This window comes from Carassius gibelio, chromosome B4, assembly GCF_023724105.1.
Source record: "Carassius gibelio isolate Cgi1373 ecotype wild population from Czech Republic chromosome B4, carGib1.2-hapl.c, whole genome shotgun sequence".
Lineage (NCBI taxonomy): Eukaryota > Metazoa > Chordata > Actinopteri > Cypriniformes > Cyprinidae > Carassius > Carassius gibelio.
In genome coordinates this window covers 1,704,167-1,776,255 of record NC_068399.1, presented here as the reverse complement: position 1 = coordinate 1,776,255, position 72,089 = coordinate 1,704,167, and the positions used below count along the sequence as shown (strand labels likewise).

Here is a 72,089-nt window from a genome sequence, read left to right as displayed (position 1 = left end):
TTGCCAAGGCCTGCACATCAAAACAGCAGCAGAGAATTTCTGACATTCCCACTTAATGAGATTGTTTGTTTTTGCTGATATACCAGAGCATGAGCTCTTGAAGATCTGCCCTCCTCTGAAAAGGGACCAGGAGCACCAGCTCATTCGCATTTAAAGGGACAAACACAAAAACGTCTCGTTTTGGCTTATACACTAAAAGTGGCAATATGCTTAAGATTTTAAAGTTGAAGTAGCACCATTGTAACGGGTTGGACTGGAGTTTGAGAGACAAACTTATTTAATGATTTTACAAAAAAAAAAAAACGTAACATCAATTGATATAACTCACCTGAGGACGAGAACTGCAGGTGATACTTTTACGGGCAAGTGCTCCCAGATAGATGGAGATGATAAACTCTAGCAAGGCAAATAACAGCAATACTCCTCTGATTCCCCTGAAGAGATTCTGAGAGAAAAATCAACATTAACACAAATAATTAGAACAGAAAAACGTATTAGATAGTCCGTATGGAAATGAAAACTCCTACAAATACAAATGCAGTGATGTCAGTTGCAAAAACAACTGCGTCCATGCCTTTTCACCCTAAATCCTGACACTAGGTTTTTGTTTTGTTTGTTTTTTTACACCAAAAGAGGCTTTTCAATGGCAAAAGATGTTAGTAAATCTGCCTCAGTCAAACTGGACTGAGTTTACAATTGATGCATAATGCCAATTAGAATGAATCAGAATCAAAATGAGCTTAATTTCCACTTATGTTTACACATACAAGGAATTTGTTTTCGTGATAGAAGCTCCGCAGTACAACAGAATGACAGCGACAGAACAAAAAACACATAATAAAAGAATAAAATACTAATAAGTAGGTAAGGAATGACGATATGCAAATTGACATTTGTATGGCATGTATATTACAAAAAGCAGTAACTTATGTACAGGTATATTATGTGCAAAATTTTAATTTCCACACTGATGCCAAGTCGTTGGAAGTGAACTGAGTACTTATTTTTCCAGAATAACTCCTCTTCGCCACTCCGATCTCTTTTTCCAGTGTGTATTTTACAAGTTTGTAAATCCTGCTCTGCTTCATTAGTCCATCTTTTTACAGTCCTTAATACAGGTTTAGCTGATTGTTGTGTCTTTCTGTAGGTCAGTATAAGATGAATCAGGCAGTGATCACAATGTCCCAAAGCTGCTCGTGGAACAGAGTGATATGCATCCTTTACTTTAGTGTAACAGAGATCCAATATATTACTGTCTCTTGTGGGACATGTAACATGCTGTCTGTATTTTGGCAGTTCACGGGAGAGATTGGCTTTGTTAAAGTCCCCAAGAATGATTAAAACAGAGTCCGGGTGATGTTGTTCTGTCTCTGTAATCTGATCAGCGAGTTTCTGTAAAGCTGAGCTCACATGCGCTTGCGGAGGAATGTAAACACTGACCAGAATGAACGAGTGAAACTCCCGCGGTGAACAGAACGGCTTGCAGTTAATGAAGAGTGTTTCGAGATTTGAGCAGCACATCTTCTTTAACACAGTTACATCTGTACACCACCGTTCATTGATGTAAAAGCATGTCCCACCGCTGCGTGATTTCCCCGTTGATTCGGTGTCACAATCCAATCTAAACATCTGAAAGTCCAGCAGATGGAGCGCGCTGTCCGGTGTGGCGTCATTCAGACAGGTTTCCATAAAACACAGAGCAGAAGAGTGTGAGAAATCCTTATTTGACCGAGAGAGCAGGAGTTCGTCAGTTTTGTTGGGTAGAGAGCGGAGATTTGCCAGATGGATGCTAGGCAACGGCGTTCGAAATCCGCGCTTCCTGAGTCTGACGAGCGTTCCCGCTCGCTTCCCCCGTCTGCGCGTCCTGAAGTGTTTGATCAGCGCCGCTGCTCCTCCGATAACAACGTACAGTAAAACGTCTGAATAATTTAAATCCGGTAAAAGCTCTTGTGGTGTGTTCTGCCGAATGTTCAGCAGTTAATCCCTGGTGAAACTGATTGCAGGAAAATAACTAAAGACAGGACAAACTAACAGAAACACAAAAACAACTACAGAGCACGTCACGGAGGCAGCCATCCTGTATCGGCGCCAGCGAGTTTATTGCATTGTACATTTTCCTCTAGGTTTGAGTGCAACCTATAATCATTGCTGTTAATAGTTTTCATCGTCTGTTCGGTTATATGACATTTACTACCTGCTTGATTTTTACCATACATTTCTGCCATATGGACATCAACTTGAGATAACAACTGATAAGCTATTACTAAATATAATGTAGAAACTTAAATATTATGTTAAGCTTCTTTGCAAAAAATGTGCATCATTAAAAGCGCTATAGAAATAATCTTGAATTAAATTAAACTATCTATAAACTACTTCTGAAAAACGATAAAGACTGAACAGGAGTGCAGATTAATGCTTGTGTACTGACCACACAGTGATCTTACAGTAAATACTAAATAAATATGAATATAAAGTTGATGACATACCTCATACTTTCTGTCTAAATCATGACAGTAATAACTGCTGCAGTAAGTGTTGATTGCCCCTAAACCCAAATCCAGTGAAATTAAAAGAATGGCAATGACTGCGGTTATAATACAGAACATGTTCAGTCCAAGTGAAGCCTTTATCTATAGGAAGAAAAACAAAATAAAATAGATTAATAAACTGCCAAACATTTTAAAACATAGTATTAATATAATACTGTACATAGAAAAGTATATGTAGTGGGATTAAAAATACACTACTTGACAAATAAATAAATGAAATATAGCTGCAAGCAGCAATCATCTGGGTCCAAGCACCAGTGTCTTACATGGATATTTAAGTGATATAATTAATATGTATCTTTTTAAAAATATTTTTTTATAATACAAGTTAATCGTTGCTGTGTTTTTTTTAATATATATATATATATATATATATATATATATATATATAAAACAGCATATGCTAATTAGTATGGCTTTGCAATTAATGTCGTGTGCATCTCATCAGTCAAGCCTGTTCTGTGATTAGTAGTAAATCTCCATCAAATGCTTTTAGATGCATTCTGCTTTTAGAAGAAAATTAAAGAAAATCACTCGCTGCTCTTGACTGAATTACTTTGTAGTTTTAACAGTCAAACCAAAAATTATTCAGACACCAGATATAATTTTTGATTTATATAGCAAACTGTAATAATGTGAGAAATGTAGGAGCAACGCTCCTGGAACGCAACTGGAATCCGTTAACATGGGTGCGTTAAAAAATATGCAACGCATATGTAAGGTTGTTTGCACCTTGTGCAATGTGGAATTAGTTTACAGCTTTATCAAGCACTTTGTGATGCATTTTGGAAACAGGAGATTAGCCCCTTTTCTAATGCACCATCTAGCTTGATAAACCCCTTCTCAAAGACTTACTGTTTGTCAATTTTATTTGGGTAACACACATATTCTGAATGCCTTGGGCAGAATTGGAATGAGCCATTTTAATCTAGATTAATCTAAATTAATTTCAAGATCAAAGTGAGGTTAATGTAGATAAAAAAATGAATCTATGCCCACCATGGTTCAAACACTCTGCCAGTGGAAATATCCTACTTTCGGGTTGGTACAAGTTTCAGCTGGTTTTTTTTTTGATCGTGGATCTAATGACGGAGACGAGAATGGATGTCCTTATATGAGCATTTCTCCCAGAAAAGCGCGCCCGCACACACAATGACCAGAGGAGAGCAAGCTCGGCTTTTTCCGAAAAGAATCGGAAAGCTGTATTTATCTTTTAGAAATATGATAAAACTAAAGACTTTTTGGATATATGAAGGATGCAGTACTACTCTATAGGTATTCAAGATTAACATGAGATTAGGTGAAACTGTGTATGTTATGTACCCTATCTGTCTCGATAACCTGATACACTCACAACACATCTCCCACCCAGTTCTCCCACACGGCCGGTCGCTCAGAAGTTCTCAGAGCCGGAACCCATGCAAATTGCCGCCAACCAACTAACAGCGGAGGAGCGTGATAAGCTCATTCGACAACATCTGTGCATATATTGCGGTCAGGCTGGTCACCTTAGGGGTTCCTGTCCAACTCTGGCCACTCGTTCAAGATCCTGTCAATGCCATTGTCTCATCTCACTCCACTCATTCCCAAGAGTAGGAGCTCAAACCCTGTGACCTCTCAGGCCTGCCCGCTGAAAATCAGGATCTATCTGAGGCCTTCAGCAAGGCCAAAGATTCCAAGCTTCCTCCTCACCGACCCAGCGAACTGTGCCATCTGCCTCATCCCAGGTTCTACTCCTCCCAGGGGCAGGATTTTCCCTCTCTCTCAACCCGAATCTGAAACGATGAGGAACTATATTGAGGAGGAATTAGCCAGGGGCTTTATCGTACCATCCAAATCACCAGTTTCAGCAGGATTCTTCTTCATAAAGAAAAAGGATGGGAGTCTTCAGCTCTGCATTGACTATCGGGCACTCAATGAGATAAGCATAAAGTTCCGCAACCCATTGCCCCTGGTTCCTTCGGCACTAGAGCAGCTCCACAATGCCAAATACTTCATAAAATTAGATCTACACAGTGCCTACAACCTGGTTCACATTTGCAAAAGAGACGAGTGGAAGATGGCATTCTCGACAACACCCGGGCAGTATGAGTATCGGGTTATGCCATTCGGATCATCCCAACTCTGACTTGGAGTTTATAATAGAACTGGATGCATCAAATACAGCCATCGGCAATATCCTTTCTCAACGTCACGGTAATCCTCCCAAACTATTTCCATGTGCCGGCTTCTCTCGCAAACTCAACCCAGCATATAATTTTCATATAATGTCTGTCTATGCATTACCGCCAATGGTGCATTCTCGTTCAAACTCACATACCAGAACTCGATATACAGACTGCCCAAAGGTAAGCAAAAAATATGCTTGGTATTGTTCGCGGAACAGTTGAGCACTATATGAGAAGTTTTTAAGTTTTGTATGTGCAATGACAATAAAGTTGAATCTCTAGTCTAGTCTAATCTAATACATTTTTGCCACTAAATGTGTAAATTCAAAATTAACAAATATTTGTATTGGTGGAAATTAAATTGTTCTTATATATTTAAGGATTTAAGGTAAAAAAAAGATAATTGTTTATAACAATTACTAAAAAATACAAATTGTATTGTTAATGCATCATCTTGTGTTGTGTGTCTGTTCGGCTGATGCACGTTTAGGTATTTATGAATTATGGTTGTTGATTGATGCCCATATACTTTTAGAGCAGAAAAAGAAAAGAAAACAGTATAAAGCAGCACAGAAAATCAGCAAAAACTATTTCTGTACTTCCAGCATGATGCTTGGACCCTTAAAAGTAATGTGTTGTGCACATACCAAACACAAACTGGAGGGTGAATGAAATTTATTTTCTGCAGCAATGCACAGTGAGCCTGAGATAATGTACTGAATAGAGAGAGAAAGAACAAAATTAAAGCTTGTGTTGGCATATGTAAATTGCTTTATAAAAAAACAGAACACTTAATTGTATAGTAGTTTCTTACGATGAGTGATCCCCAGAAAGGAAGACCACTATAGACAAAGATGGGTTCACCATAAACATTCAACACAATGCCAAACAGTAGAGTCATCACACCGATCATTATCTGGACCGTCTGTGGGGCACAAAAAGAAGTGTGATTGCAAGATATTCTTTCATAAAGGGTAACAATAAAAATATATATAAATTTATAGCAGACTTAACCAACAAAAATATTCTGCAAGTGTGGAATTATCATTGTATGAATGGCATCGTATTCGCAGATGTGCAAGATTACTTCCCATTTTTTGATTGTTTGCAGCTCCTTAAACATTCTTTTCTGTGACTGACACACTGTAATCTTTACTATTTTACTCTGTAACTGCTAAACCTGATCTTATACTGGTGTCTTTCCTGCACTGTCACCAAAACTATAAGTCACATTCTTCAATAAATATTGTTTATGATTTGTTAATGTGAGTACTGCTCCTCATTATTTGCTTACCTCACTGATATACACACAGAAAAGGGTTTATGAGAGATTTCTCACCCCAAGGGCTTTCGGTTGTCCTTTCAGAAATGCCTGAAGTCCATGAAAAGGTGAAGCTCCTGTTATCTGTTGTTCACGAACAGGCCCGGGAGCATTTGTTCGTGTCGTAATAGGAGCTGTTTGTGTTACTGGTTGAAACTGGATGATGAGTGTTGAAGAGTTCACGGGAATGACTGTGTGGGACATCCTGGTTTCTAAAACAGACCTGTACAAAATCATACTAAATCAAAACATGTAAATCACTGTAGTATTGTTGCCGCCTCCGCCATGTTGTGGAGACACTGTGTGTTTCATTGTGAAAGCAAAAATACTTTTTTTGGCCTTCCAAAAGAGGATACAGCTAAAGATCAGTGGTTAAGTTGTTTTTACAACACTGTTCCAGAACAGTTCAACCCAACTATTTATATGTGTGCAGCACATTTTTTGGAAGAAGAGGACTGTTTTCTGTGAGATTAGCCTACAATGCCGGTATCTAATTCTGTAAAGTGGGGCAGTTCCAACTTTGCAAGGACAGTCTGGTGCTTCTGACTCGCGCCCTGTAAGTACTTTTACATATTTAAAAGATTTGCCACTGACTATTCAAACGTGTGTTTTAAACAGTGTAGAGAAGCGCTTGTTGTTTCTACGATCACAAATGCAGACAGGTTTTATGTTTACATGTGATGCAATGCAATGCTTAAAAATAATCAGTAATTATGTCCCCACTGGATGTAACAAATGCCTTGTTTATAATGGGTTTTATTGGTTTTGTCTCATTGTGCAGGAACACTGCATCACAGTATGATGAAGGGCGTAAAATTTCCATCACACACTTGAGGTATTCAGCAAATCACAGCACACTGGTTAGCAACGCCATATGACCCCTTTAAATTGATCTATATCATTAACGTTTAAGGCATTTAGCAGATGCTTATTTCCAAATAAAAGTGACCTACCTGCCATTATCCACTGAACCAGGGCCATAACCACCATAGACATTGAGGACAAAGACCCCCCCCACCCACCACCCCACCGCCAATAATTACAAATGGCCAGTGTTAAGCAAGTTACTTCCAAAATGCAACACAATTATATATGACTTATTTCTGTCTTTTGAAAGCAACTAGTTAACAATTAGTGCTTCCCTGCATTTGGACCCAGACCCTGTTCTTTCTTCGGCGGTCTCTACCACCCCGTGACAGAACACAGCCAGCCACATGGGTCCAGCAGGGAGGCTTCTCGATGTCCGCCAGGGAGATCGGACATACTCTCACTTTCAAGCACAAACCGCAATCACATTTAGAAATAAAGTGAAATGGTATTTGCCCTAATGTACAAACAATAAAAACACAATAGCTAACCTATAGGCTATTTTAATTCTCCTCACCCCAAACAAGCCCTTTAAATTTAATGTTATTCACAACTACACAAGAATGAAACATTTAAGTTGCTAAACAAAACTAACAAGCTTTCTTTGCAAAACAAAGGATTAATTAAAGCAAAAATGAAAGCAAATGCCAGTGTTCTCACGCAACCAATCTCTCTCATTCGGCATGAATCCAAATCTTTCTATATTTGTGATGCAGCCGCAGCGCTACCATTTAAGGTCCGGGCCCGCCCATTTTGGCCCAGGCCTATGAGTAGTGAGTGATTTTCATTCTAGCGGTTCATCCAATAAGCAGCCCGAGGAAAGCTTTGAGCAAAAGCTTCTCAGCCAATCAGCTGCTTCTACCCCACCAGCAAGTGATCCAATGAAATGAATGACGTTGGCGGACGCCATTCATTCAAGACAGACACAGACAGTTTTGTCGATATGAAACGTAAAACAAAACAAAGCAGCTTATTTTATTTTAAATTCAGCAAGAAATGCTCCGAGGAACAGCAGGAGGAAACTCCTGCAATTTTAAGTTGCGACTTACCATCCAGCTCGGCCGCCCTCTCCCCATCAAGTCCTCCCGTAGTAGCCACACCCTCACACCACTCAAGAGATGCTGTTTTTTGTAAGTCTTGTCGTCATTTCCCTGAAGCAGCTTATGAGGATAGATTCATTAATACGGGCTTCAAAGGCTGGAAACATTTTTCTGAGGCTTGTGGCAAACATGAAGCCAGCAGGGCACATGCTGCAGCGCTGGGGAAAATGGATGGTTTCAAACAAAGTCACCAGCCAGGACGTGGAAATATTATTAACCAGCTGAACAACGATGCCAGCGACAAATCCTTAATTGATAGACATAGACAGCACATCATGATGGTTATAGATCTCGTCCTGTTCTGTACAAAACAAGAAATCCCATTGCGTGGGCATCGGGAAAACCCAGATGCGTTAAACAAGGGTAACTTTTTGGAACTACTTGACCTGGTTTCTAAATATGATCCAGAAATAAAAAGGCGACTGGATGAATTACCCAAGAATGGGAAACTACTCCACCACGCTATACAAAATGAGATACTGGAAATTGCAGCATCACTCCTTGTCAAAAAAATAAAGGCAGATTTGCATGATGAGCCGGACACATATTATGCGATTTTAGCAGATGAGTGCAAAGACTTGTCAAAACAAGAGCTAGTGGCAGTATGCATCAGATACCTGAACAACGCCACCTTGAAAGAACGGGCTCTGGGATTTGTGGAAACGGACAACATGATGCCAGATGCTATATCAGTTAAGATTTTGGAAGTGCTGGAGCCATTGCAGCTGGACCCGGGGCTGTGCGTCAGATTTGGGTTTGACGGCGCATCAGTCATGTTGGGGAACAGAGGAGGGGTACATGTGATACTGAAGACGTTTCCCTACGCTTTAAATGTGCATTGTAACCCACATAAACTTAACCTTGTCCTGTGCACAGCAGCTAAAGTGTCCCTGGCATTTCAACGTTTTTCGGTATTATAAACAGCTTGCATAACTTTATGACTGGGGCGCACAGACATGCCAAATTTCTGGAAATTCAAAAGCAGATGCGACCAGAGCAAAAAACAATGGAGCTGGAGAGATCCTGTGATGTGAGGTGGAGCTCATGGTCAAATGCAGTCAGAGAAGTGTTGATGCTCCTGGGACCTATTTTGGAGACCCTCGCCACATTCTCCGAAAGTTCTGGCCAAAGAAAAATTGAAGCTGACTCCCTACTGCACCAAATGCAAATGAAAAAGTTTTTGTTTCTGCTTGTCACATTCAACCAGTTATTTGAAGTCAACGACTACGCCACTAAGGGCTTGCAATCCTCCACACTATCAGTTACAGATTGTATTGATCTGATTGAAGGGCTCAAGGATAGCTACACACAATTCAGTATGAAAATGATGTATTTGATAAAGTAATGGCACTGACAGATGAGCTGATGAGTAAACATGAGATTGTGAGCTGGGATATCAGTGGATCACGCAAGAGGAAGTTGCTGGCCAGGTTAACCAATACGCACGTTGATTCTACTCTGGGTAAATCATCACCTGTACAGCAAAACTCCGACCTACAGAAATTATGGAATGACATACTGGACAAGCAGATGACGAGCTGAACACTCGTTTCAAGCCCGACACATATGGCTTTATGAGCGCCGCTGCTGCCTGCTCTCCATGGTCAGACACCTTTGGTGACAAGGCTCTCATCCGGCCCACCTGCATGCACATTTCCATTCCCGAGGCGGAAGAGGAGCACACTGTGTTTGTGCAGCAGCTTAAGGCCAACAAGAAAGGCAAAGGCCAACAAGATCACAAACGAGAAAAAAGAAACACTCGTAGAAGTGCTCGACGAATGCCCCCGTGATATTTTCCCCAACATGAACAGTCTCCTGCGCGCCCTCCTCACATTGCCCATGACGACATGTACTGTGGAGAGACTCTTTTCAGCTGTCAATCGGATAAAAACAGGCACCAGGGCAACAATGTTGACAGACAGACTGAACTCTTTGTCCCTGCTTTCATTTGAAAGGGAATTGACTGATTCACTGGAATATCAAGACATTCTTGCTGTGTTCAGCACGAAACTCCGCCGTCTCCTGATGTAACTCAGTCTTTCCCCTTCATTTTGTAAATGGGTTCATTACTTCTAAGTCAAATATATTTCAAGTATTCATTTGTTTTATATTAAGACTATAACCCCTTTCACATAGTAATACCGGTTAATTGCCCTAAAATTACCAGATGACTTTAATGGTAAATACAAAAATGCACTGTTATTTTTTCTCTGGCGCTGTTTTGTGATGTTTGTAAATTTTGTTTACAAAATTATATATATTTTTTTTGTTAAAATGTGTTGTTGTAGCCGGCACCGTAGCCAGCGCATCGACATATAGCCCCATTGCACTTTGGGTGTCCCGAGTTCAAGTCCTGGCTCAGAGATCTTTCCTGATCCCATCCCCCATCTCTCTCCCGCTTCACTTCCTGTCCTCACTACACAATCCTATCCAATTGAAAGCAAAAAAAAAAAAAAATGTTTGAAAAAATAAATTGTTTTGAAATGCATTATCGAGATAATCTTACATTATTGCCCTTACAGAAAAAACTACTAAACTACCGTAATGTCCTTACTTTTGTGATTGCTAGTATACATTGTTATTAAACATTTATATTTTGAATAATGCTGTTTTTAACTTTTTGTTAATTTAAGAATCCTGAAGAAGTAGCACAGGATTAAAAAATATAAAGCAGCACAAGTGATTTTAACATCACACATAGCAGTATTTAATGAAATGTGCACTAATTTGCATACATTTCTTGTACAAAAGTCAACTTAAAAATTCTTGTTTAATTTTTTTTTACATATTACAGTCAGGAAATTCTGTTTCTCTTTTTATCACTCCATAATTCAGAAATTGAACAGCCGGAAAACAACATATTTTTAAAATTTTGGGGGAAATAAAATGTATTTAATCAAGAAAATTATATATGAACAAATTCCTCTGTAAAAACCTTTGGAGTATAGAGAGGAATAAAAATATAAGCTTCGGTGTGTGTACGTGCTACTGAAGCAGAACTATCGCAGTCTGAGCCCACAGTCTGACTGCAGCATTGAGCTGCCCACAAGAAGGAAATGCCACTACATGTTGCGCAACCTGTTGGGCTGGTTTGTCAGGAGAGTTAGACTCAGTTACGGGATTCAGTTTACCAGGCCCCCGCCCAAGTTCAGCAGAATTCTTTTAACCTCAGTGGCAAACAAAAGATGGCCCTATCATGTGTGAGGAAATTGCAGTCCTACTGGCAAAGGATGACAGAGCAATGCAAATGATTTATATCCTCAAATGCATTTTTTTTTTTAAACCCTTTACAAATGTTAGTCATTTGAAGCATTTATGATTCATGTTGATACATGATTCACTCATCTCATAAAAAAAAAAAACAGTCTGGAGAAAATAATCGTATTTTGTATTAGTCTCTGGATTACAGAATTATTATGTTGCAAATAGTGTTACATTTCTTGTACAGACCAATCCTTTCATTTCATGAGAACTTAATATAATCAATACAAATATTAAGCTCGTTGCTTTTTGACTCTGAAATTGACAATAGTCGTTGACTTCTATTTTGAGTATCACTAAGGACCGTGATTTTGCCTAAATTAAATTCCAAACATAGGTTTGGGAGAGGTCAAGTTAATAATTTAGTCCTGTCGATTATCTTTAAAAGCCTATACAGCTCTCATTGAGCTGTCTCAACATATTATTTCGGCATCCCTCCACCTCCCCATCTCCTCCTCTCTGTCTGTTTTTCTCCCTCTAGGTAGCACTGCAAGCAGGGTACTCCGTGCTCAAGCCGAGACTCAGGTTTAAGCCTCCATTAAGGATTGCAAGCCAATTTCGTTAAACAGTAACCATCAGGACTGGATGGGCAGGCGAACTCATTAAAAATCTTTTTAGGCCTACTGTTCTAGTGAAAAAAGTCACATGTTGGAATCTTTTCAGGATTTTGTGTTTCTGTGATTGGAGAATTTAATGCAAAATAAATACCAGCTGACATGCTATCAAGCAGACAGAGCTTATCAGGGGAGGAAAAACCTGCGGCGGCCGGCTTTGTGTTTACATCAATGACGCGTGGTGCCGTGATGCTGTTGTGATCTGCAAACACTGCTCAACCCTGCTGGAGTTTATGAGAGAGAACTAAAGATGGACACCGAGCCGCCTTCTCGATTGATTCGTTCTCGAGTCAAGAACCGTTTCTGTCAGACGCGTCCAATTCATGAACCGAGGAGCTGATGATACTGCGCATGTGTGATTCAGCGTGAAGCAGACCGACACACAGAGAATCTGAACTGAACTGATTCTGTGCTAGTGTTATGAGCGCGGGTAAACCGAAGGATTGAATCAAGGGCAATCATCGCAAATGACGCCATTACGTCGAGCGCAAAAGAACCGGTGAACGTTTTCTTCATCCGGTTTATTGAATCGAACTGTCCGAAAGAACTACTGGTGATCCGAACACCGATGCAACCGGTTCTTCGCTCATGAACGAGTCAGTCTGTTGTTCGTTATCTGGCTCGGCTCGGTGTTCATCTTCAGTTCTCTCTTCACAGCAGTTCAGTCAGTGTACTGTTTGAGTACATGAATTACTCCGGGATATTGGTTTGTTTGAACTCAGAGGGAGTGTCAGCCACATTAAAAAAGTTAACAGCTTAAGTCATTTGTGGATTAATGCGTATTGGAGATGCGAACCGTTTAAAATGATTCAGTTCGATTTGGTGAACTGTTTCAAGAAGATCCGGTTACACCGAATGATTCGTTCATGAACCGGATATCACAAACTGCTTTGTTTTGAACTCTCTCACAACAGACACGGAAGAGAAGACAATGTCAGAGAAGAAAAAAGTTATCGTTTTTGCTATTTTTGGACCAAAATGTATTTTCGATGCTTCAAAATATTCTAACGGACCCTCTGATGTCACATGGACTACTTTGATGATGTTTTTCTTACCTTTCTGGACATGGACAGTATATCGTACACACAGTTTCAATGGAGGGACTGAGAGCTCTCGGACTAAATCTAAAATATCTTAAACTGTGTTCAGAAGATAAACGGAGGCCTTACAGGTTTGGAACGACATGAGGGTAAGTTATTAATGACATAATTATGATTTTTGAGTGAACTATCCCTTTAAGACACATCTGAAAGGCACAAATGATCTGTCTGTGTAAGAAACTGAAAAGTATTTACATTGATTTTTAACCTCTGATTTTCACCACAGACTTACAAGTGCATTACCACCATATCTCAATTAGGAGTGTAATGGTCCACTTGAAAGATAATGTAATTATCATTTATGGCAGTAATGCACTTATAAGTCAGCAATCCACCATAAAGCAAGCAAGAAGAAGAAAACGTGAACAAGCTCAGGACAGTTCAAACTGTGTGAAACAGAGGTTAAAAAAAAAAAAAAGATATAAATACTGTTCTGTTTCTTGCACAGAGCAATAGTTTTGTGTTTTTACACATCAGTGTATTGTAGTTTTGTTGTACATTTTCTTTACTCTCCAAGACATAATTCCTATCCACTTAAAGCAATGGTTTCAGTTAACAATCTTTGTTTATGTTCTACTGAAGAAACAAAGTCACCTAAATCTTGGATGCCCTGGGAGTAAGCAAATAAACATCAAATTTATATTTTTGGGTGATCTATCCTTTTAAGAAACAGCAGTTTGCAAAACCAGGAAAGAAGAGCTGTTTTGTATATCTATAAATAGTGCACACATGTATCTAATATCATGACATTTATATTACAACATGAAATCAATAAGGTATTACGAGAAAAACTGTCTTATTAATCAGACTTACTGATTAATAAGACAGAACTTCTAAGCTCTGGTTTACAGCATTCAGAAATGGGGACTTTTAGTTTCAGTTTACCTGTCAACCACCTGTAAATCCCCAAATGACAAGCACCATCCCAACTGACAATAAATGGCTGTGACTGCCTCAAAACGGATTGAGCGCACCTCTCCCCTTCTTTAGTCATCCTATATTTTGTAATACATTTTGAGTGTTCCATGGAAATAAGTGACTGGATTACAGATAAACACAGTGAATACAGGGTTGTGTGGGAGGAGATATATACAGGCATGTACTGGCCATCGGGACTACCGGGAGATTCCCGGTGGGCCGCGGTCTGGTTGGGCCGGTGGGTTATGTATTTTGTTTTTAAATCATTATCGCAAATATATTCGTAAGTATATTTTTGAACAGTCCAATTACGGCCTAACGTGTCTCTCTCATGAAGCCGCAAGATGCTTTTTTTTTTTTTTTACGTTAGTCACAATAATTTATTTAAAACATTACAAAAAGCAGTGTAAAGAACAGATAAAACGATGCGTGCGCATGATGCTGATGCGAGCTGCGAGACGTGACATCACGTGTTCACTGCTCATTGGCCAATCAGAATCAAGTTCTAGTCTTGAAAAGCGGCCGCTTTACAACTGCGACGAAATTCAATATGTTAAATAATAAAATATCTAACTTAAGAGTAAAGGAGGGGCCGAACGTTGAGAGAGAGAAAACGACAAGCACTTGAGGCAGATGCCACCAAATGTGTCAAGATGAATAAATAATTGGCTGGAAGGCAAAATACTTCAGTGAAGACGTCCTCAGGGCGGGACTTGACTGCTGAGGTGAGACAGAAATGTAATGATACACGTAAGCTACTGCATTGTTTTGTTTCAAAAAGTTAGGATATTCCAGCTGTAATATGCCACCACTCACTGATCTACATAAATTACATTTACAATTCTCAGCTCTCAAGTTCTGTCTATTTTATTACAAAATTCAGACAATACCGTTTTGGCGTCAGAGAATGTGACGTGACAGATCGCTTTAACGCCTCAGTTCAAGTAAACCGATCATCTGTTACTTTCTGTTTAAAGATACAGTACAACTTACAGAAATGTATATATGCCTCATAAATAATATCGATCAATCAGTCATCAGTCAAAACAGCAGGAGAACAATTATGTCACACGTTACATTTACCTCAAGAAAGCCATTTAAAGACCATAGCAGGTTAGTTGAGATTGAAAAATAGCCATTAGAAAGGAGTATTTTGCTAAATATGTGCACTATAGTACATATTTATTATATTTTCACCTTAAGTATTTTACATTTGATTATGCAATTTTTTTACATTTTTATTACTGACTGTTCACTTGTCTTCATTAATGTTTGAACTTAATAGTTAGTGTTTATTGTGGTATTGAAATTAGAATTGTGAAATGAGATTGCAGCTTATTTACAAAGAAAACAATAGCAATTTTATTTTTATCTTTGTTTATGTATTTATTTTTGGCAGGGCAAGAAAAGTTCTGAACCCTAGCATTGAGCTCTGCATTTGAATAAAGTGATGTGACATTCAGCCAAGTATGGTGACCCATACTCAGAATTCGTGCTCTGCATTTAACCCATCCGAAGTGCACACACACAGAGCAGTGAACACACACACACACACACACACACACACACACACTGTGAACACACACCCGGAGCAGTGGGCAGCCATTTATGCTGTGGCTTTTTAAAGGCCTTTGATTATGTTATGAAAATTTTAAAATAAATCACTACACAACGTTCTTTGTCTTAATTACTCTTTTATTTTAGTGTAGATCAGTGGTCTTAATACTAGCCTACTATAAGCAGCCAACAGGTCAGAGGTGATTTGTGTGAATTAATATAAAAAAAAACAAGTGTTATGTTGCAGCACATGAAATATAGTTACAGCAGAAATTGTGTACCCTGAGCATTAATATTTTATTAGAATAATAAGAAGCACATAAATTGAGACCTTTAGATATTTAAAATAAAGCCTGATAAAATAATTTACATTTTCTTTGTTTATTATTTTAATAGTTTTTTCTTGGTTTTGATAGTAATACATTCTAATCAGTAATTTTACATCCAGATGAATGTATGTATAGACATGTAGTGTGTGTGTGTGTGTGTGCGCGCACGCATGTTTACATGCATGGTGGGCCGGTCTGGATGAAGTCCAGGGCTGATGTTTTTGTCCCAGTCCAGCCCTGGATATATATACATACACCATGTATACCATATATACCATATGACCATGTTTTGTTACATACCTTTCAATCAAAGTTATCTGACATTATCAAGATTAATTTGTATTGATACAGTTTAAAGTTGGGCTACAGTGGTGTTTCGTGTAATCAGAGTTGTTCACAGTGTTAAAGAGATGGATTCAAATGCTAAACATAAATAAACAATAATTTGGACGAATGACAGAGAATTTCTGTGCCAAAAATTTTACTTATGGGTTGGTACAAGTTTCGGCTGTTTTTTTCCAGTCGTGACTTTGCTCACGAAGAGGAGGTCACTACTCCAAAGTACCCAGCACCGCTGCACAATATGGCCCCCAGCCCAGCGCCGCTGCCCAAGATTAAGTCAGGTCCCCATCGACTTTCCCAAGTCAAGTCAGGTCCCCACTAACACCCAAGAGGCAACAGCTACGCACATCTTTAACGGCAGGAAAAAGCGCTGAGGAGATACAACGCCTGTAATATGTGCGGTCAAATTGACCGCTATGGCCATTCAAGGTAGAAATACTCAGAACTCTTTTGTGTTTTGTAATTTTAATAAAATTACAATGTTAAAATAAAATTTACATTAATTTAAGAAAAGTCATGAAACTGTAGTTATATGGGTTTTATTTCAACAAAGTTATTACATTGCAAATCTTTAAAACGGTCAAAATGACTGCCTTGGTAGTTCTAGTGTTAAAGGCTACACCTTCTCATCCGCTCTGATGCATACAGGTGGATTGATTTTATATTATTTTAGCAGTATGTCTCCATCTCAACCTTTTAGCTGACTTTTGATCATATCAAGGTTTAGGGACTCAGTATGGACCCCCTTGTAGTATAAGTCAAGGAGAGTGGCATTGCATATCAACTGAAGTGTGCTGTCATCATATTTCAAGTTTCTCTAACATCCCTTTTTAATTTCTTCCATCATTTTTACATTAGCCGAGCTGCACAATCCTAGCATAGCTCCTAGCACGGTTTGAGGTAGACTGATCTTTCATGCACCTGCTGAAGCTCTCGTCCTCTCTGCCGGATGTGAGAGAACCATCCATTAATGAGCGACAGATGCTAAATGCATGATAAGTTCCTACTTTTTCCTTTTGTAGTGAATAATTTACTGGCAAGGACATTCAAGTTATGGCAAAAACTATTTAGCCATGGCCATCTGACCCTTCGTATGGTCACGCTTTCAGTAATGATGCAGGAAAATCTACTGTCGTCTATGTGTAGACGAGTAGGACTTTTCTCTTTAACTCCCCCTGGTGGTAAACGGGATTAATTTGCTCTAGTTATGAGCGTGTAAGTAACCGGCTGGTTGATCATTACCATGATTGCGCTTCTAATCAAAGCAGAATGCACAAATAGCTGAGGGTGTGTATAGACATTTCTGGTTACTTCTGGCTTGTTTCGTTGGCCTTCTCTGGTGGAGTCATGTGGTTTAGGTTATTTTAATTACCCTCTGTTTACTCTCAGCCATTAAATACAGCCCAAAGTTTGGTGAGAGTATATTGCAGGGTCAGTGGCGGAGCCAGGAATTCTTCATAGGGTTGGCCAGGCAGGGGTCAGTAGTTACTTTGGGGTGGCACAAAAAACATAATTTTGCAAACAAACACGGCACTTATCCAACCTTAAAATACATTTTAAAATATTGTATGTGCCCAAATCACAATGATGTATAATGTACAATAGCTAGCCTACAATGGCATTTTTTTTAATTAAAATGTACCAAAATCCTGAGCGTCATAATCTTACTCACCCTCAAGTTCACTTTGAAAACAGAATACACATCTCCCAATGATAATGAAAAGTTTAAAAAAGGACAATAAATTATTAACTGAAGTGAAGAATTTTATTTCAAGTGCAAACTATGAAAATTCAGCAAACTTACTAGCTGTAAAATATGATGAGAACGCAACGGTTATCCACGCTAACGTTAGCGTGTTTACATAGAAAAGTAAAGTTACTGTATATAAAATCGACTTAGAAGCTATATATTGGTATGTTGAATCACAATGTTTCATGATTAAAACATACATTAATATATTCAGAGATAAATAAACACAGTTTTGAGCATCCGAGTCAGCTAATATGAAGCTAGCTAAGTTAACTGCTCCCCATGTTACCTGTTTGTTACACAGGACAATGATAAAACTTCAGGCACAAATAGTTGAACGGAACTAAGATAATAATTTATGTAACCCTCTGGAGTCTATTAACGCTTATACGCGTTTTGAGTCATTTTCACCTGATAACCCCGAAAAGAACTTAAATTACACTTTCAGTTTTGATCGTACAGATAAGAGTAACACATCAATCGAACCTGTAAAGGGTCTACTTTTTTGTATACAAAAATAACAACAAAACTTTGTGCACTTATAAAATAAAGATAACAAACAATGTGTGCTGTCTGCAGCCTTTGTCTGCGCTGATCTTCATTTACAAACACGTTGGGACTGTGAATCTTTGGCAAGGCTTCGATTCGATTATGATTCATAGGTTTTCGACTCGATTCAAGAACGATTTTTGCAAATTTAGAACAATTCGATTCACAATTAAATTTGATTCGATTATAACGATTCGATTCTGCATTCTTTAAGTGCATTCACGGGATTATTTAAATGCTTCTACTAAATTCTTTTAATGTTTAGTCAGGGGGCAAATTACAGTAGCATTTATGTTTAGAGAACCATAGGTTAAAAAAAAAACCTTTTGTCCATTGTTAAATGCTAGTTTAATGATGCGACATGGCATACGTAAAAATGTATGTAAGCCAAGTTTTTAAAAAAGAGCTTAAAGAGTATTATGTATAAGCTAACATTTTGTCACACCAGGGGCGTAGCCATAATTTCAGAAGTGACAGAAATGTCAAATACAATCATTTTATGTATGTAGCCTATATAATAATAATCATAATTATTATTATTATTTATTTATTTTTACATGGAATTATCTTTTTTAATTACTTTTAATTAGCTGTAATAAATCAAATACACTGCTGGACAATAATCAATCATTTGTAATCAATATTTTTTTCCTAATGGCAATTTTATGATTGTTTTATATACTAGGCTACATTTAATTAGCAATTATTTAAATTTTCTGCACAGAATAAGGTAGAAAATATATCTTTATAGTTTCTGTACTGTAATAAATGTCAATTAGCACTGCATCATTCATAAATTGTTTGTGGGTTTTTTTTTAGTTTCATCAGTTCATTCTGCTTTTATTCAGTTTAGCTGCAGATATAGCCTGGCACTTCTATAAGAGCGAGATCGCTTCTCTTGACTTTCCCAAGTCAAGTCAGGTCCCCACTAACACCCAAGAGGCAACAGCTACGCACATCTTTAACGGCAGGAAAAAGCGCTGAGGAGATACAACGCCTGTAATATGTGCGGTCAAATTGACCGCTATGGCCATTCAAGGTAGAAATACTCAGAACTCTTTTGTGTTTTGTAATTTTAATAAAATTACAATGTTAAAATAAAATTTACATTAATTTAAGAAAAGTCATGAAACTGTAGTTATATGGGTTTTATTTCAACAAAGTTATTACATTGCAAATCTTTAAAACGGTCAAAATGACTGCCTTGGTAGTTCTAGTGTTAAAGGCTACACCTTCTCATCCGCTCTGATGCATACAGGTGGATTGATTTTATATTATTTTAGCAGTATGTCTCCATCTCAACCTTTTAGCTGACTTTTGATCATATCAAGGTTTAGGGACTCAGTATGGACCCCCTTGTAGTATAAGTCAAGGAGAGTGGCATTGCATATCAACTGAAGTGTGCTGTCATCATATTTCAAGTTTCTCTAACATCCCTTTTTAATTTCTTCCATCATTTTTACATTAGCCGAGCTGCACAATCCTAGCATAGCTCCTAGCACGGTTTGAGGTAGACTGATCTTTCATGCACCTGCTGAAGCTCTCGTCCTCTCTGCCGGATGTGAGAGAACCATCCATTAATGAGCGACAGATGCTAAATGCATGATAAGTTCCTACTTTTTCCTTTTGTAGTGAATAATTTACTGGCAAGGACATTCAAGTTATGGCAAAAACTATTTAGCCATGGCCATCTGACCCTTCGTATGGTCACGCTTTCAGTAATGATGCAGGAAAATCTACTGTCGTCTATGTGTAGACGAGTAGGACTTTTCTCTTTAACTCCCCCTGGTGGTAAACGGGATTAATTTGCTCTAGTTATGAGCGTGTAAGTAACCGGCTGGTTGATCATTACCATGATTGCGCTTCTAATCAAAGCAGAATGCACAAATAGCTGAGGGTGTGTATAGACATTTCTGGTTACTTCTGGCTTGTTTCGTTGGCCTTCTCTGGTGGAGTCATGTGGTTTAGGTTATTTTAATTACCCTCTGTTTACTCTCAGCCATTAAATACAGCCCAAAGTTTGGTGAGAGTATATTGCAGGGTCAGTGGCGGAGCCAGGAATTCTTCATAGGGTTGGCCAGGCAGGGGTCAGTAGTTACTTTGGGGTGGCACAAAAAACATAATTTTGCAAACAAACACGGCACTTATCCAACCTTAAAATACATTTTAAAATATTGTATGTGCCCAAATCACAATGATGTATAATGTACAATAGCTAGCCTACAATGGCATTTTTTTTAATTAAAATGTACCAAAATCCTGAGCGTCATAATCTTACTCACCCTCAAGTTCACTTTGAAAACAGAATACACATCTCCCAATGATAATGAAAAGTTTAAAAAAGGACAATAAATTATTAACTGAAGTGAAGAATTTTATTTCAAGTGCAAACTATGAAAATTCAGCAAACTTACTAGCTGTAAAATATGATGAGAACGCAACGGTTATCCACGCTAACGTTAGCGTGTTTACATAGAAAAGTAAAGTTACTGTATATAAAATCGACTTAGAAGCTATATATTGGTATGTTGAATCACAATGTTTCATGATTAAAACATACATTAATATATTCAGAGATAAATAAACACAGTTTTGAGCATCCGAGTCAGCTAATATGAAGCTAGCTAAGTTAACTGCTCCCCATGTTACCTGTTTGTTACACAGGACAATGATAAAACTTCAGGCACAAATAGTTGAACGGAACTAAGATAATAATTTATGTAACCCTCTGGAGTCTATTAACGCTTATACGCGTTTTGAGTCATTTTCACCTGATAACCCCGAAAAGAACTTAAATTACACTTTCAGTTTTGATCGTACAGATAAGAGTAACACATCAATCGAACCTGTAAAGGGTCTACTTTTTTGTATACAAAAATAACAACAAAACTTTGTGCACTTATAAAATAAAGATAACAAACAATGTGTGCTGTCTGCAGCCTTTGTCTGCGCTGATCTTCATTTACAAACACGTTGGGACTGTGAATCTTTGGCAAGGCTTCGATTCGATTATGATTCATAGGTTTTCGACTCGATTCAAGAACGATTTTTGCAAATTTAGAACAATTCGATTCACAATTAAATTTGATTCGATTATAACGATTCGATTCTGCATTCTTTAAGTGCATTCACGGGATTATTTAAATGCTTCTACTAAATTCTTTTAATGTTTAGTCAGGGGGCAAATTACAGTAGCATTTATGTTTAGAGAACCATAGGTTAAAAAAAAAACCTTTTGTCCATTGTTAAATGCTAGTTTAATGATGCGACATGGCATACGTAAAAATGTATGTAAGCCAAGTTTTTAAAAAAGAGCTTAAAGAGTATTATGTATAAGCTAACATTTTGTCACACCAGGGGCGTAGCCATAATTTCAGAAGTGACAGAAATGTCAAATACAATCATTTTATGTATGTAGCCTATATAATAATAATCATAATTATTATTATTATTTATTTATTTTTACATGGAATTATCTTTTTTAATTACTTTTAATTAGCTGTAATAAATCAAATACACTGCTGGACAATAATCAATCATTTGTAATCAATATTTTTTTCCTAATGGCAATTTTATGATTGTTTTATATACTAGGCTACATTTAATTAGCAATTATTTAAATTTTCTGCACAGAATAAGGTAGAAAATATATCTTTATAGTTTCTGTACTGTAATAAATGTCAATTAGCACTGCATCATTCATAAATTGTTTGTGGGTTTTTTTTTAGTTTCATCAGTTCATTCTGCTTTTATTCAGTTTAGCTGCAGATATAGCCTGGCACTTCTATAAGAGCGAGATCGCTTCTCTTTCAGTGTGAAATCGTCTTCATCTCTATTTAACTTTTCCTCTCCATCAGCGAATGATTCTGAGAGAAAACGCGCCAGATGTCTGTTTGCTAATGAAACAAACGCTACTTTCATGCATCTGATTATCAGATAAATCTCGCGCTCTTATTTCAAGGTTGTTGTTAATGCTGTGGTTAATTTTAACAGTTTCCTTCGTACATTCGGTTCATCCGCATAGTTTAAACACATTTATCATTCAATGGATCTGTGCGTATGATTTAGACACTTACATTTCTGCTCCGTCCATGCAATAAATACAGCTGTCGACGGGACAGGTAACTCCGTCTGTAACGTGCAGAGAGCCATTGACAAACTACAGAAAAGTAAAACTACTTCACGTTAGCATTACTGGCCACGAGTCCAATAGATCACACATCAGCTGCGTCAGAGAAGAACGGAGCGCGAGCGCAATCCTGTGACAGTCTCAGGCGGTAAACAGTGGAGCGCATGAAGGACAGATAAGAGACACTCTTCAAGGTCTTCATTAATTTGTGCGTGTAGTAATTTAATGTGTATACATTTTGAAAGCATTGAATCGCTATAGAAATCGCGATTCATTCGATTCTTAGCATTTTGAATCGATAACTGTCCAAGATCGGCGATTCACGATTCAAAAATCATGTTTCAAGATCGATGCATATGAATCGACAGGGTTTGTAATCGATGCATCGAGAAAACGAGTGAATCGTTACACCCCTAAAACACGTCATTAAAATGAACTGTAACTGTGAATACTCAATGAAGAGACATGACAGGGATATCTATAGAAAGCTTGACATGTCTACTTTTAAACTAAATAAGTGCTGCCGAAAACAGATATTCTGTGATAAAGTAATCCATATGAAAACTACGCGATGTCCGTTTTTTCACGTCTCCCCTCATCATATCTAATGTGACTCTCCCCGAGCGAATCTATTCAGATTCTAATGTTTCACTGAAGCGCGTGGCTTGAATACGCCCACACAGAAGAAAAAGCAGCGTAACTCAGCTGAAAAGATGTGTTTGTGTGCTCAAGCACGAGTTGAACCAGGCACAAAAGCGAAGCTTCACTCCTCGTCTCTCTCAGTCCTCGACTTTTTACAAATGCTGGAAAGAAACGCGTGCTACGGAAACTCTCGCGAAAGCGCATTTGCCTGTAAGTGACTTAATTCAGTCGGGATAGTTTCGCAAAACAATCAAAATCTAAGAAACTATTATTATTATTATTATTTATAGTAGATCGCAATTACGATTAGCTCCGCCCCTGTGCAGAGTGCAGTCATTTTGTATAAAGTGTGGCGACACTGTGAGTATTATCCCTTTGTGGTGCATCGTTTTAAATTTTGTTTTAAATGCTAAATTCTCATGGCTGTGAGTATATACGTGCGTGTGTGTGTGCAGGTCGAGGGGACATGCCTAACGGCTTGTTTCCAGTTCTTAGTCGGAGGAATATACAGACCTGGACCACCCTGCTGTTTTGTTTTCATTGTAAATTTGTTTTGTTTTTTTGGTAAATTGTTTGTGGCATTGTCTTGTTTTCTTTTCTCTTTATATATATTTTGCTGATTTAAATTTGAGCCCAGATATTTGCTGGTGAACAACTGCACAATCCTTTACCAGCAGTTTTATATGGTAATTGCCCCAGGTATCTTTTATATTATTAAGTGTTTTTCTTTCAATTTGGATTTATAACTGTTGTAGTACTGTGGAACTGCCCGAGGATGCCGGTGTTACGGTTTAACTGGTTACCGTGTGATCTGGTGACCAACTTCCTGGTTCAGGTCTCCGCTGCAGATGTGCTGGAACAACGGCAGCAGATTCGGCAACTCTGAAAACACAAACTGATGTGATATTAAGTGTCTAATAAACGCAGGCTTGCTCATTGCATGATTCTGATATACTTGTAAAGATTACAAGTTATTGGTATGATCACCTGTTGCGGCTGAAGTAGGATAAACAAAAAAAGTCTGTTGGCGCGGGTTTCGAACATGCGCTAAAAGACGGCGCACCGCGAGACGACACTCACAAACCACCGAGCTACACATAAGCAGCTCCAGATCTCTGGATTCAACACAGGACTCCCGGCGTCACATCGTGCAATTGGCTGAATCAAGGAACTGTGACAGTGTTAACTTGTGACCTCTGTTGCAAGCCAAAATCCAATTTTACTGTTGCAATAAATTAACATAATTCCAACCAAAGCGCTTCTAATGCTGCTAAATGATTTGATACGATCTGAAAAATTAGGAAACCCATTAATGTAAACATGCATAACAGCCCAAAGTTTAAGTAGCTTAGTTCCATTGGTTCATTGGCAAAACACATTCTTACACTGGCAGGCTACACATACACTTCTTGTTTTACAATGTTAAAACAAATATATCACCTGTCATCTATCCAAGACAACATTTAAAGTGTAACTAAATGGCAACAACTTTTAAAAAGTCTCAAAAACACTTCTAGTAAAAATCAGGATTTCGAAATGGATCCATCTCTGATGGGACATTGTTCCCATGCAACCTCTCAGCCACAAAGTCAAAATATGTAAATTACAAATTTCCAAAATCTTTCAATCAATGCTCCACAAGTTATTTTTCACCATCACAATCCCTTTTATTGTAAAATACAAGGAATTTATCTTGGTGTACTAGACATTTGTCAAAAATACAAAGAAATAAAAATGAATAAAATAAATGTTAATGCTCAAATCAATCATGCTACAAAAGATGGCGTACAAAGTGGTTAATTTCACTGGTTCACAATCACTAAGCTCACTGGTTTGACGATGCCATCACTATATGAACTGACTTTAGCTGGAAAATGACTGTTGTTCTCAGTTTTCCTGTTGACACTGTAAAGCTGCTTTGACACAATCAGTATTGTATAAAGCACTATATAAACAAAGGTAAAAAACTAATTCATATAACACTTCTAGAGGACTTTTCACTGCTTTACCACACACACACACACACACACACACACACACACACACACACTTAAACACAAGCAGGACAAAAGAAATCTTCCTCAATTGGAGGCTGACCAACACAGTTCCAGTGAAACCATAGGTCACATGTGCTTCATTGAATCTGGTTAAGGAAATGTTGAGGCAAAGTGTTTTCTACACATTTAGGCATATGTTGAAACGTCCTCATTTTTGGTTAAAAACGTACCCACTGCTCATGTGTAGAATGTTCTCCACAGGCCCTACAGAGCTGTGACAGTTCGTCTGTGGAAGAATGTAATTGAATTATTGTACTAAATAGCTGTGCACTCAAAGACCAAAATATAAAAATAAAAAAATAAACCTTACCAGTCTCAGTGAGGAGCCTTTTGGCTATTTCCATTCTTATAGCAATTATGCCCTGATCATTAGTTTGAAACATTGCAGGCTTATTTAAAAGCACACTTTCAGCTAGCTGTAAGGAGAAAAGAGTTATTCACAATATAAAAGGATATAGGTCAGAAGAAGTACATGTGCGGTTAAACTTACCTTGCACACCAAAGCCCCATAAGATGTCCCATTCATCTGAAGTGGATGCTCTATCGTAGTACATGTCCACCGTGAAGCATTGACACCCCTCTCTCTCATGAAGGCTCTTAATTAGATGCAAATCATTAGTTACAGGAATTCTCAAATCAAATATCAACAATTTGTGTGGTCTGCACTCACCTAGTTACATCTCTGCATTTTCCTATGTCCATTGAGTTTGCCCCAAATGGGTCCACGTAGAGGGATCGCTTTTCCTTTGGATAAACAACCTTGACATAATGTAAAAAAGAAAAAAGGATTGATCTTAAGGAATAATTGATCTTAGTATGCTCTGATGAACTTGCAATGAGTGTCCAGTGGTGCTTTACACACAAGGCTCCAACTAGCACGTCATGTTCCAGTGGATGCAGCTGCAAAAAAGCAGGTGGCTGTCAAGATATAGACGTTTTCACATGGTCAATAAAGCAGGATAGGGTGCTTACCTTCCTCAGTCCTTATTGACTTCCTTGCCACATGTAGGCCATTACATAGGAGTCAATTACAAAGCCTCTTTTGGAGTCGGTGGTGTGCTGTTTCACCAAACTGGTGAGGTAGGCATTTATTATCTAAAAACAATAGCACATTAGTCATCTTTATGTATACTTCTAGCAATACAAACCCATTTGCTAATAAGAACTCAATAACCTACCTCAGCTTCTAGTTCCTTCCCAGGTGCAAGATGTTACATCAAATTTCTTGAAAATTTTATAGGGACCCATATTACTCCACAAAACCCTCTGATTTTTCCTAGCCCAGATAGCCTCTACCACTAAAAAAAAATATATATACACACACACACACACACACACACACACACACATCTATACATATACGTATATATCTATATATATATATATATATATATATATATATTAGCATATAGGATTTACATAAAAGTGCTGTAAAAAAACCCATAAAGTATCTGTTGGGGTCTCTTCAGGTTCATGGCATGTAGGTGGGGACTGGAGAGGGGTGCCTTTTGGGGTCTCTTCAGGCTCTACAGGGAATGTAGGAGGACACTGGACAGGAATGACCATGGTAGCGCCAGTTTTAGGCCATTTGTGCGGCAACCTTGGTTCTGGCTCAGTGTAGCGGGTAAGGTGGTCCACATTTACCTTCAGTGTGGCCTTTCCTTTTTCATAAACTAGGTCCACACTTTTACCTTCAATGTTAATTATTGTAAAAGGGCCCAGCATGGCACTTCCCAGTTTTCCTCCCGTTCGCTGTTCTTCACGAACATTTTTGCGCAAAACTTTGTCTCCAACATTAAATCTGTCCTCCTGACCCTGCAGAGCCTTCCTCTTCCTCACCTTTTCTCTAACCTTTTTTACGTTCTCCATGACCACTTTGTGCACCTTTGGCTTCCAAAGCCACAATTCTCACAACCATTTCATCATTTACCTGAAAGATACAAAACATAGATATTAGTTTTATCCACAGTTAAAGATTCAGTAGATGTATTTAATATTTAAGAACCCACCTCATAGTTATCGGGAACTTCTGAAGCATGCCTCCTGACCAAACATGAGATAGTAAGAAGAGAACCACGTTGTGAGCTGAGCTGGGTCTAAGTGCAAATTAGGTTGCTTTCAAGTGTGTGTCCCAGATCTCAGCATTTGAACCCACCAACTTTTGTTAGAACTCTGAAAGGTAATTTTTTTTATCCTTGTTATACAATTTCTGTTAAGGTTATACAGCTATAAACAATCCAGGTCAGCATCATACCTTTGGATGGTTCCATTCATTTTCTCCACAAGACCATTGGTTTGTGGGTGGTATGAAGAGCACAAGCTCCTTTTAATACCTAACCTCTGACAAAGGTCAAAAATAATCTGTGAAAATAAGTAAACTGAAAAATGAGAATTGCCTTTTTCATTTTTAGAACCGAAACACATTAGGTGACAAAGATGTTACCTTATTGTCAAACTCTTTGCTTTGATCTGTCAAAATTCTTTTTGGAGCTCCAAATTTATAGAAAAATTCTAAAATGCAGTCAGCCACTTCACTTGCACTTTTTGTTTTTAGTGGGTAGGCGTCTGTCCACTTAGTAAAATAATCAATCATGACACAAATGGATTGGTTCCCCTGCTTGGTTGGAGTCAGTTTCCCAACCAAATCCATTCCCACCAGTTCTAGAGGCTCTGTGATCTGGGCCAAAATATGGTGTACAGAAAGACAATATGCATTTTATAAACATTTTTGTACACTTCTTTCATTGGATATACTCACCTCTATCGGGACGTAGGCCTTCTTCTCCTTCAATGTAGACCTTCTGGCCTGGCATTCAGGGCACCTGGATATATACAAAATGTACATTCTAGTGATTTTTCTTTAAAATAATAAGCCACAAGTAGGCAAGAATAAAACTCACTCATTTTGGGGATGTCCTCTTCCATGCCAGCCCAGAAGAATCTGGAACTGATGGCATCTCGAGTCTTCCCACATGGAAAGAACCTATATGTGGATATATGTGCATATTTGAAACCTATATGCAGTGTATATGCACACATATGCTGCATATATGCCGTATATATACTGAATATATGCGTAAATATGCCACATATAGGCAAAATTGAGGTGCATATATGTGCATATACAGGAAATATAGGTCTCCTGTATTGCTTCTTCATATTCACTTATAAGCCCTATACATACAAGATATGTCTTCTATATAGCTAATGGCAAGATCTGGTCATTTTGTAGCTCATATCTCATTTTTGACTGTCATACATGATGCCTAGCTCATATTTTCTGTTATCAAGGCAAAAACTAAAAATTAACAAAAACAATATGCAAGAACTTATGTATGTGCGAACATGTGAAATTGGTATCACTTGTAATTAGCATGTTATGGAATTTAACTATGGCAATATATTAACATGATATACAGAGCCGGACAGTAAGCGAGTACAGTACTTTAGTACAATTTTGAGGGATCTGTACTTTACTCGAGTATCATTTTTGGGGAGTACTCATGACTTTACTCAAGTACATTTGAGAGGCAAATATTGTACTCTTTACTCCTACATTTCTATCCATAACCGTAATTACCCGTTACTTCTTCGGCCCTGTCCACACGGACATGGACCCCCAATCTTTTTTTCCCTCGTCTCAAGAAATATCCGCGTCCACATGAAACCGATGTAGTATACATGCCAGACCAGCATGTGGCGCTGTAATTCTGCCACAGAGATACACTTAAAACGCAGAAGAAGACATGGATTTGCTGTGCGTGGTACACAAACGAACATGGAACAATACATTTATTAATCCGTGTTAATGTTAGCGTTCAGTGTTTGTTCATGTTTTTGTTGCGGTTACGTGATGTAGCGGTGCCTGATTAGGGGCGAGACGTGAGCTGATGACGCCATATTTTCAGAAAATGTACGGATTCGTCGTCGAGACGAAATGCAAAGGCGGCGTTTTCTAATATATACACTTTGGGACCCGGTTTCAAAACATCGGTTTCACTCTTCCAAAACCTCGCCTACGCCTCTGACATGTATAGTGAAGCAGGCCAACTGATATGAAATTAGACAAAGGCTAAGGTAATTATTTAATGTACCTGTGCAACTAAAATGGCAATTTTAAGGCTTACCTTTCACTATATAGCTTTCAGCTCTTCTTTTAATGATGGATTTGTCCTGTTAGGAACATCCAGGAGGATCTGTTCCATGAAGAAAGTTCTCCAACTCTTTGACTTTTACAGGATCCATCTACTCACAATCACCTCTTATCACTCTATTCACCACTAGACACGTTCCCTTACTAAACCACCACAACTCAATACATAAAGTTAAAAACTGAAATATATATAGGCTTGTCAATTGACTGATTCATTTTTTTTGTTAATATGGAGCATCTGTATGGACTCGTCATGTGGACAGAATGAAACTAGCTTAACGGCTTTAATAAGGACACATTTCCTTAATGATTACCACTTAGTATGATTAGAGAGAGCGGATTTGAACACATGCAGCTTCTCAAGGTTTGCTAGGCCTTTTTGAGTAAACAGAATTTTTTGTCTTGTCATTAAAGTTGAATATCCTGACAGAGGATTTTAAAAAAAGTTTGTGTTTTTAGTTTGTGATGTAGACTTCAAAACATTGGCCATGAACTGCAAAACCAGATGTACAGAATGCATCATTTCACTTTGAGGAACAACATTTAATAATAATAGGTTGCACTACTTTGCTGTAAAGTGTAATTTACTTTATTTAAATAACTTTGCAACATAGTTTTCTGCTTGAATCATTGTGATTGTATGCATCTGAATTGAAATCCACTAGACACAAAGCACAATTGACAGTACATAAAATTGTCATTACAGACTTAAATGTAAAGACCATCAAAGTTTTGATTGAACCCATTTCCGTTACAACCATTAAAGCTCGTGAAAATGTTCTGTGTTGTTTTCATACAGGTTTTTCACCAGCATTTAGATAATATAATAGATCATATTTCACATAATCTTTATTAAACAAATTAGATGATAAACAAGTTAACACAGGCACATTGTCTTTAAAGTGCAACACGCATTCTTCACAGATTAATATCACATGTGACCTATGGTTTCACTGGAACTGTGTTGGTCAGCCTCCCATTGAGGAAGATTTCTTTTGTCCTGCTTGTGTTTAAGTGTGTGTGTGTGTGTGTGTGTGTGTGGTAAAGCAGTGAAAAGTCCTCTAGAAGTGTTAAATGAATTAGTTTTTTACCTTTGTTTATATAGTGCTTTATACAATACTGATTGTGTCAAAGCAGCTTTACAGAGTCAACAGAAAAACTGAGGACAACAGTCATTTTCCAGCTAAAGTCAGTTCATTGATTTAATGATGGCATCGTCAAACCAGTGAGCTTAGTGATTGAGAACCAGTGAAATGAACCACTTCTGTGTACACCGTCTTTTGTAGCATGATTGATTTGAGCATTAACATTTATTTTATTCATTTTTATTTCTTTGTATTTTTGACAATGTCTAGTACACCAAGATAATTTCCTTGTACATGTAAACCCATTGTATCTTATAATAAAAGGGATTGTGATGGTGAAAAATAACTTGTGGAGCATTGATTGAAAGATTTTGGAAATTTGTCATTTACATATTTTGACATTGTGGCTGAGAGGTTGCATGGGAACAATGTCTCATCAGAGATGTGTCCATTTCGAAATCCTGATTTTTACTAGAAGTGTTTTTGACACTCTTTAAAAGTTGTTGCCATTTAGTTACACTTTGGATAGATGACAGGGGATATATATATATATATATATATATATTATTTTTTTTTTAATTGTAAAACAAGAAGTGTATGTGGAGCCCGCCAGTGTAAGAATGTGTTTTGCTAATGAACCAATGGAACTAAGCCACTTAAACTTTGGGCTGTTGTTATGCATGTTTACATTAATGGGATTCGTAATTTTTGACGAAGAGTAATTTTTCAGATCGTATCAAATCATTTCGCAGCATTAGAAGCGCTTTGGCTGGAATTATGTTAACTTAGAGAATCGCAGGTTATGATGCAATCGTTAGCCTATTTTTACCAAAACTGCTTCTACGGGACCACCACGTAAGATACAAGGTAAAGGTGCCTTTTATACATATTCGTGTTTCTTTAGAAATAATTAATCGACAAATGGAGTCTTTAAATGCCTCAGATGTAAAGTTATTCACTGTCAAAGTGACGCCAAAATTAATGGGAGTCAATGGGAATGCTAACAGCAGGTGGGGGTCCGCTAGCCAATGGCGGCGCCCAGGGGTGCTTCAAAAAATATGAAACCCTGCCCCCCTGACTGCACTGCAATCTCAATTAGTTCTGACAGGGCTAGCCCTAACGTGCTTTCATCATCGTGAAGCTGCCTGCAGTGAAAACACCTGAGAAGCACTGTCCTCACACCCCACAAAGCCAAACAGGTCATTTGAGGTGAAACAGCATTTTTATACCAGAACTCACTTTTTTTTAACACTACAAACCCTGGTACCATATATAACACATGTACATTCATTTTGAAGACAATGATCATTGGACAAACTTAATTTAAAAAAGTATTTCACCAAGAATTAAAAATAAATTAGTACAGGCTGGCATGTTTTAATATGAGTCTTATTTTGTGTGTGAATTTTTATGCTCGTTTATGAACGTATGAACAGGACTTTTATTTTGGCCCGTCGGTGTGACGTCACAAGGCTGCGTCGCGCTCCAGCTTCTGTTGTGATTCAGCTGAAGAAAAGGTTTGTGTTTTCATCATTTAAACTGTTAAAATCGATGCAAACCGTATAGACATTTGTACAGTTCCAACAAAAAAGAACGGATAAAATATTCGTGGGTGTATGTATAACGCTTTATGCAACATTTATCATCGCTATTTTGTGCGAGTAAAGAGCATCAGAAAAGACGCGTCTCGTTTGGCTCCTGAAATCGAGAATGTCCGAATCAGTTGATTCGCCAAACGATTCACTTGACTCGCTCGACTCAGCGCTCGCTCGACTCCGAGGGCGTGACGTGACCGGTTTAATTCATCTGTCTGTGAGGATGAAACTGGCTCATTCCGTGATCTTGTTGAAGAAACAGATGGCCTTTTATTATGATTGAAACATAGCCAATAAATGTTGGGTTGATTTTAACCCTACTAATGTGACCCACAGTTTTATACTTCAACGAGTTTTTATTATTTATTACAAAAACTGAGAATCATTATCTCTTGAATATGCTGCTAATATCTTCATTTTACGTCCAAAATATAAACATAGGTTTATAAAAAAAAAAAAACCATCATGATGAATTAAGGTGTATATAATCTAATATTATGATGAATGAATGATATTTGTTAGGTCATTATGATTGTCCATTGTAAGATACAATATGTATAATAATAAGTTTGGCAATAATAATAATAATAATACAGTGGATAAAATTATCCACATATAATGTTTTTTACACTCAAAAACTGATAGACGTTATGAGGCTTACGATGAATCAGTTACAAAAATAAACACAAATCCAGACCTAATTGAAAGAACTAGCTGAAATAAGATTTATACCCATAGTGGGTGATAATATTGCATAATGATATTTATAAGCTGTTTTTGTGCCCTGGTCAATTTTAACACATTTTATGTCCCTGTAAACCCAGGCGGCAAGGAACTCGACCAGAAGTTGAAGTCGGGTGGGGGCTGCCATCTTTTAGCAGAACTTCACTTGCGTTAGCATTCCCATTGACTCCCATTCATTTTGACGTCACTTTGACAGCGAATAACTTTACATCTGAGGCGTTTAAAGACTCCGTTTGTCCATTATTTATTTCTAAAGATACACGACAATGTATAAAGGGCTCCATTACCTTCTATGTTACATTATGGCCCCGTAGAAACAGTTTTTGTAAAAAATAGGCTAACGATTGCGTCATAACCACTCGACTCTCTGTCGCATTACCGTACAGACAGGAGGAGAAGCTCGCAGGCAATTAACTTAATATGGCGTACTGGCGTTACATTTTAAAATACTATTGTTACGGTCCGCGATCTTTTGTGCTGTGTTTTTTTTTTCTCCATTTTCACTCTCATGCTCTCAGGTACCACCTTCCTTGGATTCTATTGGATATCTTTGCTGTCAATCATCGTTAACATCGTTTCCTTTGCCAATCATGCTCGCATCCAAGAGGTTTAAAAGGAGGACATCTGTGAAAGAGCGGGAAGGACATTTTCTGCTGTGACTATGGTGTGCGTTTGTCGTTTTGCTGATTTCTGATCTGATGTTTTCTCAGCTTATTGATGGTTTGGAAGACAAGGAAGGAGTGGAAGAGTTTAGTAAGTCACGTGACCTACATATCTGCACGTAGTGATTTTGGATGTATTAGAAACACTAGTTTAGTTGTGTGCGCTTGTTTTTGTATGTTTTGGCTTTAGTGCAGTTAGTGTAGTTTATGACGCTTTTGCGTTGAAGACTTTTCTTTTCTTTCTTTATTAGTTTAGGGGTTTGGGAAGTTAGTTAGTTAGTGGGGCTCATATTTCATTTTATGATTTAAGCGCCACTTTAACTTCCCTTCTCTCCTTTGTCTTGTCTGTTTAATTTGTTGTTCCTTGAGGGCAATAAATATTTCTTGTAGTGCAGTTGTGTCATGTATTCCATTGCCACCTCTTTCCCTGCCTCATTTCTTTAAAATGCAACTTAATGTTACCTCTTTTAACCCCTAGTAAAAACAATTTCATAAGAGACGTAACATTAAATGGGGGCTCTTCTGGGATTTTATATTTTATCACTTTTTTTTTCCCTGTTTAGGAAAGAGAAGTGGTCAAGTATGCCCTTTATATAATTTTGCATGTTGAGAGATGTTGGGGTGGTGGCAAAGGGAAGTGTTGGCAAAGGGAAGTGTTGATTTGAGTAGTTGTGAAATGTGGTAAAAGGCAGTGATTCGTAATGCACTTGAAACATGTTCAGTTTAGAAGAGTTTGTTAATAGTCCTTCGTTGGAACAGCTTAACTTATGTCGAAAACAGGATTTGTTTGCGATAGCTGATCACTTTAGTTTGACAGTCAATAGACAGAATCGTAAGGCTGATATAAAGAGTCGAATAATAGATAAATTAGTCGAGCTAAATGTCCTTCTGACATCAGGAGTTGTGACGGCTGAAAAGGCCGGAGTTTTAAGCCCTAGCGACGTGGCAGTGGCTTCTTTTAGCTTGGGGGAAGCAGACGTATGTAGTGGCGGAATTAACGTTGAAGTGGAGGTGGAGGCTGAAGCGGAAACGAAAGCTGGTTTGCCACCCTTTGATCCGTTATCTCCGGTTTCTTTGGGTTCCAGAGATGATGCGCGAATGAAAGTCCGCTTGGCTCGTCTCCATTATGAGGCACAGGAGCGTACTCAGAAACATCAAGCTGAGATTGATTTACGTTTACAGATACGGAAATATGAAATCGAGGCTGATACGCAGGTGAGGCTGCGCCAGCTTGAACTTGACGCTAAGGTTGCTAGAGAGCCTGTTGCACGGCCAGTTTCATCTCCTTTATCTGCTGTTTCTCCGGTGGTTGAGTCATCCCACTGTAAATTTGACGTGAGTAAGCACATTGCTCTTGTTCCTCAGTTCAGAGAATCAGAAATAGACTCCTATTTTAATGCCTTTGAGCGGATTGCTAATTCACTCCATTGGCCTAGTGAAGTTTGGTCATTGTTGCTTCAAAGTAAATTGGTAGGCAAGGCTTTGGAAGTTTATTCTACGTTATCTGTTGAAGATAGTCTTAAGTATGATTCTGTAAAGTCTGCCATACTTCGTGCATATGAGTTAGTACCTGAAGCTTATAGGCAAAAATTCAGAACTTGTAAGAAAACTTCTAGCCAGACGTTTGTGGAATTTGCTCGAGATAAAGGTACACTCTTTGATAAATGGTGTGCGGCAAACAAAGTAAATGATTTTGATTTGTTGCGTGAGCTAGTTTTACTAGAAGAGTTTAAAAATTGTTTGCCTGAGAAAGTGGTAGTTTACCTGAATGAACAAAAGGTAACTTCGATGTCATCTGCTGCTGTGCTAGCTGATGAGTTTATCTTAACTCACAAAAATGTTTTTGTACCTACACGTTCTGAAAATTTGAAACCGATTGTTGATGTTCCCAGTGTCCAGTTTGTGCACTCGAAAGTTAATTCACCGCGAACTAGAGAGGATCGCGAGTGTTTTTATTGTCATAAAAGAGGGCACATTGTTGTAGATTGTTCATTGCTGAAGCGAAAACAACAATTTCAATCGAAGTCAGTAGGGTTTGTGAAAACTCTTAATCCTGCTGTTGTTTTCTCTGGTGACAAAGTTGAAGAGACCTATCGACCGTTTCTTCTTAGAGGCCTGATTTCTCTTTCTGGAAATGCTGATGAGCAAAAGGAAATTACGATGCTTAGGGATACTGGTTCGATGCAATCTTTTGTCGTGGAGAATAAGTTGCAATTTTCTGATGTAACTTCATGTAGCTCCAGTGTAATTGTACAAGGTATTGAGATGGGATGTGTAAAAGTGCCTTTGCATAATGTGCATTTGCAAAGTGATCTGTGTACTGGGTTTGTTCGAGTGGCAGTTTGTACTTCGCTTCCTGTGAAAGGAGTGGATTTCATATTGGGAAATGACTTGGCTGGAGGGAAAGTTATGCCCTTGTTGGAGGTTTTGGATAAACCAGAAGTCAGTGTGATAAATGAGGTGGGTGAAACATACCCTCATGTTTTTCCCATGTGCGCGGTTACCCGTGCGCAGTTGCGAAGTTTAAAAGAAGTGGAGTTGAATGACACTTTTTTTCCTGCTGTAGTTAATGGAGAGAAAGAACTTATTTCTGACTTTCCTAAACAAAAGAAAATGGAAAAATCTCAAGAACTACTGACTGATTCAGATTCGTTGATTTTAAAAGTTTCACGAGAGAAGTTAATTTCTGCCCAAAAAGAGGATGAAAGTCTCACTACCGCTTTTAACTCCGTTGTCTCTTTTGATCTGACTAAGAATAAGCAGAATGCTTATTTTGTTGAAAATGGTTTGTTGCTTCGAAAATGGTGTGCATCACCAAAGCAAGATTTAGACTGGGATGTTTCTTATCAGATTGTGGTTCCTGTTTTATATCGACCACATGTGCTATGTTTGGCGCATGATCATCCACTGTCAGGACATCTTGGTGTTCGGAAAACTTATAGTCGGATCTTAAAGCATTTTTTTTGGCCCGGACTGAAAAAGGATGTAGTTTGCTATTGTCGTTCTTGTCACACATGTCAAGTTGTTGGAAAACCAAACCAGATTGTTCCACCTGTTCCATTGAAACCAATCCCTGTGCTAGGAGATCCGTTTGAACATGTACTAGTAGACTGTGTGGGCCCTTTCCCAAAAACGAAAAGTGGTAATCAATTTTTACTAACCGTGATGTGTTTATCTACTAGGTTTCCAGAGGCGATTCCTTTAAGAAAAATTACGGCACCGAGTGTTGTGAAAGCACTTGTGAGATTTTTCTCGATATTTGGGTTGCCTAAAATTGTACAAAGTGACCAGGGTACAAATTTTATGTCCAATGTATTTAATCAGGTAATGAAGACCCTAGCAATTACCCATCGCACGTCTAGTGCTTATCATCCGGAGAGTCAAGGTGCGCTGGAAAGATTTCACCAGACACTGAAATCTATGTTGCGAAAGTACTGTCTAGAGACAGGTAATGATTGGGATGAGGGAATACCTTTGTTGATGTTCGCTGTAAGAGAAAGTGTGCAGGAATCTCTTGGATTCAGCCCTGCTGAACTTGTATTTGGACACCAGGTACGTGGTCCTTTGAAGGTTTTGAAAGACAAAATTTTGGAGAATGATCTCAGTGCGAAAACAAATTTACTGGACTATGTGACAAAATTCAGAGAACGCTTGGATAAAGTTTGTTCGTTAGCTAAGGAATCTCTTGCTAAGGCACAACAAGGAATGAAACGTAACTTTGACAGGAAGGCCGTTATGCGTTCTTTTATGCCTGGAGATTCAGTTCTCGTATTTTTACCCATCCCCGGATCTTCACTTTCTGCTCGATTCTTTGGTCCTTATGAGGTAAAGGAGAAAATTAGTGAAACTAATTATGTGATCTGTACTCCTGACAGAAAACGGAAGACTCGTATCTGTCATGTGAACATGTTGAAACTTTATCATGTTCGAAAGTCACCCGAGGCAAACGTGGTTAAAGCTGTCGAATCTCCTGTTTTCTCCGTTGCAGCTGTGACTGAAATAACATCTGTACCTGATTTAAATCCTGAGGATGATGGAGTAATTTTTCGCAATCTTCCTCAAGTTACTGTGAGGTTGACTAACTCTGAAATTTTGAAAGATCTCAGCTCATATTTTAAAAATTTGGATGAACATCAGAAAAATGATCTTATTCAGCTTATTTCAGAGTTTAAATGTTTGTTTAAAGATGTGCCAACATTGACAAATGTTTTGCACCATGACATTGATGTTAAAGATGCTCGTCCGATTAAACAACATGCGTACAGAGTTAATCATGTGAAGCGTGCGGTAATGCGTCAGGAAGTTGACTATTTATTGGAGAATGGTCTTGCAAAACCAAGCTGTAGTCCGTGGAGTTCACCATGCATTTTAGTTCCAAAGCCGGATGGTTCTTTTAGATTCTGCACTGATTTTAGGAAAGTGAACGCAGTTACTGTGCCTGATAGTTATCCACTTCCTCGAATGGAGGACTGTGTTGATAATGTTGGTTTTGCACAGTTTGTAAGTAAGTTAGACATGTTAAAAGGCTACTGGCAAGTCCCGCTTACTTTTAAAGCTTCTGAAATCGCAGCTTTCGTTACCCCTGATTCATTTCTGCAGTATACTGCGATGGCTTTTGGACTTAGAAACGCACCGGCCACATTTCAAAGGCTCGTTAATAAGATTTTAATTGATGTGCCAAATTGTAGTGCCTATTTGGATGATTTGGTGGTTTATTCCAAAGAGTGGAGTGAACACATTAAGTCACTTCGAATGGTATTTGAGCGTTTGGCAAAAGCCTTATTAACTCTTAATTTAGCCAAGTGTGAATTTGGTCAAGCGACGGTGACTTATCTTGGGAAAGAGGTGGGGCATGGTCAAGTTCGACCAGTAGAAGCTAAAGTGAGGGCAGTTTCAGAATTCCCTGTTCCTAATACTCGACGAGAACTTCGAAGATTTTTGGGAATGGTTGGATACTATCGGAGTTTTTGTAGGAATTTTTCATCCGTTGTTAGTCCTCTTACTACTTTGTTAAGCCCTTCGAAGTCTTTTATGTGGAATGCTGAGTGTCAGTATGCTTTCGAAAGCGTGAAAGCGCTTTTGTGCAATTCACCTGTTCTTCAGGCTCCCAACTATGAACGTTCTTTTCAGCTTGAAGTAGATGCTAGTAATGTTGGAGCTGGAGCTGTTCTTCTGCAGGAAGACGAACAAGGAATAACCCATCCAGTGAGTTATTTTTCGCGAAAGTTTAACAAAAACCAGTTAAACTATTCTACGGTCGAGAAAGAAACTCTAGCTTTAATACTTGCTCTACAACATTTTGAAGTTTACCTTGGTTCTAGCATACTTCCAGTTGTTGTGTATTCCGATCATAGTCCACTAGTGTTTCTTTCTAAAATGTACAATCATAATCAAAGATTGACTCGTTGGTCTTTGTTGCTCCAGAGTTATAATATTGAGATAAGACATAAGAAGGGGGCTGATAATGTGTTCGCAGACACTCTTTCTAGAGTTTAAACTTTTTACAAAAGGTTTACTCTTAAGTGGGGGAGTGTTACGGTCCGCGATCTTTTGTGCTGTGTTTTTTTTTTCTCCATTTTCACTCTCATGCTCTCAGGTACCACCTTCCTTGGATTCTATTGGATATCTTTGCTGTCAATCATCGTTAACATCGTTTCCTTTGCCAATCATGCTCGCATCCAAGAGGTTTAAAAGGAGGACATCTGTGAAAGAGCGGGAAGGACATTTTCTGCTGTGACTATGGTGTGCGTTTGTCGTTTTGCTGATTTCTGATCTGATGTTTTCTCAGCTTATTGATGGTTTGGAAGACAAGGAAGGAGTGGAAGAGTTTAGTAAGTCACGTGACCTACATATCTGCACGTAGTGATTTTGGATGTATTAGAAACACTAGTTTAGTTGTGTGCGCTTGTTTTTGTATGTTTTGGCTTTAGTGCAGTTAGTGTAGTTTATGACGCTTTTGCGTTGAAGACTTTTCTTTTCTTTCTTTATTAGTTTAGGGGTTTGGGAAGTTAGTTAGTTAGTGGGGCTCATATTTCATTTTATGATTTAAGCGCCACTTTAACTTCCCTTCTCTCCTTTGTCTTGTCTGTTTAATTTGTTGTTCCTTGAGGGCAATAAATATTTCTTGTAGTGCAGTTGTGTCATGTATTCCATTGCCACCTCTTTCCCTGCCTCATTTCTTTAAAATGCAACTTAATGTTACCTCTTTTAACCCCTAGTAAAAACAATTTCATAAGAGACGTAACAACTATACAAAATAATTAATCAGATTACTTACTCCTGCTCACTCACAACAAAGAACTCCCCGCTCAAGCTCGCCATCTCTGCAAGATTAACGATGGCAGTTTGCACGCACAGCTACTAGAAGATTTACATCTGTCAGACAGGTTGCTGACGTCGTCAAGCTTAGTTTGAGTCTGCGCGTCAGAAACGGAAGTGCTAAAAAACGCTAAAAATGGGCTTCACTTGTCTCAATTGAGTTCCAGTGGGGTCGCTGTGTCCATTTATTTTACTGTCTATGTGTAAACTGGACTGTTGTTAGCGGTTTTGCCATTATGTGTGCAGGACCTCGCAGGTCACATCTGACCCTTCTGTGTTCACAAAATTATCTGTCAGTTAGAAAAACAATCTTGTTTTAGGAGAAATCTTCTCAGCCCCACTGGCAGATCATTTTACTTGTTTTATGCAAAGTTCACTTCATTTAGATTTTTTTTTTCCCTTGAAAACAAGACTTAATATGTTAAGTCATTTGGCTTGTCTAGTAAAAGTATCTTGATTTAACAATTGTAAGATATTTTGACTAGAAACCAGACAAAAATATTAAGTGTAAGATCGGCCATTTTTTGCAGTGCTCTGACTGAGTCCCTTGTTGAACTAATTCTGTTAATTATTCTCATCTTAAACAGGATAAAAGTGTCCTTCTGTGAAGCGACTGTGCCACCGTTATAAAGATGGCGTTTATTAAAGAGGAGATTGAAGATGTGAAGATTGAAGAAACATTCAGAGTCAAACAAGAAGAGACTGAGGAACAAATAGGTTGGTTCTGAAAGCTGAACATTTCTGAAGAATGTCTGTGTGTGTCATAATTAAAATGTTTTTATAAATCACATACTCTCTCGCTCACACACACTCACACACACACACACACAGTGCAGACACACACTCAGTGGGCCTCATTTATCAATCTAACATAGAAACGAGTGCAGATCTGTGCACAAATCAACTCACGAATTCACGTGTGATGCATGACACATTTGTATGCCCCCAGTCTGATCATACGAATAATCTTACGTTGATAAATGTGACGTCAGAAAACAATTATCATTTAAATATCACGCCCTTAAAAACACTCACTCACTCCTAGAGTTTATGACACGGAGAAACGAAGCCCAGCCAAAAACAGGAAGTAAACTCATGAAAGAGAAATTGATCTTACTCCACAAAAACACCCGTTAAGCTTATGAATGACAACAGTTAGGCTACATTAATTGTCATTTATATGTACATTGAAATACTGTTAACTATAAACATCCTATTTTAGAAGTGCTGTGATTGATCGGTCGCCGATCATAATCAGCCGATGATTGCTTTGGGATGTTTGATTGGTGCTCTCTATATAGACCGATCTAGAAAAGTAGACCAGATGACACAAACTCACAAGACTATTTTTTACGCGCTGCTAAAAATGGCTTCACCGGTCTGGCAGTTCTACACGTTGTGTGAAAACACAATACGTTTGCTGTTTGTAAATGTGTAGCAAGCACATTCACCGAGGTGGGAAGCACCCAAAGCATTTTAACACCACAAACCTCGTCAGACATTTAAAGGTTACTCGTGTGGATGATTATGAGCAGTTTTCAAAGTACGAGAGAGCAACTCCAGCGCCACTTACCCAGCTGTCGGTAACAGAGACGTTTCAAAGACAGCAGCCCTACTACACGGACAGGGAGGAAATAATGGAGTTCATCAGCCGCTGTCTATTGTGGAGGACGAGGGGTTCCTGTGACTTGTGTCCTACTCGGATTCACGTTACACCATGCCAGGGCAAAAATAGTTCATAGATGTTAATTAGTGAAAAATATGATTTCGCTACTTGCCCCATTTGAAGAGCTCACCCAACAGATCAACTGCATCGGCTGCAGATGTCATACCATCGACCAGAGCTTTAACTCGTCTTCTAGGGAGGACAGCAGAAATGGTAAATGGTAATTGGACTGCATTTATATAGTTCTTACAACAGACCACATGGCCATCCAAAGCGGCTTACAAATTGCCTCACATTCACCCATTCATTCACACACCGACTGCAGTGTCAGCCATTCAAGGCACATCCAGCTCGTCGGGAGCAGCTGGGGTTAGGTGTCTTGCTCAAGGACACCTCCACACTTGGTCAGGTGGAGCCGGGGATTGAACCACCAACCTTCCGGTTTGTAGACAACCTACATGAACCACTGAGCCACTGCCGCCAGACACTGACCATGGAGTAAAAGCTTCAAAAGCCACGTGGTGTGAAGCGATCCAGAACAGATTCTGTGACACTGAATCCGAGCATCTGATTAACATCCCTTCAGTCCTTGATCCCAGGTGAGAAAACTTCATTTATACATTCTTCCCAATCGTGAGTATGTGTTGTGCTGCGATAGAGCAAATTAAACATCGGGGAAAGGAGTATTGAAAACATTTAAATGAAGAACTGGAACATACATGTTTTTTATTATTCCAGCAGGCTCTTTAAATCATCTTGCAAGTATTCATAATTTCCCTTAAGTGATTGATAAAAGGAGCTAATACTGAAATGAAAACCGTGTGGTGTTATACCTTGGGCTAGTATTTCCTTATTCAAATTAGTTAAAAAAATAAACTTGCTGTAAAAAATAAGCATATATATACTTTGGGAGTATGCTAGGCAACAAGAGCCAAACATAACCTTCCAAATGCATTAAATCATAGAACTCTTCTTACTTTATTTATTTTTTTCTCATAATTTCTCTGTGCTGTTGCATATTTTGTTTCTAAAATTAGATCAACCGTAACCCATTCACTGAAGTATTTCTGATTATGTTTTTTGATCAATTCATATTCAGGTTAAATAAATTTATGTTTTGTTTTGTTGTTGTTAAAAGAGTGCAGGGACAGATTTTTCCCTGATGCACTCAATCCCCAGATTCGTGAGCTGCCTTCTGATGTCCTGGCTCCTGGACTGGAGCAACCGGATGCTGAGGCGAACCCCCGGAGTACCACGAACTGGCTCCTTGCATCTTATGTGTCCTGAGTTGTTGGATGGAGATCAGGAACATCAGCTCAGTATCACTGCAGTTGAAACTATCAGAGCCAGTTATCACACAAAATGGAAAACCTCTTGATTTTTGGCAGAACAATAAAAGCTGCTATGTTTTAAGGTGATATGTTGCACATGTTGCTTGCCAATAAATACAGTTGTATATTCACGAAATTCCTCTTCTTGTAATTTCATTAATTAATATTAGGGATGCACCACTATTAGATTAAATCAATTAAAGATATAAACAAAAACTTGTCACAAAAACAAGTGTAGCGTTGTTACACAGTGTGTTTCTTTTTTTCCTCTTGTTTATCTGTTAATTATATTGTAGCCTATTGTAGGCCTATATTTGATGTGATCCTTTTTATTTTCATTGAAGTGCTGCAGGTGCATGATGCAAGGATTGAATCCTTGTGGTCTGCTATTCACACAGATAAAAAGAGAAATGCATTCTAATCTTACTGGTTAAATGGAAATGAATAAATGCTGTCATTCTACAATCCTCCACCGTACTTACTATGATGTGCGCAAGTTCAGGTAACTCAAAATCTTATATACACAAGCTGAGACCAGATGTGAGATATCATTGTAGTCGCCGCTCATGTTCCTTTTATGTTGTACCTTGTTTCGTAAATGAGGACTATTGTGATGTCAAAGCTGCACTGATGATTTTATCAATAAAATTGTTTTATAATTTACATGACCTACATGCTACATGACCGTTCTCATCACAGAGCTAGTAACATTGCTGTTCTTAAAGCAAATAAACTTACAGCTCGGCACACATCAGGTGATCATTCTGCTGATCTGTCACCTCTTATTTAGCCCTTGGCCCGACTTTGCTTTTCTAGGACCAAAGGAGTGCCCTTGGGGCTTGTGTCAAGGCATACTATTGTTGTCACAACCAATGCCTTCGGATTGGTCTAGGGCTCTGTATGTAAGAGGAATGCTGCCTCTGGCTCCTGAACAGGATCTCGTCTGCAGTGGCATATAAATTGCCTTGAGTTCACGATGGCTTCTGGGTAAGCATGTGCTCATTTGGATGGACAACACTGCAATGTTTGCATACAACAACCATCAAGTGGTTATATAATCATGCCACATTTATTTGGGAAGCTCAGTTAGACCTGGTTGCCTCCCAAGAGTCCTCCATCGCCAGATGTTTAATGCCCTACCTGAGACCCCCTTGGCCCGGATGATGGTTGTGCCCTACAGGCCCACCTGGACCTGGTCCTCTGAGCTGCTATTCCTTGTGACAGCCTTTCCCTGGAAAATCCTCCTAAGGAAGGACCTTTTTTTCACTTCCAGAGAGTCCCCCAAACAGTGAATCCTGGCTGAGCTACTTCAGCACCCTGTGTTTAATTAACGTTAATTCAATAATGTAATTCAGACCAAATAGATAAGCTGTAGGCTATCGGTGCTTACATGATAATGGCTAACGTTAGCTACATTGTTAGCCAAACCAACCAACTAACTTAGACAATACAAAGATACTAATTTAATAGGTAACTTAACACAGACAAAGTGAATTAGACATGTAGTGTACACATACCTTTTATTATTTCTTCGCCTCGCTGGATGAACAGTCGTGGACTCTGGTGGTGATGAGGTTCGAAGCACATACAACCCACGTGCTGGGTCAAAACGATATAAGTTGTGTTAATGGATTTTGACCCAACGCATGAGTTGCACAAAATGACCCAAATTACATATAAATAACCCATAATGGGTAAAGCATTTTATAAGGTAAGTTTGGTGAGATGCCTCGCTCTGTTCTCAGATAACCGGGGTTATGCAAGTAACCAAACGTTCTCTTTCAAACAATGACTCTGTATCTCAATATAGGAATGGTATAGCCAACATATAAGCTTACATATAATTAGCTGAGGTATGGTATGCATATTTGGCGTGCTGTCCGGGGAAGTGCTCTAAGCTCAGGAAAGGCCCGAACCTAGAGTACCTCCCTTCCCCGTCTTTTATAAAGTGAACTCAAAGTGAGGAGATGGGGAGGAGAAGGGATGCTGATAAACCGTCAATGGATAGAGGTAAGTCAGCGATATTTTTACTATGGGATTGATTACTTGATCATGGTCCACCTGTGTTGATTAGGCTAAGTATCTGACGCGCTTCTCCCAAATTTTGTTAATAAAACATAATTTCACGAGTTCACGCTTACATATAATTAGCTGATGTATGGTATGCATGTTTGGCGTGCTGTCCGGGGAAGGGCTCCGAGCTCGGGAATAGCCCGAACCTAGAGTACCCCCCAAAAAGTAAATAAACAAGAGGACAGCTGCCAGTTTAAAGAACGGAGCACACCCATCGAACAGGTAAGCCTTTTATTTTTGTATAAAACTTGCGACACCGGATGGGTAGTCTCTCCAGGCATCAGAGGGAAAATTAAGATTGTTTTATCTGAGAAGCACCCATTGGTGTTCGGCGAAAGCTTAATTTGCGGTATTGGATGGGTACGTCTTGCTATCAGAGGGAAAATTGTTTTAGCTGCGATGTACTCGTTGGTGTTCGATAGGCACGCGTCACTGACTGAAAGGAAAAAAATATATATATATTTGTTTTTATATATTTTGGTGGCCGATGAGGGTTTGGTGGGCTTTCTTTAAGTGAAATTGATTTGTTCTGATATAGCTTTGTTACGCTTCTGAAGACCATCTTCCAAGAGTTTGGATCTGCTGCTTGGAGAGGCCATTTTGGGCTGCTGAAGTTGCTGCCCCGACGCGAAAGGAATAGGTGGAGAAATTGTTTGCTGAGATACCCGATAATTGCAGGACGCATCTGAGGTGTTTTTAGAACCAGAAACGAGTGACTGTTTTTTTAGAGTCGTCGATGAATAGTGGTTCGTGCAGGGATTTTGCCTGGGAATTCCTAAGGTGTTGGAATGCCAGGATGGATTGGTAAAGCTGGATTGGGGAGGGGAGATTGAAAATATCTATAAAATGACCTTTCTTGGCTTGGTCTGTTTTGCTTTGTTTGATTAGAAAAGCGATCTTTTCGTCATCGAGTGCAGTTAGGTCTGATATGGTAGGGTTGATTTTCAGATTGAAACTTGACGAGATCGTAAGCTTCGAGCACCTAAGAAAACCGAAAAAAGCTAGAATGAACATGGCGTCGAGCGTGTGGGCAATGCTGAGGGGTTGGTAATTTGTGCAGAGGGTGTGGATACATTTTGTGAGGATATCTACGGTTATGGGTTTTCTATTGTCTGGATGGGTGGGCTGTGATCGCTGGATCCCTTTAATTAAGGAGATTTGCGAATTGTTTATTTCGAGTGAGGGAGCGCCGGTCATCAGTTTGTGCAAAAACTGAATGACATAGCGGGCAACCCGGCAGTAGGATTCAGGGCGCGGCCCAGGCTTGCTAAATGTGGCTTGATAGGGAGCTAGGCCTTGCGGCGGAGGATGGTGGAGTGCTGTGAGGCGTATTTCGAGGTACTCCTTTCTTTTTTTCCTTTCTTTGGGATTGGGGTTGACTGGGGAGAAATGTTAGTAGTTTGTAAGTTTGAGTACAAGTTGTACAGTTCAGACTTACTCAACTTGATTGAATGTATGATATCAGTTTTGGACAGGGCTTGCCTCAGGTTCGACATTGTCCATTTTTCAATTGGCGGAATCGTAGGCCTGGCCGAGCGGTAGGAGGACGAGGGGGAGGGGGCCGAGGTTCTTGCCGGAGGCGGCGAGGGTAGGCATCTTACCGCGCCCGCGGGTTGTAGCTTGGGACTTTATTTGGTTGCCACGCCGGGTATGGGGTGGCCTTAGAGCCGGCTGGCTGCGGTGATGGGACCGGAGAAGAACTAGATGGGTCTTCGGACGAGGACATGGTTTTGGTACATGGTGCTATTCATGCGGCCAAAATTCCCTTGAACAATGGCCACAGAATAGCCACACCCCTTGTTGAATGAGTCCTTAATCCTGCTTGGGAATGAAGACCCATAAATGTTATGGGCCAATTAAATCACCTCCACCATCCAATGGGAAAGGTGCTGTGAGGAGCGAGGCTGAGCCCAAGTAGAAGTGTAACAAATTTGTACCCCCTGTAAATAAAACCTGAGATATTACCTGTGTGCAGGATTGATGCACATGGAGGAAGGGACTAGTAGATTAATTTTAGATCACCTGTTTGGATGCAGGTGGTGAGCCACTGACTGCTTGACCATGGGAGGGTTAGAAAGCCCAAGCCCTTCCATTTCACTCACATCAAGCCATGAGTATCCGTTGACAGGCATGTGAGAAGGAATCCTTTTCCCATCATAGCTGTCACATTTAACTCCTGGATGCCCTAGGCCAAGTGATGCCAGGCTTAGATGCCAGAAACCTCCATTACAATCTACCACCATCGCCGCTTTGCACACTCACATGGCTGGATGCTTGTGCTGCAGACAGGATAGTGTCATCCTCCTCATCATCATGCTGCTCTTGGAGGAGGTGAAATAACATTTCCTCATCCTCCTCCTCGTCTCCCTCCACCTCATCACCTTCTGCAAGCAGCGGTTGGTTGAAAAAGCAAAGTAAACTCAGGAGACTCTGTGTGTGTGTGTGGGGGGGGGGGGGTTATGGATTCAAAGAAAGATTCTGTGAGGGAGAGGGTTCGACCCCCTTTGTCGAATGAGGGACAGAAGATAGAACGGGATCGTCTTTAGAAGGTGGAGCCACCTGAAGCCTTCTTTCCAAGATAGTGGCCGGCATTACATGACAGTGTGCACAACTCTTCACATCTGCTAGCGCGGCCTGAGTGTGCTTAACACCAATGCGCTTAACTCCAATGGACATGATACACTTTGGAAGCAAATCACTGCCAATAGATCATAAATCCACAAGCTGCCAGACAAGAGCATAAAGGGACATCCTTCCCTTTCTCCGCTGCAACCTCGGACCCTGACTTAGCTTGCCTTAACGTGTTAGTTGCAAAAAACTCTGGAACGAGTAGAGAAATCTGCAACAGACTTTAACTGCACTTTGTTCAGCAACAGGCCCGCTGCTCTACTCCCTCTACACATATATATGACTGTGCCTTCTAACACCTCCACTTCTGTCATCAAGTTCGCGGATGATACAGTGGTCATGGGCCTCATCTCCAACAACAATGAGGTTGCCTACCTTGATGAGCAGTGCTATAGAAGGTATATGTATATTGACTATGAGTGGATGTCATCGTGGTATGGAAACGGCTCAGCCCAGCATTGTAAAACCCTGCAAAGAATGGTATACTCAGCTGAGCACATCTCCAGAACTGATCTCCCTCTCTGCAAAACATCCACACCAGGAGCTAGGGCTGTTAAAGTCCTCAAAGACTCCACCCACCCTGGAAATCCACTGTTTTATCTGCTACAGTCAGGCAAACGCTTCCGTAGTAGAGGTCTTCACAGTGCACCCGAGACCCGTCAACCCAGGACCCGGACAGGTTCGGGTCTATATTTTAAATGATCAGCTGGGTCGAGTTCGAATCTATTACTTCAAGTCCTGGGTCTGTTTAACATTGTGTGTAATACCCGTGCGATCGGAGTCATCGACTCAGAGAAAACCCGGCCGCGATCAGACATTGCTTGTGTTTTTTGTAACTTGCAACTTGTAAAATTAGGAAGAGAAAAGTATAAGCCAAAGAAAAAAAAAGTGATCTTTCTCTCTTTCTGCCGTTTGAAGCAGAGTGCGCAGACTCAGAGTTAATGTACGTTAATGCAGAGTAAGTGCACACACGGTAATAATGCTTGCAGATTTGACACATTCATATTTAATATATTTCAAATCAGCAACACAATCTGAGGTGAACGGTCACATGAATGTTTTCTATGGCGCTCAAATTGCGTTAAAAAAGCATATTTTAGGTTGATACAGCTAGCACGCATGTGCAGTCTTGAGCGCGTGTCATATTTCTATGGCAACCAGTGAGGGACACAATGACTTCGACCGCCAAACCGCGCTTTACATTTTCTCCCATTTTTAATAATATAAATGAACAAGTGTAATCTTAAAGTTTGCTCTCTCGAGCAGAGAGCACAGAGATGTTAGCAAATAAATAACGTCAGCGGCCATGGCACTGAACAAGCAATCGTTATTATAGTTCAAAAGGGCAAACAGTCAAAGTTATTATGCGAGTTGTATTTGTCATCCGTCACTGTGACATCAAGTAGACTTTTGAAGCTGAAATTCAGCTTGAAATTCAGTGGATTCAGCTTGGAATAATGAGAGGAATAACACGGATAACTTTCTTGTCGGAGGATTTTAATGCATCACAGGCAGTCAGGAAGGAAGAGACTACGGCTCTTAGACAAAAAGTTGTATTTTCGCAACAAGTTTATTGACTTAATTTAAGGTGGAATATGTGTCAAGTCACCTTTATTTATGTAGCGCTTTAAACAAAATACATTGCGTCAAAGCAACTGAACAACATTCATTAGGAAAACATTGTCAATAATGCAAAATCATAGCCAGTTATAGGCAGTTCATCATTGAATTCAGTGATGTCACCTCCGTTCAGTTTAAATAGTGTCTGTGCATTTATTTATTAATAAAAGTGTAACCAACTTTAGAGTCAGGTAGTGTAGGGTTACCCAATAACATTCTGCACACTGAACTTTTTTATGTAGTAGTTTAATATATTGTGCATACTTCATTATTTGTATTTAATTTGTTATTTTTTTGTATATTTCATAATTTGTATTTCATTTTTTTTGCATGGCCTAAAAAGAGTATGCCATATAACTTGTATGTAACAAATAAAATCTTGAATCTTGAAACTTGAATCTACTTTGACTGTACGTTTTTGAACTGAAGCAGGACAAAACAGGTGCTAAAGGAAAGTCTTCATGGGGAAGAGAACAAGTATGCTGTTTTCAGGGTCACAGCCATATATATTTGTAGGGGGTGGGATCCTTGTCATGAGGTGTGATTGGTATATCCTTCGGACAGATGTGGTTTCACTGGTGCTTCAACTTTAAAAAACATTTGTATTTAAAGATCAGCAACAAAAACTGCTTTTAAAAACAGACACAAGTCCACTGCCCCTGCCAGAGAGTCTAGGGAAGTAAAAAAAAGAGCAATCTGACAAGTTCAGAGAAGGGGCTTTTCTTTTTTTCTTACAGCATAGTACCATTGTAATAGAAACAGTGTTAATTTTATAGCATTGGGTTAACATGTATTTGTTTTCAAAAATCTTTTCACTGTAGACCCGATGCCACTGAAAGAAGAGAGTCAAGAACTGAGTGAAATGGAAGAAGAATATCATGATTTCATAAATGGGAAAAAATCTGCAAAGACTGACAAGACGTCCTCAGGAAAAACATCCAAGAGGAAATCGTACAGGTTTTGCACCTGCCATCAGTGTGGAAAGAGTTTCAGTCAAAAACCAAACCTTAAAATCCACATGAGAACTCACACAGGAGAGAAACCTTATACCTGTCAACGATGTGGAAAGAGTTTTAGTCAAAAAGCCAACCTTAAAAGCCACATGAGAATTCACACTGGAGAGAAGCGTTTCACCTGCCAACAGTGTGGAAACAGTTTCATTCAAAAAGGGAACCTTAAAAAACACATGGGTATCCACACCGGAGAGAAGCCATTCACGTGTGATCAGTGTGGAAAGTGTTTCACACATAAAGACATGCTTAATTCCCACATGAGGGTTCACTCAAAAGAGGACTGTTTTTTGTGTCAACAGTGTGGAAGAAGTTTCGCTCATAAAGTAAGCTTCAAGACTCACATGAGAGTTCACACCGGAGAGGAGCCTTACGCATGCTCTCAGTGTGGAAAGAGCTTCAGATATAAACCATCTCTTGATTCCCACGTGAGAATTCACACTGGAGAAAACCCTCACACCTGCACACTGTGTGGGAAGAGCTTCTCACGAAACACATCTCTTAAGACTCACATGGACATTCACACTGGAGAGAAGCCATTCACATGTGATCAGTGTGGAAAGAGTTTCAGACGTAAAGTAACCCTTAATGAACACGTGAAGATTCACTGTAGGAGATAACCCTTTTAGATAAAGTAATATTAGAAGCTATTATCCAGCATACCAGAGCAAATTGCAGAGGTTATGAGGAACAAAGGTCAACACTGTAAATATCGTCTCGTATTGTTTTTGCCCATAAAAGCTTTTAAAACCTGATATGCTTATCACTGTTTTTAGTATATCATCTACAAATACTAAAGCAGCAAACTGTGCAGAACACAAAATTTATGTCACTGCCAAAACTTTTGGCCATGACTATCTACATCTTGATGACTGTGTTAAAGAGTTCTTCTCACATTAACCCAAACTAGTGTGTTATTCATTATACCTGTGTTTAACCGTCCCACCATTATCTTTTTCAAAGATGCAAAAAGAACAGGTTAAATTATATCATATGAACTTGCTTCACAAAAACTAGAAAAGAATGTCCAGTTAAAATATTTTTGTTTAGAAATGAGTGAAGGGTAAGTTTAAGCAGGGTGTTATTTTAACTGGAAAATTTCGGAAGTGAAGTCATGGCTGCAAGTACTTGATTTGTGCTATGTACATTTTACATTTGTTTATACGCATCTCTTCCAGCTGCACTGAAAGCAGAGAGGTGCACAGGTCCGATTTTGTAAATCCGCACCCGTCCCGACCCGCTTAAAATAGAACCGACACCCGACCCGCAATCAAATCAGTTAAGCCAATCACATTAGACACACTTTTTTTCGAATTTTATTGCCATGTCATACAGAAGTTATTCATGGAAAACTCTTTTTAAAAGATATTCGTTTTTTATACGTTATCTTAATTTTGATCAATGTTTTATCAATCAATTGCCCGTATTTAATAAATAAGAAGCAAATATATAGCAGACAATGTAGCTAATAACCTTAGTGTAATTGACAGAATTACAAAAAAATATTTTGCTACCTAAAATTTTTCTATTTTGTGTCACGCATGCATGCATGTCTATTTCCCGCATATAAAATATAAAACGCATGTGGACTGATATTTTTCATATGTCTGGACTCCTTTATTAATGGAGTAGCTACCTATATAAACAGACGTTTCAATATATTGGTATTAAATGCATTTTCTGAGAATTTATATTACATGTTTTTACTGCAAATGTCGAAATAAGTGCTCTTTGTTCCATCAGCGCTTGAGTCACTGATCACATTAGAATAAAATATCTCATAATAAAATACAAAATTGACTGATTTATGAATGTATATGCATAGTTCTCATCCGTTGGAAATACAGATAAACGCTTTCATTTGTTGTATTTTTGATCCTGAAAGAAAACAGAACAACAATAGAGCGAATCATACCACCGTCTGAGGTTGTGCTTCAAGTCGAACGCACCCATTTATTAATCGTTCACAGCTGAGCATCGCGAGAGGCGGATCTGCGCCAGAGCGTGCATGTAAATGAGCTGCACAAAGTCAATTTCAGATGCAATAAAATAAAAATAAAAAAAACCCTGGATAGCCTAGATTAGGCCAATATTCACAAATGTGTTAGCTATGGAATTAAATATCTGATATTCCGATTGTCAAATACATGCAAGTGGAAGTGTATTGTTGTTTAAACAACTCTATAACGATCGCGTTAGCTGAGCTTATGCGCAATATAATTTTATGACCCAAATTTTTAAATAGGCTTAAATCAAACACATTTTAATTCAGATTCTATATATATATATATATATATATATATATATATATATAAACTGAAAAAAAAAAACAACAGCTGGCTGGTCTTTTACGTCTGTTAACTAATGACTCATGCGTGTGCTCGCGTGGATGTGATTTTTTAAAAGTGGAACAAAGGCCTATTTTTACGTTTGCACGTGACTGTTTTAAACCCGTGTTTAGACCAGTGTTTCCCCTGTGTCCGACCCGCACCCGTATCCGACACAGTTGGATATTTTTCACCCGTTTCAGCCAAATTTGCGGGTCACCCGAACCCGTGCAGGACTCTAACTGAAAGCACTTGCACTTGCGCCTGATGCTTAACACTGAACAACAGGTCTTGAAAGATGCTGTAGCACAAAGTCTGGCCCTGAAATGCTGAAATGTAGTGCTCTTAAGTGGATATTCATGATTTAAAAAAAAGAAAAACATTAAATTTGCTGGTGAAAATGGCCACTTAATGATGAAACATCTTAATTTTCCTAAAGGTCCCATGACATGAATTATTTCCTTTTCTTTAAATGCTTTTAATTGATTCCTTAGGTATACTTATATTGTTGATTTATGGAAGTGTGGAAGTGTTGATTTATATAATTATTTTTTTCCCATCACATGTAAGGGTGCAGTGATGAGCATTGAGTAGACAGAGTCTGTTTATCGCGTGAATGCAGTGATCTCGTCATTATTGCAACACGTTTTCTCTCACAAAATGCTTTCACCACAACTAACAGTAAACATTATTTATTATAGTAAAACTGTAGTAACCCATGGTTTTTTGGCGTGTTGACTACCATTTGTATAACCACAGATTTACTACAAATACCATGGTTAAACTATGGTTAATTTAGCAAAACCATGGTTAATTTGTGGTTACCATGGTTTAACTATAGTAACCATGGTTTTTTGGTTTTATTTGTAGTATTATTTGTCTATTTCCCGCATATAAAATATAAAACGCATGTGGACTGATATTTTTCATATGTCTGGACTCCTTTATTAATGGAGTAGCTACCTATATAAACAGACGTTTCAATATATTGGTATTAAATGCATTTTCTGAGAATTTATATTACATGTTTTTACTGCAAATGTCGAAATAAGTGCTCTTTGTTCCATCAGCGCTTGAGTCACTGATCACATTAGAATAAAATATCTCATAATAAAATACAAAATTGACTGATTTATGAATGTATATGCATAGTTCTCATCCGTTGGAAATACAGATAAACGCTTTCATTTGTTGTATTTTTGATCCTGAAAGAAAACAGAACAACAATAGAGCGAATCATACCACCGTCTGAGGTTGTGCTTCAAGTCGAACGCACCCATTTATTAATCGTTCACAGCTGAGCATCGCGAGAGGCGGATCTGCGCCAGAGCGTGCATGTAAATGAGCTGCACAAAGTCAATTTCAGATGCAATAAAATAAAAATAAAAAAAACCCTGGATAGCCTAGATTAGGCCAATATTCACAAATGTGTTAGCTATGGAATTAAATATCTGATATTCCGATTGTCAAATACATGCAAGTGGAAGTGTATTGTTGTTTAAACAACTCTATAACGATCGCGTTAGCTGAGCTTATGCGCAATATAATTTTATGACCCAAATTTTTAAATAGGCTTAAATCAAACACATTTTAATTCAGATTCTATATATATATATATATATATATATATATATATATATAAACTGAAAAAAAAAAACAACAGCTGGCTGGTCTTTTACGTCTGTTAACTAATGACTCATGCGTGTGCTCGCGTGGATGTGATTTTTTAAAAGTGGAACAAAGGCCTATTTTTACGTTTGCACGTGACTGTTTTAAACCCGTGTTTAGACCAGTGTTTCCCCTGTGTCCGACCCGCACCCGTATCCGACACAGTTGGATATTTTTCACCCGTTTCAGCCAAATTTGCGGGTCACCCGAACCCGTGCAGGACTCTAACTGAAAGCACTTGCACTTGCGCCTGATGCTTAACACTGAACAACAGGTCTTGAAAGATGCTGTAGCACAAAGTCTGGCCCTGAAATGCTGAAATGTAGTGCTCTTAAGTGGATATTCATGATTTAAAAAAAAGAAAAACATTAAATTTGCTGGTGAAAATGGCCACTTAATGATGAAACATCTTAATTTTCCTAAAGGTCCCATGACATGAATTATTTCCTTTTCTTTAAATGCTTTTAATTGATTCCTTAGGTATACTTATATTGTTGATTTATGGAAGTGTGGAAGTGTTGATTTATATAATTATTTTTTTCCCATCACATGTAAGGGTGCAGTGATGAGCATTGAGTAGACAGAGTCTGTTTATCGCGTGAATGCAGTGATCTCGTCATTATTGCAACACGTTTTCTCTCACAAAATGCTTTCACCACAACTAACAGTAAACATTATTTATTATAGTAAAACTGTAGTAACCCATGGTTTTTTGGCGTGTTGACTACCATTTGTATAACCACAGATTTACTACAAATACCATGGTTAAACTATGGTTAATTTAGCAAAACCATGGTTAATTTGTGGTTACCATGGTTTAACTATAGTAACCATGGTTTTTTGGTTTTATTTGTAGTAAAACCACGGTTCATTTTCATAAGGGCTGAACAAAAAATAGATTAATAAATGGACAGCGACTCCTAAGTACCACTTACAGTACAGCTACGTGCAATTGATTAACATGCATTTTGGGAAACGCATGTGAAACATTAAGGAGCGATCATAAAATTACTCGTAGAAATTTTTGTACCCAAAAATACACATGGACCGGCTTTACCGTGCAGGATCACAACCTCCACCCGCATCACAGGGGCATCTTTGCCCACCATCGTCGCGTGGACACCCCGAAACCTGGGGGGACGCCGGGCGAACTGAATCGCGTAGCCGAGCCTGAGTGTCCGGATGAGCCAGCGGGAAGGCCTTGGGAGCTCCAGCCAGGCTCCCAAAATCCGAACCAGCGGGGTCAAGGGGACTACAGGCATACCCACGGTGGGGCAGCGTGGTGGAGCAGACAGCCCCGGCATGGGAGAAATAGCGTCCCTTGAACCAGCACATTAAGAGCTCATTAACACGAAACCCAGAATATGCACACCAATAACAGTATTAAGTGACTCAATTCATCATTAAAACATGTCATTCACCGATATTGATCAAAATATTGACTTAATCTCTTATATTTAAACACTTTACTTCAGAGCTCATTTACAACATACCTGTCTCGCTCAATCCCATTCTTTTCTAAGCTTTGGGAGTTAGGCTGAGACGTGATAGGCTGGAAGTACAGCGGTGAATGATGTACTTCCGGTGAAATCTAAGGATGCTGGATTACTTCCGCCGATTGTAGAGTGCTATGCTATACCTAATAACTAATATTGTCTTCTATACTATTTGGCTATACTACAGGAAGTTAGTCAAAAACAGACAAAAAGCCTCCACTCATATTGTTGATACTTATTTGCTTGATTATATTAAATAAACACATATATAAAATGACATCTAAACGTATGAAAGTATCTTTTCAAAGACAGGAGGACAGCACCTCTAGCCACCACTGCTGTGTGCTGCAGAGCACAGCATCTGCTAAATTTAACACTTTTCTAAGTTTCCACACGTTTCCTAAAAACAAGGAAATACAGAAGAGGTTTGTAGTTAATATAAAAGAGACCATTTTACAGTTACAAACCAGACAAGAGTATGTAGCCAACATTTCCAAAGTACAGATCTAATCGAGCCGAATAATGGAACTTCCCTGTTGCTTTTTCATTGGAACACCTTCAGTCTTCCAGCCCCACGGACTGGAGTTTGGGAAAGGTTAGAGTGACCAAACACAGACACACTGCATACCGAAGCTCCCTCTATGGATGTGGAATATTCTGCTGCCCTGGATTTGTCCCTGGACCACAATAAAGATCAAATAGCGAGGCTGCAAAAACAAATTGAGGAGATAACCATCAGCACCAAGTTCTGTTTGGAGTGGTTTGCTGCCTCCGATGATGACATTAGGTTTTACACAAAGTAAGCAGACTCAGAAGTTCCATGAACATTCATTAACATATCAATTTCACCTCACCAGACATGTACTGCAGCATTGACCAACAGTAAGCACTTGGGCAAAAGTGACATGACATACAGCCATGTATGGTGACCCATACTCAGAATTTGTGCTATGCATTTAACCCATCCAAAGTGCACACACACACGCACACCCGGAGCAGAGGGCAAATCCCGGGGAGCAGTTCGGGTTCAGTGTCTTGCTCAAGGGAACCTCAGTCGTGCTATTGCCGGCCCGAGACTCAAACCCACAACCCTAGAGTTGGGACTCAAACTCTCTAACCACTAGGCCACGACTTCTCCATCAAATTGCGCATGCCAATCCCTCTCGCCTATGACAAGTCCAAAAGGACATAATACGTTACACACAGATAGGTGTATTATTCTGTAAACGCTGACATTAGGCTTTTTATTCTATCTCCTAATATAATGTTGTATTAGTGGGAATTATGACTAGAATGCTAATAAATTTGCAATTTAAAACTGTCTGTGGGCACTTAACATACCATCAAATAAAATATGGGTTACATGTTATTATTGTGTCCCTGTTACTGTGTAATTTTGCATGTAAGTACTGAGTAATATTAATGAACTACATGTAGTTACTGTAGGGTTAGGTGCATTTAATCATGCCTAATTTATGGTTATTATTATAATAAATACATGCAACATCTGTAAATTTAGTAACATTAAAATAAAGTGCTACTGAAATACTGTATGTCCCACTGGTTTGAGACTCATGCCCACTTGATGGCCTTTTGGAGGCAAGATCAAGAGCGTGACAAGAGCAGGGACTGCAGCCAGGACAGATGAGGTCCCTCATGCTGCCAATGCAACGGTACATGCATTCTGAAACGTTTAATATGATTAAGATATCTTTTTGTTTTTCAATCAAACTTTTCTGCTATTGTGTCTCTTCTAAAACCAACAATGGCTGTAATGGTGGATAAGGGTTTCCTTGTGGAAGACTGTGTGCCCTGCAAAGTCCACATACCTACCTTCCTGTCAAAGAGAGCACAAATGTCTGGGCCAGAGGTCAGGAAAACAGTCTATTGCAAGACTCAGAGTCCATGTTGAGCGCCTAATTCGAAGGGTGAAGGAGCACAAGATATTCAGTACAGCAATACCTCTTTCTCTCACAGGAAGCATCAATCAGCTGTACACATTAGCCTGCCTCTTGGTTAACTACCAAAACAGGCGCTTAGTTAAAGCCTGGGCAAGCAATTGCTAATGCTGAAGAAGCAGAATTAGACAGGCAGAAATGTTTTTTATTACTGTATACTCACATGTAATAGTCATTTTGGATTTAACTTTAGAATGAGTCCTTATTCGTCACTGTACATAATTTTAAATTTGATTTGAAATTAAATAGTCAACAAATATAGAATTGTGAAACAAATATTTTAATGACATTTTGATGACAAGACAAAATAAAATGACGTGTTTGTTAAATCATGTATCAATTCATTTCCTCAGCACTGTGCCTCTTTAGTTACTTGTGCATAGAGAGGTATTTTGGCAGATATTAAAAAAAAAAAAAAAAAAAAAAACCACTCCTGTTTCAGGGAGCGTAACACAGAAGTGTCTCTGTAAATGCGCTGCACAAACATGTCATCATGGGCACAGACAACAGAATCAACACCTTTCCATGCCCGTCCAAAGCAACTGCCCCTGCACTTGCCAATAATAAGCATGGCTTTCCTTTAATTTATTTGTTCCATGATCAACTCTGAGGTACCTGCAGTCAACGTAGCTAAGTGCATTTGGGCATTTCATCTCAACCAAGCCGAATGATGGTCTCTCAAGCGGGTCATATTCCAGCCCATCAGGTGATGCACCCAGCCAAGGTTTTCTGAAGCATTTGGACCTCTAACATGGCTAACCTCCCTAAAACTTTAAGCATTCACCCTCTCTTTCCTCAGTGAATGCCACTCAGAAACAAACGATTGGCTGAAAACGGTGTCAAATAAATATCTGCTATATCATTGGTTAAAAACTTAAACGTGCTGGCTACGTCATATCATCACATTGTAATGCCGAAACGTCAGACCTCGTCTAATCCGGAATTGACGATAGAGCATGAATTTATAGCAAAAAAGCAGTAGAGATGCTTTTCATGGATTTTGCACACTGTGACGCTGTGAAGTGGACATCAGTGGTCAAGGAAAAGCCGCCATTGACTTACATTGCAGCACCGAAAAACATAAAAGTAACCGACAAGCTGCAGGTAACATTACGTCTTTCCCTGAGCTCATTTTTTCAGAAGCAACATCACCTCAGGATGACATAATCAACACTGCAGAGCTTTGTAAAGTGTATTCATTTCTTTTTAACATTTATTATTTGTTTATGTATTTCTGTTATTTCCAGAAGTCCAGAAATGTTACGATTTCTGGCACCGTGCACTTTGCAAGATTTTTTGAAACCGACATCACAATGTCTTGAATAAATACAAATACAGTGAACAAATATTTTTTTTTAACCTGTTTTGTTACACATAGGTCTACATCAGATTGTCCGGCAATGAGTAGAGTAGGCTTTTTCAGAATCACTGTATCATGATGCCATCAATATAATGGACAAAATTGTATTACGAGCACATTGTAGTTGTGAGTACACCAGAGTCCTATACAGTTATTCTTGCTCCACTAAATGCCCCAAAGTGTCCTCCTTTTTGGTGTGATGCCTGATCATTCCATAGTGAAGTATAAACACAACATATTTAAGACATTCATTGTGCAGTGTAGACAGCTTTACTGATAAAAGGCTTGCAACTTGTTGTGTAAGTTTAATTGTCCTTGTTATTGCTACTTTTTTTCACAGCTTAGCATAAGTACTTCTGAAGTTTTTGCTATGGTACCAAATTAAGTCAGAAGTCAAAATGGTATCGAGAACAATGAAAATTGACTGTGACGACAAAAATATTTGCATACTTTCTGAATGTATACTATGTAGTACACAAAATGTATTTGTCATGAACCCGGTCTACAAACTTATGTTTGTTCACTGCCAGAGGTCATTATCCACCACAAAGACTCTCACACTACACCGACTGTTTCACATCACCCTGGACTCCATTTCCCATCATCCATTGCACACAGCTGTAACCAATCTCACGCTCACCTGAAAGCTAGCACACACACTATATAACACACACTCAGTCTCAGCTCAAGTCACAGAGAATTGTTCTGTGTTTTACCCCACTCTACCAGTGTTAGCCACGATATGGAGTTGGTTTATCATCAGAGTTTTGTCTTATTCATCGTTCCTAGTTTAGTCTAGTTTTTCCATGTATAGATCTCTGCCTTTGGTTTTGGACTGCCCTGTCATCTTGCCGTTTGGACTATTATCATGTACCCTGCCTGCGTATTGACCATGTTTGAAATAAAAGTCATTGAATATGTATTTGTTAATTTGATCGTTGTTTTGATTACAGAACAGGATGGTGGATGAACACCAAAAAAATAACATGTCCCCATCACAACAACAGAGTTTCCATGTTGAAAAAACTGTATATAAAGATATGTGTAATTTAACTATAATGATATATATATATATATATATATATATATATATATATATATCACAGTGTAGTTGTTTGCCAAACTGTATAAAAAAAAGATAAATAAAAACTAAGCCAAAATTAAATTTTTAGACCATAAAAATGGCACAAAATGCAGTATTACCAATGCAGTCACAATAATAGCATCACACTAAATAAAGTCAAGCTTTAATTAGGCCTCTAAGAAAGAGTCTCTCTTAAACTGGGCATACATGTTACAATTTTTGTTGTAGTACGAGCTAGTACTCTATTTATTTCCTATCGGGAGAAATCATTGATGCTCAGTTGAACTATCTATCTGATGTTGATCAATCAGAAGTTGAGGAAAACCACTGAAGATGACAAAAAGGAAGATAGAAACTCGCTGAACTTATTTTATTTTTAAAACTATACAAACAGCAATACAACCATCAACAAATGAAAATCATAGACAATGACAACCAATTAAAATCAAAAAATAAATTTAGAAAAGAAAAAGGGGTGTTATGTACATTAAAAATGGAGAAATATAGGGCTTACCCTACATGTGTCTAGGTTGATTTATACTCAACACGTCTGCAAGTTCACCTCGGTGAGCGTGGAAATATGACGTCATCACGGTGCTGCCAGGAGTTCACTTTGAGTGCGCGAGAACTCATTTCACGTGGCGGTATTTCTTGTAACTTTCTGCATAGCCCTGCATCCGAACGTGCACGAGTTCAGAGCGATTCTAGTCGAACATGCACTTCTGTGCAAAACAGAAGCAGTTTAATGTGAAGTTCAAACTCCATTAGGTGCTTTTTGATGGAAAACTATATATTTTTTTTTCTTGGGGGGTGGGGGAATGTTTGCACAGTTTGTCCAAGACCCAATCCCAATTCTATTTTATACCCCTTCCCAAACAGAGTGTCAAGGGGTAGGGGAGAAAATATTGCCCTAAGGATTGGGACACCACTACCTTGACGTCACACACCATCATGGTTTGTTTGAACTCAGAGTGTCAGCCACATTAAAAAAGTTAACAGCTTAAGTCATTTGTGGATTAATGCGTATTGGAGACGATTCAGTTCAATTTGGTGAACTGAATGATTCGTTCGCGAACCGGATATCCAGACTGCTTCGATTTGAACTCTCTCTCACAACAGACACAGAAGAGAAGACAATGCTGAATAAAGTCATAGTTTTTGCTATTTTTGGACCACAATGTGTTTTCAATGCTTCAACATATTCTAACTGACCCTCTGATGTCACATGGACTACTTTGATGATGTTTTTCTTACCTTTCTGGACATGGACAGTAGACCGTACACACAGCTTCAATGGAGGGACTGAGAGCTCTCGGACTAAATCTAAAATATCTTAAACTGTGTCTGAAGATGAACGGACGTCTTACAGGTTTGAAACAAAATGAGGGTGAGTTATTAATGACATAATTATGATTTTTGGGTCAACCAACCCTTTAAGGTATTTGGCATAATATTTAGCCGTTTTTCACATTTTGCTGAATGATTTTGTTACAATAATAGCTCTTCAGGAGAACGGTAGCAGACCCCTTACTCGACCACTTGTGATTTGTATAATTTAAAACACATCTTAATAATAGATCTGAGCATTTACATGAATTTATAACAACATGGAAGTCTTTGACAATATTTCAATACAGCTGGCATTTTGCCCTACTCAATGTTTCTTTGATTTTGCAGATAATCGAGCAACTGTGTCCACAGCAAACTTCTGCTACCGACCCAGAAGATGGTGTGGTGGTTCCAGAGATCCAGTGCCCTTTATCTGAAGAGCCAAGCTTTTCTGCAGAGATTAAGTGATCCCCTGACACCATCACTGAACTCCAAACACTTGATATTATTCAAAGACTGTGCTTTACTAACATTTGACATAAAAAACATAACAAAAAAACATACACTTACGAAAACATAACGTTACATCAGAAATTTAATTCACAAGCACATCTCATTTAACAATGTTTTGGCAAAACTAACTTCACAACAATGTTGTGCAAATTTTAAACTCTTGATAATAAATTATAAAGTAGTGCTTTTTTTAAAGAGGTCAAATTAAACCATTAAAAGGACTGTTTTAAACACTGTAAAAGTAAGCTCCCTGTTGCACTTTAAATTAATTTAAATTGTTAAATGTGCAGTGGGAAATGTGATTGTCTGGGTGCACGCACTGACAACAGGGTAATCAGCAAATTCTGTGGTCTGGCATACGCTCCATGCATGTATGGTCAAATAGGACAGTGATTTTAAAAGCTTGTCTTTCTGAAAGAAGCAGATGTCTATGTGCTTGACCAGACAGCCACTGCATTACTTTTGACACAGAAAGTGCCTCCTCATCCTCAGAATCTCCATCTAGGGCAGTAAACATACATAAATGTATTTAAAATATCTAAAAATAGACATTGCCTTAACACTTGAGTAACAGCAAACTTACCTTCGAGTTCCATTAAGTAATCCTGGAAGTTATTCGAGATTTGCATTTCTTTGCTGTGCTTTAGAGTGCCACTCTCACCCATTTGTGGTTAAAGATGTGACACAATGTTATTAAGAGTCCACCTGGAAAAACATTACAGAGAGAAAATTAAAAGTGTAACAGGTGTTATTTAAATGTATTAATTTCACACAAAATCCCTCCCTTTGTTATTATCAATTATTTTATATTTATATAATTTTTTTTCTATTATGGGAATTTTTCTTTCATCTGGGATGTTATTTGAGCTGTTTCTATCCTTGTATGTACATTTTTCAGTGTTGTTTTGTAATTGTTAAAATATAGTACGTGGCCCCTTTAAGAGTTAGTTTCCGGTTGCTTTCCTTCAGTTCGCGGTAAGCGCAGCTCGGGGAAGGTGAGTTCTGCTGGAGCTCTCACTAAAAAGTTTCTTGTGACTAATATGTATTTTTTTTTTGTTAAAAATACAGTTTAATCTTATTGTAACACCAATAGAGGTTGGGTAACATGAAGTATGTATTTTCTTTTGGTGTTTATTAACCGTGTTGTAAATTCCGTGGCTAAAATGATCCGTTTTAACTAGCAGGTCAATGTTGAAATTGTATGGAAGCATATGGGTAGCATTATTCAATTTGGGATGTAATATGCAAAATGACAATGCAATATGTAAAATGGCAATGCATTTTTGTATTTACATTTACATTTTCCAATACATTTGTGCAACGTTTGGTGCAAAATGAAAATTAAATTACATAATTTTAATTTGCCATTTACTACACCAGTTTTAATATGTAAAATGAATATTAATTTTAACGCTTTATAAGTTGCAAAATTAAAATGAAAATGTATTACAGAAATGATTAGATATGTCTAACATGTTAAAGCAAAAACTGTGGCAAAATGATCATTTAAATGCTATTTTTCTTAATTGCATTAACACTCACAGTCAAGACACTTACGATTGCATTTTCATTCGGTGTCCCGCAATGAATGTAGCAAAATTCAATGTGCACATTGAAAATGCATTCCGAGCCGATCACGTGTCCCCGCCCTCGCGCCACGTCAATCATTGTGTGAACAAGGCGGGGCTTACAGAAGGTCAGAGACTCAAGTCTCAAGAAGAGGATTCAATCAAGTGAGACAACATGGACAAGACAGTTGGTCCGTGTATGTTTTGATCATTTCGGTTTATGGCTTCAATATTTCATTCGGACTTGTGGGCGGAGCTGAAACGCTGCTTTCATCTGATTGGTCGAATCGGATCGGTTTTCATCTGACAGCCTTCAGCTCGGTCTTGTCATTCTTTCAGGCAAAATAAGAGTCAGTGCGAGTGAAGCACTGAAATGTCTTAAACCACCGCTCACTGTTAATTAGCATAATATTTGAATCAGATGTAGCTGGGCACATAATTCGTGCTGATGAGACCTGCAAATTATTTCTAGGTTGTAGTATTGTATGAATTTTGTCCCACTGATAAAAACAGTGCAAATAGTTCTGTCCCTTTGGATAACAGTAAAGTGGAAATAAATATAGTTAAATTTATGAAATAAAATTAAATAGGATTTTTTGGGAAGGTAAGTCTGGCCAGTTATACAAGCAACACGAGTCGGACGAGTCTAAAGATATGAGCTGAATTGGGTGAAACATTAACAGTGCAAATAGTTCTGTCCCTTTGGATAACAGTGAAGTGGAAATTAAAATCAATAATAGACTGAACAGTTCCATGTCTGTAACATTTACCACTCTCATCTTTTAAGTCATAAGGCACTAGGTATGTGTGTGTGTGTGTGTGTGTGTGTGTGTGTGTGTGTGTGAGAGACATTAATAAATAATTGTAAAAATTAATATAGTTAAATTTCTAAATAAAAAAAGTAAAATTAGTCCTTGCTGCTCAGTGCTCCTGTAGCCTACCCCAGAGCGCCCTCTCGCGGCTGTAGACGGTAATGTTTTCTCTTGGTCTTGAATAAATGTGACATATAGTCCAGTGCGACTTATATATGTTTTTTTCCTCGTCATGACGTATTTTTGGACTGATGCAACTTATACCGAAAAATACAGTTAACATTATTATTATTATTTATTATGAGAGTAATTGACACAGACTAGAACTTTAATGTTTCACCCAATTCAGCTCATATCTTTAGACTCGTCCGACTCATGTTGCTTGTATAACTGGCCAGACTTACCTTCCCAAAAAATCCTATTTAATTTTATTTCATAAATTTAACTATATTTATTTCCACTTTACTGTTATCCAAAGGGACAGAACTATTTGCACTGTTTTTATCAGTGGGACAAAATTCATACAATACTACAACCTAGAAATAATTTGCAGGTCTCATCAGCACGAATTATGTGCCCAGCTACATCTGATTCAAATATTATGCTAATTAACAGTGAGTGTAGTTTCAGACATTTCAGCTGAAGGCTGTCAGATGACAACCGATCCGATTCGGCCAATCAGATGAAAGCAGCGTTTCAGCTCCGCCCACAAGTCCGAATGAAATATTGAAGCCATAAACCGAAATGATCAAAACATACACGGACCAACTGTCTTGTCCATGTTGTCTCACTTGATTGAATCCTCTTCTTGAGACTTGAGTCTCTGACCTTCTGTAAGCCCCGCCTTGTTCACACAATGATTGACGTGGCGCGAGGGCGGGGACACGTGATCGGCTCGGAATGCATTTTCAATGTGCACATTGAATTTTGCTACATTCATTGCGGGACACCGAATGAAAATGCAATCGTAAGTGTCTTGACTGTGAGTGTTAATGCAATTAAGAAAAATAGCATTTAAATGATCATTTTGCCACAGTTTTTGCTTTAACATGTTAGACATATCTAATCATTTCTGTAATACATTTTCATTTTAATTTTGCAACTTATAAAGCGTTAAAATTAATATTCATTTTACATATTAAAACTGGTGTAGTAAATGGCAAATTAAAATTATGTAATTTAATTTTCATTTTCATTTTGCACCAAACGTTGCACAAATGTATTGGAAAATGTAAATGTAAATACAGAAATGCATTGCCATTTTACATATTGCATTGTCATTTTACATATTACATCCCAAATTGAATAATGCTACCCATATGCTTCCATAAAATTGTGGAGAAAGACCACCGATCGACTTTTGTTTTCATAAATTTTATAAATAATTTCCTCAGAGTTTGACTGTTTTGTTATTGCAGGGGATTTTAATATTCACATAGATAATGCAGAAAACAAAACTACAAAAGAAATGATAACGGTTCTAAACACCGTTGACCTGATTCAGCATGTGCATGGACCCACACACAAAGGTGGATACACTCTGGATCTAATCATCAGTAGGGGTCTAAACATTTCATCCATTGTTACTAAGGACATAGCACTATCTGATCACTTCTGTATTTTCTTTGATATATTGATCTCTGCTACCACTGAATCTAGATCTGTCTCTGTCAGAAGGAGATGCATAAAGGAGAACACAAGTGTACTATTTACGGAGGCTATATCTTTAACACCAAGCATTTCTGCAGACTCTGTTGATATTCTCCTTGATTCCTTCAACTCAAAGGGTTATGAATGATGATATTGCTCCTGTAATAGTCAATAAGAAAACAAACAGACAGAAATCAGTTTGGAGAAGATTAACAGCAGTTCTAACTATGAAAAGACAATGCAGAAAAGCCGACCGGATGTGGAGGAAGACAAAACTTGAAATTCACTATAGCATCTATCAACCGTGTGTTTAACTTCTTAGAAGCAGATCTTTTAGAAGTCGTGAACACCTCACTTCTTTCTGGGACATTTCCAAACTCCCTAAAAACTGCAGTTGTTAAGCCCCTCCTGAAAAAGAGCAATCTTGATAACACAATTTTGAGCAATTTTAGATCAATATCTAATCTTCCTTTTATAGGCAAAAGTATAGAAAAGGTAGTTTTTAATCAGCTGAACAAATACTTAAACTCAAATGGATACCTGGACAATTTTCAATCAGGTTTCCGACCGCATCACAGCACAGAGACAGCACTCATTAAGATAATAAATGATATTCGCTTAAATTGTGACTCTGGCAAAATATCGGTGCTGGTATTGCTAGATCTCAGTGCTGCGTTTGACACGGTCGATCATAACATACTACTAGAGAGACTGGAAAACTGGGTCGGGCTTTCTGGGATGGTACTCAAATGGTTCAGGTCATACTTCGAAGGGAGAGGCTATTATGTGAGTCTAGGAGAGCATAAGTCTAAGTGGACGTCCATGACATGCGGAGTCCCACAAGGCTCGATTCTTGCACCGCTCTTGTTTAGCCTGTATATGCTGTATATGAGTCAAATAATGAGAAAGAACCAGATTGCCTATCACAGCTATGCTGATGATACCCAGATTTACCTAGCCTTATTTCCAAATGACTACAGCCCCATTGACTCCCTCTGCCAATGCATTGATGAAATTAATAGTTGGATGTGCCAGAACTATCTTCAGTTAAACAAGGAAAAAACTGAAGTCATTGCATTTGGAAACAAAGATTAAGTTTAAATGCATTTGTGTACATTTTGTATTTTCTTGATCACATTTAAACACATTTGCCATCTTGTCATTGACATGCCATTCATGTCAAGATAACATGGCGGATATCGCACTTTTCATAAAATAAAAATGTACTTTTCAGTACCAACCAGTTAGAATACTTTTTTTTTTTTCAGGCACTAAAAATAAAAAATTGCATTCGCGTTTTGGAACCAAACTCTTCAAATTGTACAATTATATTTGCGTAGAGGCAAGTATTGGAGAAATATTATACCTTTGTTTGGCATTTTTCTCACAGCTGTTGCCCTGAGGCGAGGAAAGGGTTCATCTGAATGGTAAGCACAATATTAATTACTTTAATGCTGGAGCTGAATTTACTCATTTGAAGTTTGCAGATGTACCTGGATGCTTTCTCTTTAAGTTAGGCATCCAGGTGTCTCTTCCCCACTCGTCTAAAAAAATAATAAAACAACAATTATAAGGAATAATTTATTCACTAATAACGAAAGGTGAATACAAATTCTGTCATAGTTTTCTCACCTTCAAGTTGTTACAAACCAGTGTTTCATTCTTCTGCTGAATACAAAAGGAAGATATTTTGAAAAATATTGGCAGCAGTTTATGATCCCCCATTGACTCCCATTATATGTTTTTCTTCATACTTTGAAAGTCAGTGAAGTCCAGCAAATGTTTAATTACCAACTTTCTCTAAAATATCATTCTGTGTTCACCAGAACAAAGAAATTCATATAGGTTTTAAGGTAAATGATGACAGACTTTTCATTTTTGGGTGACTTGTCCCTTTCATGTGACATGTTTTTAATTTTTAGCCATTTTTCTGAGCTTATAATGTTCTCATACCATCGCTGCTGTCTTCGAATCTGTTTGGTTTTCCGGTTGGCCTCATGAAGTTATTGCCAGTGTCGCTTCTACAGAGGAATTAAATTCAGCATTTTTACTCCCCCCTAATGCCCTCTCAAAATCATCTAGGGATGAAATGTTAATGGAATTAAGAAATGTCATCTGAAAACATTCTGCCGTATATTGAACTTTACCGGTTTCAGCAAACAAAGATTTTTTTGTGTGCTCCAGGTCTCTTCGTCAGGGACTTCTTCTTTTTTGGCCTGTTTGCGTTCTGCTACAATTCCAACCAGTGATTCTTCTAAAAGATCTACAATATAATACATGCTAAGGAAAAGAAAAGCTAAGTTCATTTATTGTCTACATTTCTTCTAGAATATATTTGTGACCTGGGAGCACAAAACAAGTCTTAAGTGGCATGGGTATATTTATAGCAATAGCCAAAAATACATTGTATGGGTCAAAATTATACATATTTTTTTTTTTTCATAAATCATTAGGATATTAAATAAAGAGCATGTTCCATTAAGGTATTTTGTACCTTATTTCCTACCGTTCCTACCGTCGTTTGTACAGTATTTTGAGTGAGTGTGAGCAATGTGCTGCTGCTGCTTGACTAAGTAAACAAAGACAAAACTACAATAGCATCTTAAATATTAAAAAAGCTGGCCAAATCGTCTGCCAGTCCACCGGGAATCGTCCCGGTTCTCCCGATGGCCAGTCAGCGCCTGGTCTCCACAGACACGCAGAACGTGCAGGATTCATAGATTGTCATTTTGCATCTTAATATTCACAGATACTCCCATATCGCGTTTTGATTCAAGTGTACTGACCTACGTTTGATTTATTCGTCCAAAATGTGGCATATTCCGTCTGCGTTTGGCTGAATTTCATTTTTATGACTGGATTCTACGCGTGGCAGAGATAACAGGCCGTATGTCTTAGTGCAATCTGGGAAAGAAATAAACTGTATGTGAATGGTGTAAATATTAAAATGTTAATCCCTCTGTAATCTTTAACATTTTCATAAGTAACTAATTTAATTACTCATTTTTCAACTGTAACTGATTACAAATACATTTATTTTGTAATTAAATTACATGTAACTAGTTACTCCCCAACACTGTACCCTTGGCATAGGGTACAAATTTGTACCCTTGTGATTTGTACCTTAAGAGACCAGTTTTGTACCTGTGGTGGCCTTCAAAAAGAAAATTGGCTTTTGACGGTACAATCGTTGATATGACATATATATAATTTTCACACACACACACTGAATTAAAATCAGAATTTATTCAATTCTTTTCATTATCACATTACGTTTCATTTTAAACACAATGTGTAACTGTGAATGTAAACAATCATCAACTGAATAAATGTCATTTACCTGAAAGTCTATTTCATCTCAATGTTGGTTACTTCTATGCCTGCTTCAGCTATTTTTTGAAGGACCTCCTCAGTCAGTTCATATAGAATATATGAAAAAAATATTTTTCATTACATATTTGTTTTAGCTGCACCTGTTATTAAATACCAATGCATTTGTCTCCTATTAGACAAAGAAGGCCAACCTACTTCTGCTATACAATGTACAATGATACGCCGATGGTTTACAATCTGATATAAACCTTAGAGCACCATGATAAACAGCATCTAAAGTAGAAAGAAGAAGTGAGGGTGCAAACTGGACACACTAAATAAAAACTACAGAAATTACATTCTTTCTTGCATTAAATGAAAAACAAAACTTTACATAACCCAAGCTTAATTGTATTATTTTCATCGATTTTGTAATATATGAGCCAAAAGCTAAGACATCGTCAACAATTATGCCGAGATATTTTGTAATCTTTTACAACAGGTGAATCTTAATAAATTAGAATGTCATGGAAAAAGTTTTATTTTAGTAATTTAACTCAAATTCCGAAACTTTTGTATTCGATAAATTCAACGTACACAGGCTGAAGAAGTTTATGTCTTTGGTTCCTTTAATTGTGATGATTTAATAAAAATCCACCAATTAACTATCTCAACAAATTAGAATACTTCATAAGACCAGTTAAAAAAACAATTTTAGTGAATTGTTGGGCTGGAAACAGTCAGGTTCTTCTTCTCCTTAGCCCAGGTAAGATGCCTCAGATGTTGTCAGTGGTTCAGCAAATTCCTTGAGACATCTGTGCGGTGGATCTTGATGCCTTGACCCCAGCCTCAGTCCATTCAAGTCCATTACAATTTTTGAGTCGATTTTGCTTAACAATCCTCATAAGGCTGTGATTCTCTGGTTGTGCATCTTTTCCTTCCAATCAACTTTCTGTTAACATGCTTGGATACAGCACTCTGTGAACAGCTTCTTTGGCAATTCATGTTTGAGGCTTACTCCTTGTGAAGGGGGTCAATGATGGTCTTCTGGACAACTGCCTGGTAAGCAGTTTTCCCCATAAATGTGTAGATTAGTGAACCAAACTGAGAGACTGTTTTGAAGGCTCAGAAGCAGATGTATTGAGTTGTTTAGCTGATTGGTATGTCACCATATTCTAATCAAAAATCATCAAAAATAAAAGAACCAAAGACTTAAACTACTTCAGCTTGAGTGAATTACATGTATTTAATACAGGAGTTTCACAATTTGAGTTGAATTACGGAAATAAGTGAACTGTACCACAACAATCTTATTTATTGAGATGCACCTCAATTCAATCCCATTACCTTGTAGTGTCTGAAGAAAGATTAAATTATTTCCCTTTTTTTCCCCTGAAAATAACATATACTTGGTTTTATCAACATTCAAAATAATTTTATCAGGTAAAGTGATCATCTAGAGACAAAAAAAGAAGGAAAATATCTCATGATTTCAAAGTCTTTCATTCATGACATGACTTCATGGATAAACACCTTAACTAAGACATCAAGTAAGGTGAGCACATCATAATTTATGATTTAGTATGCATGATTGTGATATTTTCTTTGTTCACAAAAAAAAAAACCTTTACTATCAGGATTCAAAAAAAGCATTATTCCATGCTTGTAAGACTAATTGAAATATTAAAGAAATATATATGAAAATCCACATTACCTCATGCATGCATACAGGCTAGTATATCAGCTAGAATGTACATTTCCTGAAGAAAATGTGAGTGATGCTTGCAGTGGCAAAACTCGCCCCTCTGTTGCTAGGGAGTTGTAATGAGGTTGCTAGGGTACCCGGGATGGTTGCTAGAGCGGTTGCTAGTTAATATAATAATTTAATAGTGTAATAATTTCTATAATAATTAATATAATAATTCATTAATTTAAAATAATTATTAATAAATGACTCTATGATAATCATGGGCTGCTTTGGTCATGCAGGTTTGTTAACTCAAACTCGTGGCCACAAGAAAAGTGTCATTCCCTCAATATAGAAGCTCCACGTCAACATAGAAATCCCACAACAAAACTAACCAAGCATGTCACCATAATATTGTATAAAATGCTATACAAGTAGAATTTGACTTGATGTGTGCACACCAAAATTGAAACATGTGACAGTATTTTGACACTTACCCAAAGAAAACCTCCTCATTTAAAATGGAGTCTGGTTTACCAGTGGGACTGCATTTAAAAGCATGGTTTAAAAACTGTCGTACAGTCTCCACCCTCTGCCGCGCATTCTGGCTGCGTTTAGGGGTGGGATATGGTCCCCTGAGGAACTTCTCGTATGATATTAAAATTTTACTTATATATCATATATACATGGTCCCAATCTGTCTAGTGTTACAAGTACACCGTTCGTGGTGTTGAATTTTTAAGTGTAAAGTGTTACACTTGCTATTGTTGTTTAAATGTTATGGGGTATTTAACACCCCTGCTGTTGTTTTAAGTGTAATTAATAAAATACTTTTTCCAGTGCAAACAAGAAAAAAAAGTGAATTATTATGTTAAAAATAAAGTTAATGTACAAGATTAAACATAAAATCAAGAGTCTTCAGACAGATGTATACATTTCAACATTTATTGAACAAATGGGCAAAGTGTCAACTTTAAAAGCAGATATCAGATGTGTAGAGGTGTCTTCCAGCTTCAGCTGCTGTCTTTGCTTTTAAAGGTTAAGGCCTCAACCCACTTTGAGAAGTAGTCTGTAGCTGTTAGGATATATTGAAAGCCTTCTGCAGTTTTGGGGAATGGACCAGTTAAATCAATTTAACAAGCTCCCAAACTACAGAAACCTATAAAATGCAAAGTAAGTTTAGT

The 72,089-nt window shown here is 38.2% G+C and overlaps 1 protein-coding gene and 1 long non-coding RNA gene across 2 annotated transcripts in view; one reads left to right on the top strand and one right to left on the bottom strand.

Annotated features, from left to right (window-relative positions):
* The window catches only part of LOC127956125 (uncharacterized), a 3,547-nt gene extending 2,766 nt beyond the window's left edge, over positions 1 to 781 (bottom strand). The window contains exon 1 of the long non-coding RNA XR_008153491.1: positions 329 to 781. This is a non-coding gene — a long non-coding RNA (uncharacterized LOC127956125). The remainder of the gene's footprint in view (positions 1 to 328) is intronic.
* Positions 782 to 31,958: 31,177 nt separating this feature from the next.
* On the top strand, positions 31,959 to 51,877 carry LOC127956045 (gastrula zinc finger protein XlCGF8.2DB-like). The gene is made up of 3 exons (XM_052553799.1): positions 31,959 to 32,011; positions 40,401 to 40,530; positions 49,953 to 51,877. Exons 2-3 carry the CDS (start codon positions 40,446 to 40,448, stop codon positions 50,759 to 50,761), a joined length of 894 nt encoding a protein of 297 aa, XP_052409759.1. The 5' UTR covers positions 31,959 to 32,011; positions 40,401 to 40,445; the 3' UTR covers positions 50,762 to 51,877.
* The last annotated feature ends 20,212 nt before the right edge of the window (positions 51,878 to 72,089 follow it).

Excerpts from the sequence above, each read along its gene's own strand:
- LOC127956045 (XM_052553799.1), top strand. The coding sequence starts at position 40,446 with ATGGCGTTTATTAAAGAGGAGATTGAAGATGTGAAGATTGAAGAAACA. Across the intron at positions 40,531-49,952 it reads AGAGACTGAGGAACAAATAG|ACCCGATGCCACTGAAAGAA; the intron begins GTTGGTTCTGAA and ends TTTTCACTGTAG.